Source organism: Arachis ipaensis, chromosome B2 (genome assembly GCF_059453495.1).
Source record: "Arachis ipaensis isolate K30076 ecotype BB chromosome B2, ASM5945349v1, whole genome shotgun sequence".
Lineage (NCBI taxonomy): Eukaryota > Viridiplantae > Streptophyta > Magnoliopsida > Fabales > Fabaceae > Arachis > Arachis ipaensis.
Genome location: NC_142437.1, coordinates 86,452,774 through 86,524,862, shown reverse-complemented (window position 1 = coordinate 86,524,862; position 72,089 = coordinate 86,452,774). Strand labels below are relative to the sequence as shown.

At 37.8% G+C, this 72,089-nt stretch overlaps 2 protein-coding genes and 2 non-coding genes across 4 annotated transcripts; 1 reads left to right on the top strand and 3 right to left on the bottom strand.

The window, feature by feature from the left end:
• Positions 1-16,216: 16,216 nt before the first annotated feature.
• LOC107625399 (putative E3 ubiquitin-protein ligase RHC1A) lies at positions 16,217-19,129 on the bottom strand. The gene is made up of 2 exons (XM_016328028.3): positions 18,959-19,129; positions 16,217-17,407 (listed from the first exon to the last, which is right to left on the bottom strand). Exon 2 carries the CDS (start codon positions 17,307-17,309, stop codon positions 16,377-16,379), a length of 933 nt encoding a protein of 310 aa, XP_016183514.1. The 5' UTR covers positions 17,310-17,407; positions 18,959-19,129; the 3' UTR covers positions 16,217-16,376.
• Positions 19,130-19,566: 437 nt separating this feature from the next.
• On the top strand, positions 19,567-54,279 carry LOC148574708 (uncharacterized). The gene is made up of 6 exons (XM_088505938.1): positions 19,567-19,688; positions 43,219-43,370; positions 44,202-45,784; positions 46,280-46,807; positions 53,830-53,904; positions 54,061-54,279. Exons 1-6 carry the CDS (start codon positions 19,567-19,569, stop codon positions 54,277-54,279), a joined length of 2,679 nt encoding a protein of 892 aa, XP_088362064.1.
• On the bottom strand, positions 27,753-27,860 carry LOC148574710 (small nucleolar RNA R71). Its single transcript, XR_015906308.1, has one exon. It is a non-coding gene; the product is annotated as a small nucleolar RNA R71 (small nucleolar RNA).
• LOC148574709 (small nucleolar RNA R71) lies at positions 42,071-42,174 on the bottom strand. Its single transcript, XR_015906241.1, has one exon. It is a non-coding gene; the product is annotated as a small nucleolar RNA R71 (small nucleolar RNA).
• Positions 54,280-72,089: the final 17,810 nt, after the last annotated feature.

The following is a 72,089-nucleotide window of genomic DNA, read 5'->3' as shown; positions in this document are numbered from 1 at the left end:
AATCATGAGATTTAAGCTAGAATTAGTTGATTTTTGAATGATTTAGAAATCTTGTGAATTTGGTGATGCTTTGATTGGTTGTTTTACTTACTTGTAGGTGAAGAAATGATGAAAAAAAGGAAAAAGGAAGCTTGGAGCACGCTTTGGACCTTAGGCCACGCTTTGAAAAGCGTGGCCTATGACATGAAAACGTAGCACTCAAGGAACAAGGCCAAGCAAAGCGCTCACTAATTGAGCGCCAGCGTTCACTCTTTGAACGCTAGAGCAAAGACCAAGGGAGCAAAGGCATAGCGCTACGTTATGTATTCCAACTGAGCGCCACAAGGAACCAAAGAAAGCAAGGCGCTACGTTAACTTTGTTAACATTTTTGTGACCTCCCCATGAAGAAAGCAAGGCGCGATATCAAGAAATGGGACAGCCAGGAATCGAACCATGCACTAAAGCAAGCAAAGAAGGGCGCTACGTGAACTTGGTTCACTGAGCGCTATGCTTCACAAGGGAATTGGCCAAAATAAAATGGCCAGGGCTCAAATTGGGAACCAAGGCCAGCAAGAAAGGAGCGCTACGTGAGTTCAATTAACTGATCGCCACTTTTGCTACAAAGGAAATTTGCACAAATGGTAGAGCCAAGGCTCGAAGGGGGAGACAAATCCAAGGCAAGGGGCGCTACGTTGGCTCACCTCACTTAGCGCTACACTGGAGGCATAGTTCGAAGGCTAGGAACAAGGCAAGGGACCGCTACATTATTTGATCAAACTGAGCGCTTCCCTGGAGGTGTCCCATGGTCCATTTTTTCAATCAAAAACCAATTTGGACCCACCTCTTCACCAATTTGAAAAGCCCACCCCAATTTCTGAAAATCAAAAATAGAAAGTGTATAAATAGGAGTTAGTTTGATTTGTAAAGGACCTTCTCTTGATTTTTAACTCAATTTTCATTTTCTTTAACTTTAGTTTTCATTGAGAACTCTGAACTTGAGATTGGATCTGAGTTTTGCTCTCTAGCTTTTATTTTTAATTTTTATTTTGCAACTTCTGCTATCTGTTCTTGGACTTGGAATTGAGATTGAAGAGCTTCATTGATTCTAAGTTTGAGAATCATCTTTTACCTCTCTTCTCAATTGTTCTAAGAATTGGGTTTGAATTTAGTTTTTTGTCCTTATTTTCTTGCTTTAGCAACTTCTACTTTCTGTTTTAAATTTTGGATTGAGATTGAAGGAATTCTGTTTCAAGTCTTGATCTGAAATTCATCTTTGTTTTTCTTCTGCATAATTATGAGAATTGAGGAATTGGATCTGAGTTTTGTTTGCTGTTAAATTTACATTTCTTCTGCAATTTATTTTCTACTTGATCAAGGGTGTAATTGAGATCTAGATCTGTGTTCTAATCTCATTGCTTCTCTTAGATCTTCATCTTTCTTTCAGATTTCATAATTGAGCTAAGTTTCCTTTCTGTTTTGCTTCTTCAAGAATTTTTTATTTCTGTTTAGATCTTCTGCAACTTGTTTCATCCTCTACTTTTCTGATTGATTGTATTTTACATTTTCCTGTTGAATTCTAAATCCCAGCACCCAAATCCCTTTAATGTTCAAGCAATTTAAGATTCTCAGCAATTTAGATTCAGTAATTTAGTTTTCTTGCACTTTAAGTTTCAGCTATTTACATTTCTTCAAATCTAAGTTTCAGTCATTTACATTACTTGCACTTTAAGTTTCAAGCAATTTACTCTTCTGCACTTTAGTTTTATGTCAATTTCCCCTCTCCCTTTTATTTTCCTGCAATTTAGCTTCTGTTGATCACAATTCACTCAAATCATCAACTGTTTGCTTAACTAAATTCATCACCTAACTAAAATTGCTCAATCCATCAATCCCTGTGGGATCGACCTCAATCATGTGAGTAATTACTACTTGATGCGACCCGGTACACTTGCCGGTGAGTTTTGTGTTGGGATCCGATTTCCAACCCATCACAAACCTATGAATGAAAAACTTAAGATTAGCAAACACATAAAAATACATAAAACTTAACACATTTAAAATAGATTTGAAGAACGGAAGATTGACGGTTTAGAATTCAGAACAAATTCTCGTTGCAAGTATAGTTTCTAAACCGAGCAATCAACCTTTCTTACAAACGTTTTGGTTGTCACAAGTAACAAAATCCTTTAAGATTGATAACCGAAGTATTTAAACCTCGACTCGTCTTCTCAAGGAACTGCAGGGAGGTATGTTCTTATTATTGGTTATGAGTTTTGTAAATTGGGGGTTTTGAAAGTAAAGAACAAGTAATTTAAATGACAAGTAAAATAAATAAATAACTGTGAAATAAACTCTTGGCAAGGTATGAAAACTGGAATTCCTATCCTAGTTATCCTTATCAATGGTGATGATAATTGGGTTTTAATTCCACTTAGTTATCCTTCACAAAGTAAAGGAAGGTCAAGTGGACTAATTAGTTTGATCCTCAGGTCCTAGCCAATTCCTAAGAAAGGACTAGAGTTATTGGAATCCAATTCAATTAGCAAAAATAACAATTATCAATCACGATGAGTTTGATAACTCAAGAGTCTCCAATTGATCAATTAAAGCCAAAAAGGAAAAATCTAAATTATTTATATAAATAAAGGAAAGCAATCATAATTCTGAAATACCTCAAGTTGCACTAATAAAGATATCAAATGTAACATGGAAGAGTTCATAAATTAAATTGGAAAAATAAATAAAAGGAACATTGAACCTGGTAATTGAGCAGAAATTGTAAGTTGAAATAATAAAAGTCCTAAATCCTTTAAGAGGAATCCTAGTCCTAAAACCTAAGAGAGAGGAGAGAACCTCTCCCTCTAAAAACTACATCTAAACTATGAAAAGTGAATAATTGTAGGCCTCCTCTATGAATGGATGCATTCTCCCACTTTATAGCCTCTAATCTGTGTTTTTCGGGCCGAAAACTGGGTCAAAAATAGCCCAGAAATCGCCCCCAGCGATTTCTATTACGTTCAAGTCGCGGCAAAGTGACGCGGAGGCGTCGTCCACGTGTTTGCGTGGATTGTATTTTTGCTAGGTCACATGTCCGCGTGATCCATGCGTTCGCATCGCCTACCGTCAGAACAGCTATAGCAAATTATATATCAAATCGAAGCCCCGAATGTTAGCTTTCCAACGCAACTAGAACTGCATCATTTGGACCTTTGTAGCTCAAGTTATGACCGTTTGAGTGCGAAGAGGTCAGGCTGGACAGCTTAGCAATTTCTTCAACTTCTTGTATTCCTTCCTCTTTTGCATGCTTCCTTTCCATCCTCTGAGTCATTCCTGCCCTGTAATCTCTGAAATCACTTAACACACATATCACGACATCGAATGATAATAAGAAAGGATTAAAGTTAGTAATTTTAAAGGCCAAAGAAGCATATTTTCAATCATAGCACAAAATCAGGAAGGAAAACGTAAAATATGCAAATAGTATGAATAAGTGGGTAAAGAGTTGATAAAAACCACTCAATTGAGCACAAGATAAACCATGAAATAGTGGTTTATCAACCTCTCCACACTTAGACATTAGCATGTCCTCATGCTAAGCTCAAGAGAAGCTATAAGAGAGTGAAGAAGAATGATAGAATGTATGAAATGCAACCTATCTATATGAATGCAACTACATGTAAAATGTTTCTACCTGCTTGGTTAAAAGTAAATAAGTCTTTTAAGAATAAATATGAACTGGATTTCACTAATTCAACTCATAAGAATGAAGTACAAATAGACTTGTAAAAGAAAATAGCTTGTGAAAGCCGAGAACAAAGAATCGAGCATCAAACCCTCACTGGAAGTGTATGCACTCTAATCACTTAAGTGTTTTAGGTTCGATTCTCTCAATTCTCTACTAACCTTGCTTTCTAAGGCTTGCTCTTCATCTAACAATCAACATAAATTTAATGCACAGATAGACATATCAAGAGGTCTTTTAAGGGTTGTAATGGGGTTAGGGTCAAGGTAGGATTGTATTTGGCCAAGTGGACTAAAATCTGAATCCTTAATTAACTTAAACTTTCCACCTAACTTTAGACAATCCATGTAATCATAATACCACATCTAACTATCCATTAACCATGTTTTCTACATATTCATGTATTCTAATTTCAAGTACAGTACATATGCATTGCTTTCACGACATACTTTGGGGCATTTTGTCCCCTTTTACTTATTTGCTCTCTTTTTTTTATATATATCTATATTTTTATTATTATTATTATTATTATTATTATTATTATTATTATTATTATTATTATTATTATTATTATTATTATTATTATTATTTCTATTTTTTCTCAATACATATGATTAAATTATTGAATACATGAACATGTCCTAAACATTTCTTTCACATTTTCAGAAAATTCTAACATACTCAATTCTCAAACCAAATATTTCCAAACCCACTTTCCCCACACTTAAATCATAAGCACTCTCACTAGTCTAAGCTAACCAAGGATTCAAATTAAGGACATTATTGTTTTCCGCTTAGAGTTAATGATGTGCTAAAGTAAAGAACAAAGGGGTAAAATAGGCTCAAAATTAGTTTGCAAGGGATTATGAAAGGTAAGGCCATATGGGTATGTAAGCTTAGTGAAACAAAGGCCTCAATCATATAAGTGCATGCATACATCAAACCATGGAAATATAGAATTAAGCAAGACAAAGATCACAATTTTAGAGAGAAAAACACACACCAAAAATAAATTATTGGTTGATAAAATGCAACCAATCAAATAGGCTCAAAATCTCACAGGTTTTGTGTGTTCGAGCTCTAAACCATGTTCCAATATAATATTTCTTCAAACAAGTGTAACAATAATTTTATTCAAATTAGTGAAATATTATAAAAAGTTTCTTGAAAAAGAAAATATTACTTCAACCAAGTGGTAAAATATGCACAAAATCAAATAATCATGCAATCAAACATGCAAATACAACAATGAACTAATGAAGAAAATTTAAACATTGGTGTTGAGACAGGAAGGTACTAACCCACGGAGATCGGTATCGACCTCCCCACACTTAAAGATTGCACCGTCCTCGGTGCATGCTGAGATGTGCAAGTGGATGGGTGGCTCCAACTGATGCTTTTCTCTAAAGATTTTACAGATGGACTTGTCTGTCTCCCCATGTAAACGTCTTCCGGTTCCCTTCCGGGTGGCCATCCTGAAAGAAAAAAGGGAAGAAGAGTAACCCAGAAATAAAGATAAGAAAATAAATGAAGTATGGGTGGGTTAATGCCAAATGATAAGGGTCTCAATTACATGGTAGCTACAACATGCAAGTGAGAAAACAGTAGAAGTACATGGCAAATCAAGAGTGCAAAAATTTGCAACAATAGGGAAGAGAGTGCAAGAAAATATAAATTAATGTCAATACAAAATTAATACAAATATCATAAAAGATTAGCATTGATTTAAATAATATTATCCAACAGTGTAAAACAAGTCACTGAGCACCAAAATAATACCAGAAAAGACACAACAGTTGAATATGAACAAGTGACACCAATAGAAAAATAATAAATTTAGGAAAAAAAGAAAAATATGCACAAAATTAAAATGCAATGAATGAAATATGAAAATAAATTAAATAAAATAGAATTGAAGTGAAGAAGGATGATGAATAAAAAGAAAGTAGGAAAGAAAGAAGAAAGAAGAAAAGATAGAAGAAATTAGGATTAGAGAAGAAAAGATAAGATAATTGGCACTAATCTGGATAGGGTAAGCTGTGCGGCGTAAGCGACGCGGATGCGTGGGGTACACGTTCGCGCGGATGACGCTTATATGAATCGACGCGGTTGCGTCGGTCACGCGGCCGCGTGACTCGTTCGGTGCTACTAGCGCGAGGGCAGCCTCACGCTCGCACAACTCTCTATTCGAAACTCATTGTTGCCAAATTCCAGGGTGACGCGTTCGCGTGGTGGACGCGATCGCGTGGGTGGCCAACATAGGAAGACGACGCGGACGCGTGAGGCACGCGTTCGCGTGGTAAGGTTTGTGCGTCTAGCGCCAGCCCAGCATCACTCCAGCACAACTTTCGGCCATGAACCCTTTCTTACGTCGATTTTCAGGTCACGCGTCCGCGTGGGTGATGCGGACGCGTGGGAGGCATTTTTCCCAAATGACGCGGACGCGTCAGCGACGCGGTCGCGTGGATCAATTTGTGCCTAAGGCACGCCTCTAGCCACGCTCTCGTGTGACTCTCTGTTCGCTTTTCTTTTCTTCCTAATGCACTGGTGACGCGGACGCGTCGCGTGCAATTTTTTTATAATAATGCAGTATGCAGAATGCAATGCTAATATGAATGTTATGCATGATTCCAGGTTCAATAAAATGGAATAAAATAAAACTTAAAAACAAACAAAACGAAATAAAATTAAAATTGAAAAAGGAACGATCATACCATGGTGGGTTGTCTCCCACCTAGCACTTTTAGTTAAAGTCCTTAAGTTGGACATTGGATGAGCTTCCTGTTATGGTGACTTATGCTTAAATTCATCCAAAAATCTCCACCAATGTTTGGAATGCCAACAGCCTCCGGGGTCCTAAACTAGGCATGTAAAGCTTTTGAGCAGCTTCAAACAGGTTCTCAGGCTCCCGGGGTGACGAATGTCAGAATATTTTCCAGGATTCCAAACTTTGCTTTTAAATCTGCCTTTGTTTTGACCTGTATTCTTCCATCCGGGCGGTTTAGAAATTGTATTCTCACCAAGATGACCAAACGCCTTCTGAGACCCATTCAATTGAACTTGGTACCAATCCTTGCACTTCGAATTAAGCGCGAAACCTTATTGAATCTTGCACACCAGCTCTGAGTACGAGCCATTTCCCTCTTACTCTTAAAGTCGCAGAGAGCTCTAAGCTGGCCATCTGTTTCAAGCAAACCATATTCAAGTGGAAAGGTAAAGATAAAGGTTAAGGATTGTACCCACTTGAAGTTTGTATTAGGTGGTAATGGCCTTGGGATAGGTGTTTCCAATGGTTCTGTAAGCTCTACTCCCTTGTATTCTTCAATGAATTCCTCCACTTCTTTGCAAAATTTTTCAACAGCAACTGCGTCCTGATCAAAGTCTTCTATGTCTTCATCGTCACTCAAGTCATACGTTGGAGGTTGAGAGAAATCTACCTCGACATCATCTTCGTATTCACTTGGATAAGGTTCTTCAGGCTCAAGGAGTTCAGTTGCGGATGTGAGTTCATGATTAGGAGAGCTTGATTCATGGTCATCACTGTCAATGGAATCAATTTCTTGGTCTGTTCCGTCCAATTTTTCACAAGGTATATGCATTGGAGGTTGTGCATTGTCCTCTTTGGCATCAATTTCGGACTTCTCAGTGGAATCCTTTACAGTTCTTGATTCCCATGGAGGTTTAGCATCTCCTAAATCTTCAACCACTTCTTCTTTTACAGCTATCATGGCTTCCTCTACTTGTTCCAATACAAAGCCATGCTCCTCATTGTCCACCGGAGTTTCTAGTGTTTCCTTCATGCTACGCTCTTCTTTTGATTATCCACATGCAGCCATGGGAGTACCTTGAGTTCTCAGATGTCGGGAAGCTATTATGTTTACTACCTCGGTTAAGGCAATAGTGAGTTCCAGTATGCCCTTTTGTATCCTTGCTTTCCCTTGAAGAAGAACACGAAGTTTGTCATTCATTGGAGGTTGGGGTGGGTATGAGGGTTCATTGGTAAGGAGAGAGGGTTCAAAATAAGAATGTGGTGGTTCTTGGGAATAATTGGATTGGGATTGTGGTGGATAAGGGTCATACGGTGGTGAATGGTGAAAAGGAACTTGTGAGTGTGGTGGTTCAAAGCTACGTTGAGAGGATGGTCTATAAGCACAGGGTGGGGCTTGTCGGTAATTACAAGGGAGTCCGCCATGTTTATTAGCTTGGTATGCATTGTATAGTGGTCCTCGTCCATGATATCTTGGAGGGTGTTGTTGCCTAAAGGGTTGATCAGATTCTCTTGGCTCCATCCATCTTTGATTGCTCTGACCTTGATGCATGTTCCTGCTATAGCTTTCGTTCCCTTCAACAATATTAGAACCAAACTCAAAGCGAGAGGGGTGAGAATTCATAGTAGCTAATGGAAATAAAAGGAGAAAACAAAAACAAATAAACAAGTAAAAGAAAAATATTTACAATAACAAATAATAAGGCACACGTTTGCAGATCCCCGGCAACGGCGCCATTTTGAAGAACGAAAGATTGACGGTTTAGAATTCAGAATAAATTCTCGTTGCAAGTATAGTTTCTAAACCGAGCAATCAACATTTCTTACAAACGTTTTGGTTGTCACAAGTAACAAACCCTTTTAAGATTGATAACCGAAGTATTTAAACATCGGGTCGTCTTCTCAAGGAACTGCAGGGAGGTATGTTCTTATTATTGGTTATGAGTTTTGTAAATTGGGGGTTTTGAAAGTAAAGAACAAGTAATTTAAATGACAAGTAAAATAAATAAATAACTGTGAAATAAACTCTTGGCAAGGTATGAAAACTGGAATTCCTATCCTAGTTATCCTTATCAATGGTGATGATAATTGGGTTTTAATTCCACTTAGTTATCCTTCACTAAAGTAAAGGAAGGTCAAGTGGACTAATTAGTTTGATCCTCAGGTCCTAGCCAATTCCTAAGAAAGGACTAGAGTTATTGGAATCCAATTCAATTAGCAAAAATAACAATTATCGATCACGATGAGTTTGATAACTCAAGAGTCTCCAATTGATCAATTAAAGCCAAAAGGGAAAAATCTAAATTATTTATATAAATAAAGGAAAGCAATCATAATTCTGAAATACCTCAAGTTGCACTAATAAAGATATCAAATGTAACATGGAAGAGTTTATAAATTAAATTGGGAAAATAAATAAAAGGAACATTGAACCTGGTAATTGAGCAGAAATTATAAGTTGAAATAATAAAAGTCATAAATCCTTTAAGAGGAATCCTAGTCCTAAAACCTAAGAGAGAGGAGAGAACCTCTCCCTCTAAAAACTACATCTAAACTATGAAAAGTGAATAATTGTAGGCCTCCTCTATGAATGGATGCATTTCCCAACTTTATTGCCTCTAATCTGTGTTTTTCGGGCCGAAAACTGAGTCAAAAACAGCCCAGAAATCGCCCCCAGCAATTTCTGTTACGTTCAGGTCGCGGCAAAGTGACGCGGAGGCGTCGTCCACGCGTTTGCGTGGATTGTATTTTTCCAGGTCACATGTCCGCGTGATCCATGCGTTCGTATCGCCTACCATCAGGGAAGCTATAGCAAATTATATATCAAATCGAAGCCCCGGACGTTAGCTTTCCAACGCAACTGGAACCGCATCATTTGGACCTTTGTAGCTCAAGTTATGACCATTTGAGTGTGAAGAGGTCAGGCTGGACAGCTTAGTAATTTCTTCAACTTCTTGTATTCCTTCCACTTTTGCATGCTTCCTTTCCATCCTCTGAGTTATTCCTACCCTGTAATCTCTGAAATCACTTAACACACATATCACGGCATCGAATGATAATAAGAGAGGATTAAATTTAGTAATTTTAAAGGCCAAAGAAGCATGTTTTCAATCATAGCACAAAATCAGGAAGGAAAACGTAAAACATGCGAATAGTATGAATAAGTGGGTAAAGAGTTGATAAAAATCACTCAATTGAGCACAAGATAAATCATGAAATAGTGGTTTATCAAGATTCTAAATAAAATACATTAAAATAGTACTCACGCCTACATAGCATTAGGCCAAATCCTCACTATATGACGAGCGGTGGTGGAGGGGCATTTAGCTGGGACGCATTAGAAGAATCACCCACCGCGGTCTCTGTCGCTGAAGTTAGAAGGGGCATAGCAGAAGGAGCCACGTAGTTAGGGTTCAAAACCATGATGAACTGCTTGTTCGGTGGACCCGCCTGTGACTTCACAGAGGTTAACGGGGTAGTCGGGGTAGAGGGCGATGACTGAGAAGTCCCTGGGTTACCAGTGGAAACCCTCCCTCTACCACGACTACAAGACCGACTCATGACACCTTTGCTACCTGTCGTCATGTCTACAAATAGAATACCAATTAAAACTAATCATCATATATACAACACAAATCCTTCAACATTTATATTATTTCCAAAAGATTTTGACATAACGTCCCCTAAATTTGGACATATATCCACCTTTACAGTTTCCACAAATCCAACTAAACTCAATCTACAACATCAATCAAAACTCAACTAAATTCACAACATTTCTAGCAGAATATATTAATGTGTTTATACTATTGTATACATTTATAAGGGCATCATATATATTGATATTTAATCTCAAAAAATGTTATTATATGTAACGTTAAACATTATACATTTATTTGAAAATATATGGAATTAAGTTAAATTTCACTGAGATTTAAAAAATGAGTGTTAATTATTGCCTTAAAATAAATTATTTCTTCAATAACTATATATATGAATTAGAATAATCCTAAAGATAATGCAGTTACATTGACATAGTAAATGAGTACAACCTAATACTTTAAATCTAACCTATCTTAACAACTTAAATCCTCTAGATAAAACTAAAAATTAAATCTAACTCGAGCATAATACTAATTATCAACTAAAACACAAATTAGACATAGAGGCATATAATCGAGCACTTTGTGTGAAAAAGCATCAAACAACAAAAAAATAGCACAACTAAGTACTCCTTCAACATCAATTCACACAAATCAACATCAATGACACAACAAGCAGCAATACATTACTGAAATTCAGCAGGAAATCAATCAGTCTTATCCAAACAAATTAAAATCCAAATTCAAGGAACACAACAGCATGTTGAACTATATAAAAACTAACAACAATTCTAATAAAAAAATCCTAATCCTAATTTAAATCATCTAACCAACAGAAAATAATAATAATTCCACTTACTAACTAGAAATTAACATATAGCTAAATCCTAAAATAACTTAAACAGAGAAAAAGAGTGATCATGGAACCTGAGCTTCGAACAGAGTAAGAATAACTCAGGGGAGGGAGATGCAGTGGCAGCAACAGCCACTACTGATGGAGCGCCGCGGCGGTGCTCGAGGAAGCTCTGACGGCGAGACAAGCAGAGAGGGAGAGAAGGTTTTTGCGGCTGACACTGGGTTGCGAAGGGGAGAAAATGAAAAAAGGGACTGGTTTCGGCGGGTAGAAGATTAGAGAGAGAGAGAGAGAGGAGAAAAGAGGGTAGAGAGAGAGGGGGATTCAAAATGAAGGGGGAAAGGCTTCAAGAGCTTTGAATTTTAGGGCTAGTTACCGTCAGATTTACTGGCGGATAAATCTGATGTAATGTTTTGGGGGTGACCAAAATGCTGTGTCACACTAAATTGAGTTACCGTTGGATTTATCCCCCAGTAAATCTGATGGTTACTAATCTGCTTCAAGTTTTCCATTTTTCCTCCAATTATTACCATCGACTTTACCGTGGAATAGCAAATCCGATGGTAACACGCAACGTTAAATCCGACGATAAATTCGACGATACTCAATTCTTTTCTTGTAGTGTATGCCTCTCTGCCATGCATGTGAGGACCTTGTTATACCCCTCCTCAGTTAGATGCAACTGATGACCTGGGTCTTGAAGGCTCTGGGTAAGGATGTGAACCTGCTCCTGTAAATCGACATCCTCGGGATTGGTAAGGCTAGTGGCTGGGGTGGACGAAGCCCTCAAGGTGGAGGTGCGTAAGTTGTTGAAAAAAAATGACCCCAACCCGTAGACACAATTCTTGTACAACTCGGATACGGTCTGGCATCACACCACATAAGGATGGATGATGGAAGCAGAGGAGTTCTTGCCATCCTCCCCACTCTACTGAGATTGCTGGGCCGCAGCCTCCAAGTTCTACGTGTACGAAGGAAATATGATTCCTCCTCTCATTTTCACTTCTTATTGTTCCCTCTAGTAACATTTTAAAATTCTAATCATTGTTATGCATAAGTCACCTAGCTACATTATATAAACAGTCATATATTCATGGTCTTAATTAATTAATTAAGCTCGTCAATACATTAGATTGCATATCCAATAAAACAACCATTATGTTCAAAAATTTTGTATTAGAAATGATAATGTATTCTAATTCAAATATTTAAAAATATTCATGGTCTTAATTAATTAATTAAGCTCGTCAATACATTAGATTGCATATCCAATAAAACAACCATTATGTTCGAAAATTTTGTATTAGAAATGATAATGTATTCTAATTCAAATATTTAAAATTTGTTCATAAGTTTTTTAAATATTAAAAATTAACAAGTAGACAAATAAAAAAGGGGGTGAAATAGAAAAAGGATGAGAGCAACCTATCTAAAGGAGGGAAGAGAGGTGCAGCTCCGACGATAGAAGGAGCAACAGCAATAGCGACACCCACGGCAGTGACAGAGGGAGCAGCTCCATTTCATACAGCGAAATGAGATCTAGCCGAGTCAACGCAGTTGTTGGAGGAGATTGGAAGGGGATGGCACTGGCAGAGGTTGGCCGGAGGGGCTACTACTGGTAGTTACAGGGGAGAAAGAGAGAAGAGAGTGCTGGGTAGAGAAGAGGATTCAAAAGTGAGAGAGGAGGGCTACGCGCTTTAAATTTAGGGCAACCTTACTGTTGGATTTATCATCGCCTAATTTCGCGCTGGTATATCCGACCCTAATTTTTGCTAGTAAATCCGACCTTAATTTTCACGCCTTTTTTTTTTCCAATTATTATCAGTAAATTTACCGTCAAAAACAAAAATCCGTTGGTAATACTTTGACTTGACAAATTTATTGTCTCAACCACTAATAAATACAATAAAAAAGTCGCCGCTAATGTATAACGCTAAATCCAACAAAATATCTGAGGATATTAAGCGTTTTTCTTGATATGTATTTTAAAGAACCTAATAAATTTTTTGAACTCACACTCTAGCATTTTTTTAAGGATACAAGTTTCAAGATTTAAAAAAGGTTTTTAAGTTCTTAATTTAAATTTAAAAAATTTTAGAGGCATGATTCCAATCCCTTGCTCGTGTAATTTTACCAATTTCACAAAAACCACCCACACAAATATATGCGTAAAATCACGCACTTTTCCTCGTTCTTTTTCTTTCTCCGGCTTCTATTTTTCTTATTCAATATGTTTCTTCTCATTCTTTTCTTTTTTATGTTTTATTATTGATATAAAATAATTTCCCATGTCTATATATGTTTCTATTAAAGAAATGAGTTATTTCATTTCAACAAATCGGTTTTTAAATTCAATTGAACATAAGCATAACAAAGAAATGCCATAAAAAAAGAACACATAAATTATTTTCAAGTATTCAGATTTTTTAAGTTGAATTATATAGAAGAATAAGCCAAAAACTTTTGCTCAGGATTACTGAAATTTTAGATGATTAACACAAATATAAGTTGAGTAATACCAAAATTGTTTTAAATTATGCATATCTTTTAATTGAATGAAGAAAAGGAAACCGCTTAAATTTTTGTTGAAAACCTAGAAAATTTTAATTGAATAATATAGAAATGTAACATGAATAGAAGAGCAAAGTTTTATGTGTTATTCAAGTTGAATTTCTACTTTTTTTTTCCCCTATGCTTCTCTTTAAAAAGTTTGTTAAAAATTTTGTGTGTTTTCCCTCACAAAATTTGTATTTACCGTCAATAAATTTCTGTGTTTCTTTTTAAAAAATTGTGTTTAGTTTTTTTAAAAAAAAATTGTGTTTATCATAACAAATTTATGTGTTTATCATCAATAAATTTCTGTATTTTCTTCCTATGCTTCTCTTAAAAAAATTGTTTATTTAAAAATAAAATTATATTTTTATCATCACAAAATTTCTATATTTAACATTAATAAACTTATTTGTTTTCTTCCCATGTTTATATTCAAAAAGTTGTGTTTACCTTCAAAAATATTTCTTTGTTTATTATCACAAAATTTTTATACTATCACCAATAAATTTTTGTATTTTTTTCTTATGCATTTCTTTTTCTGTGTTTTTCAATTTTTTTTTTGTTTCTCTTCTTTCTTTCTTGTTTGTTATAAATTTTGTTACCATTATTAAAAAAATACAAGCAGTAAAGACATGCAAGAAGAAATATAGAAGAAAGAAAGAGAAGATGAAAAAAAAGATAGGTCACTTCATATATAGTATAATAAGTATAACAAAACTTAGTTGAACTCGATTACTAAAAACACTTCATCACACAGTATTTCCATTATTTTTATATGTTAATTGCATAATTCAATTGAGATTTTATAGTTTTCGTATGACAAGTTAATACATTTATTGAATTATGAAAGTGTGTACTGATGATATCATTCAACAATATACGAAAGGCAAATGTAAGACATCACGAAGTTTTTTTTTGTAATTTTTTGTTCTTAATTTAAAAAAAAAAAATTATCCACTTTCACAAACAAATTTCGCAACTTCCAAACATTAAACAATTTTTTCTCCATAAAACACCATTATATTGTTGCAAGGTAAAAAAATTTCTTAAGAAAATTCCTCCTCTTCCTAACTTGATACATGTATGAAATCTTTTAAAAAACACCTACCCGTTCTTTCCATTATTATTATGAGTTAAGTACGATTTTGGTCTCTAAAGTAGGGGCTAAAAATTTTTTTCGCCCCCAGCTTTTTTTTTTGCTACAAAATGTTCCAAAAAGTTTAACTTAGTTTTAAAATCGTCCTTCGAACGAAAATGCCCTTCCCCTTCTTCCCCAAAATCAACTAACGCAGAACCAGAAGTTGAAGCTGAACCAGACGTTGGAACAGAAGCAGAAGCGACACCAATAAAACAAACAACCAGAAGCACAACAACAACAACAACAATTGGATAATGGAATCAGCAGAAGGACAACAACAAAAGCAAGAACCCAGAAGATAATGAAATGATAAGAACAACAATAACAAAAACTCAGATGAAGAGAAGAAGAACCCAAAAACATCATCATCAGAAGAAATATCAGAAAATCATCATCATCATCGTCAAGAACCAAGAAAAACAAGAACCCAGATGCAGAACTCAGAACTCAGAAAACAAAAAAATCATCATCATCGTCGTCAAAACTCAGAATAACAAAACTCAGAACTAAATTCTTCCTCTTTCATTAACAAAACTCAGATACAGAATTACTATAATCAGAAGCAGTATCACCAATAATAAAACAACAACAATTGTGAAGGGTGAATCAACAATGGTGAATCAACAATAGCAACACCAAAAGCAAAAATAGAAGTAGAAGTAGAAGCAGAAGGCAGAAAGCAGAAGTAGAAAAGCAGAAGCAACAAAAGGGCTCGATGGCGACGGGACCTCACTCCAGCAGCGTTGACGGGATAGGGCTCGATGGCGACCGACGACGGCGGTTCGCGATGAGGACGACGGCAGGGCGTGGTTGGACGCGGTTGATCAGCACCTCTGTGCTTCTCTTCTCTTTCTCTCCGCTTCTCTTTCTCTCTTTTTCTACTCGCAATGACGCGAATCCAAGCCAGCGGTAATGCCAGCGAACTGCAGTTGTACTGGTGCAATGACGGAGAGGAGCTGTAGCGGTGGTGGACAGTGGTTTCGGTGGTTTCGCTGGCATTACCTCCCCCTTCCCCTTCCCCTTTGTTTTCTTTTTTTTTAATTTGTTTAGTTAGGGGTAATTTGGTAATAAAAATTAATTTTTTGATAAAAAAAAACGATTTTAAAACTAAGTTAAACCTTTGGGATCATTTTGTAGCATAAAAAAGGCCAGAGACGAAAAACATTTTCAGCCCCTACCTTAGGGACCAAAATCGTACTTAACCCTTATTATTATGAGAAACTCTTTTAGTATTTTTAGCTATTATTTGACCAACACAAACACTAAATTGTTATTTTACTAATTCATGTGTACAAATTCTAAAAACGTGCATACAAATTATATTGATTTATGGATACAAACTGTATTGATTTATCTATACAAAACTCTAGTAAATATAGGTACAAATTACATACTTGTGTACAAAATTATAAATATACGTATAAATTATTGCTGACTAAATACTGACAAAAAATGATAATATTTACTAACCATATAGCATTGCTCTATTATTATTTTTTGAAAAACAAAAACCTTATTTGACCAAACTCACCAAAGAAAAAAAAAAACACCTTACTCCCATAGAACATTATATTAGTATGATTTTGAAACGAAAATGGAGTTTTCTTCTTGGCCATTTTACAATAAAGTTACAAGTTCACACTTCATTTCATGTCACTCCACTCCAAGCAATCAGAACCAGTCCATACATTTTCAATAGAAAAATAAAAGAAATGAAATAAAAATTTTACACGCATTAAAGTCATTCAAATGGCCACCCAGAATACTCCGTGTGATGACTACTATCGGGGAATGATGGTGTTGGTGAGCTGCTTCGGGTTGCTCTATCATTGCTGCTAGAATTAGAACTGCGGAAACGCCACAAAAATGAAAACGGATTTCGCCTTCCCTGGTTCTCCCTACCACTCCTACCACTACTGCTGCCACTAAAGTTACCTCTACTTCGGCCATTCAAGCCTTGGTTACCACTCAATCCTTGTGGTGGCAATTCTTGACGGCAAACAGGGCAGGAGTTATGCTGGACCAACCATGGAACAATACAATCTGAGTGGTACATATGGTTACATGGCATTTGTCTTGCTTCAGTCCCTACCTCAAATTTATCTTTGCACACCGGACAATGTGAATCCGAACGAAGATGCCTCTGTGTAACTTTGATAGTAGGCATTGCATCTATAGAGGATCTGGATGCAGGCGGAGGCCCTTGGCGAGTATTAGCTGAGAGCTGTTCAAACAGTTCTTCAAGTCCAGGACCAATAAAATAATCACCTGTGTTGCCTCGTGTAAGACCAATACCTGGAGTCCCATTAAAGAGAGCCTCAAAACCACCATGTCCAGATAATCTAAAAGGAATTTGACCACCAAATATCAACAAAGGAGCAAAACCTGCCCCTTGTTCCGAAATAGATTCCGATTGTGCCCTGATATCATGGCTATGACTTCTGTCTGCCATTTGCTGCCGCATAAAGGAAGAGAAAGTTTCCATAAGTCCAAATCTTTGGTCATGCTCTTCATTGTTATCTAGTCCAAAGAATTCCAGAGGGTTAACATGCACCATATCATTAAGTTCCTGAATAAATCCCTCATTACAGCTAGGGCAAACCGCATCTCGCCATCCCAGTCGAATTGGCCTCCTGCAACTGTAACACCAATGAGTGTTCCTGCTGCTTGACATCCTCTAGTTTATTCTCAATAGCTGCAATTCCGCAATAGACCAACTCCAATGCTCCTTTGCAGTAAAGGGCAATCTTTAACTGTTATGACAGCATGATGCTAATATAAAGCAGCCGAAAAAAAGAAAGAAAAAAAGAAAGAAAGGCAAAAAAGTTTGATATCAGTATATCAGTATAGGGCTCAGGCTCAGGCATTTAAATAGTATACAGTAACCACTAAACTATCTACATATCTTCTTTCCATACCAAATAAACAGGAATGAGCAGACGTCACTATGTTAATTGTCTCTATTAGTCTCTGTACTCACTATGTACACAGATAAAGCACCAATGATTTATATTATTTAAGATACATCTATTCAAGTTTATCAATGATCTATATAATTCTCAATCCTGATACCATTCGCTCAAAAGCACATGGGCAAGGGAACACAAGCTGAATAAATGAAGGCAGCCTCTACGATTTTATTCATTCAACCTCTATACTATGTAACCCAGCAGAAAAACCAACAGAATAAACTCCAACCTCCCTAGATAAATAATTTAAGTTGGAATTTGTTACAACTTTCAAGCCTATAATATTTTGTATTGTTTACTAGGAAACTGGTCCAGCACTTACAAAACAGAGGTCATTTATGTATCATTTATTCCAAGAACTTAATGATATAAATCTTCCACATAGGATTCTCCCACATTTAAGAAGCAAGAACAATGGTGAAAGGGTACTAAATGGACATCCTAACTGAAAAGTAGTAAGGGTCAAAGAAAAACGGGAGCAGAGGGTGTGTATGAATATATATTTTAGAAGCAAACTTAGAAGATATCCAGAGTATGATATGTTTCCCCTTTAAAAGTCAAAACAACTCCAGAGGAAACTAAAGGAGATTTACCAGTCACAATTTACATGAAACATCAGCCATAATCATCATAAAGTGTAATCATCTAAAAGAGAAAACACTAACAAATCAGTCCATAAAAGATATATCTTAGTCTGTGGTACTCAACTGATCAATTATGTTATTCCTATTGAGCTTTGTTAGTATTGACATGACACTTTAAGAACTATCTCCTGATCATATTGATCTTTCTATAGAAGCTAATTTGTAAGTATACTAATCATTTGGAGACTAATTTATAAGGGCGTTGACATCTATCTTAAACTAAATTGCCAAAGTCTTGATTTTGGGACTGAAATTGGTAGTTATCTCCATTTCGTATACTACACATACCCCGCAAGCTTATTGTACTATCACCAGATTCCAAGCAAATAGCTTCACAAGAATATTATATATGCAAGAAATGGCTCTTGGAATTCCCTCAGATTCAACATCTTTTCCCTCCTCATCCAGGTTTAAAATTATATTAATATGACTATATTTGGTTCCTAAGAAGCAAACAAACACCATCGATTGCAATCTTCAAATGTGTAGAAATCATGAAATTTTAAGTAACAAAATTAAAAACAAGAAAGAAAGGGCAAGATCTAACATCCTCAAAAACAAATGAGGAATGTAGCTATCTAAGCATTACAGACAAGAATCAAGGAGAAATGCAAGGTGAAAAAGATGCGATGAAATGAAATGAAAAACTGATACACCATTAACATTATCATGATCGTATAAATAAATAAAGGAAAAAAAAATCAACGTACCAGAGTCAAAGATGGTTGGAGAAGGACACGTTGATGTGTGAACGGAGAAGAAAGGAAAAGTCATTGAAGGTTGGAAAACCCTAAGACTAAGAGAGTGACGCAGTGATGATTGGGAGAGAGAAGAGTGCCTAGAGAAGGAGAACCGACATCTTGCTGAGCTGGCACCCACAATCCTCCAATCCATCGCTGTTAGTTATCGTAACTGAACTAGTAATTGATCCGGTCATACTGGTTCTTGGATTAACCGGTAAGTTATTGATTTATCTATTTGATTCGGTCATAATTAAATAAAAATATAAAATTATAAAAATAAAATTAAAAATTAAAAGTTAAATGAATATTTTTAAAAATATATTAATAACAATCAAATATCAATTTTTAGATATAATTTATAGTATAAAAAGAGATAATAAATTAGCCATTAGTATAAAATATTTTTTAATTTAAATGAACAAAAAAAATAACACGATAAATATCAATATATCAATATGTTTGTATATCATGTGTATTACTTGTTTGGTATCCAAGTCAATCCATGCTTAGAAGGATAAAAAAAATAAAAATTCATTCATGATTTATTATATATATCTTTTTTGTAACATACATTAATGAATAATGAGATACAAGATGGCGCAGTGGCAAGGGTGAGGTGTGTTATGCACTATGCGGGTCTAGTGTGGTCTCAAGCGCGAATCGGCCAGTTTTCAACGGATTTGACCACTGTTGATCGGTTCATTTATAAATACGGTCTAATTTAATAATGGAACTGGCTAGACTACCACTTTATCGGTTTTTCAATCGAACCGGTCGATCCGGTCTAGTTCTGATAACTATGCATTGTACCTCTACTTTTATTGCAGTCTCTTTGCATAGTTTTATAATATTTTTATATTTAAATTTTTTTATTTAAATTAAATAATTATATTATTTACTGAAATCCATAAAGCACATCGCATTTACGAAAATGCACAATATACCACATCTCACTGTGACTCAAACGTAGTTATGAGCATATCTCGACGACTAAACACCCGAGATATGACACACGATTACCGGATATACTCGGGATGCGACACAGATGGCTAAACAGGTACTGAGTACCCGAGATACAATCAAAAATGGGTCACAGTACTCGAGTTACGATCATAATGATAAATGAGATCACAATACCCTCATATGCCTATATATAATGGTTGACGCCGAGATCTTCATTTATTTTAAGTATTTTTTAAAATTTAGTTAATTTTTAACATCTTTAGTTTGAGTATTTGAAGTAAAAACCCCCTTCCCACAATATATGTGCGATGAAAACATTAACTGACTAAATGCGACGTAGCACATTGCCGAACCACTGGATTTCGAAGTTAGTTTTTGTTTTTGTTTTCTCTTTTGTTTTGAGTAATTAATTAGTTTATATATTTAGACTTTATTAAGTTAGCCAACGTGTTAGATATTTTGAGTTATAATTAGAAGTTTTGTTAAAATACTTAGAATAAAAAGATATAAGTAGTTAAAGTATGTGTTAATATATTTAGACATTTTTTTTATTTAATTTAAATAAAAATATTAGTTAAATTAAATAAATATACTTAGCTAAATAAATATATTTAGGGGTGTTCATGGATCGAATCATATCTGCAGATCCGCGGTGAATACTTGTATCCAATCTAAAATTTACGGATATAATCTGATCCGCAGACTGATCGGATTAGAGATATATTCGTTACTTTTAGCTTTTCAGGAATTCAATTCACCCTAACCTAACCTTAATCTTGCACTTCACGAGTTCACGGCGTTGCAACCAGCAACCATTCACTCCCAAGTCCCAATCTCTCATGCACCCTCAGAGACACCAAACTACCAATCGGCCACTCCATCTTCCTGACTACCTGATAAACCCATATTTCATGAGTTCTTTTGTGCCTAATTTGAGTGATTTATACAATCCTTCACCTGCTTATTCACATTAATTGCATGGTTTTACTTTCCCTTCCTTATTATGTCATATTGTGACAAACATGTTTCCTAAGCTTTAAAAATTAATTAATTTAATTACCTTTATTTCCATTCGATGCCGTGATTAGTGTGTTGAGTAGTTTCAGATTTTCTAAGGCAGAATGACTTAAAGGATGGAAAAGGAAACATACTAAATTGGAAGGAGAAAGCAAAACGGAGCTTTAAGGAAACTGGTATCCACGCGATCGCATAGATGACGCGATCGCGTGCCAAGCACAAATCAGCAGCGACGCGGCCGCATGACTGACGCGACCGCGCGCCTTAAGCAGAACGCACATGACGCGGTCGCATGACTGACGCGACCGCGTGGCAAGGAAAAGCTCCGAATGACGCGACCGCGTGACCCACTCGGACGCGTGACAGAGGCCACGTATCAGAATTTACAGAATGCGCCCCCAGCGATTTCTGAAGCCCTTTTTGGCCCATATCCAAGTACAGATAGCATAGACCAGAGGTTATAAAGTGTGGGAATGCACCCATTCAAAGAGAGCTAGCATATTTTTACTTTTCAATGATTTAGATTTAGTTGAGAGGGAGATCTTCTCTCTCTCTCTCTCTTAGGATTTAGGATTTCTTCTTATTTTAAGAGTGACTCTCAATCCAGGTTTTATATTTCTTTGTTTTAAATTTCCCTTTCACTTTATTTATTTATTTCAATATCTGAGTTGGCTATTTACCTTTATAATTGGATCTATGAATTCTTCCATGTTACAGACTGTTATTTGAATTAATGATAATTGAGGTATTTTCAGTTTATGATTGTTCTCTTTGATTTAAGTTACCATTGCTTCCCATCTAAGGATATTTTTATCATTCCAGCAATTTTACTTTTTTCCCTTTTGGTTCTGGTTAAGAATTCAGTAACTCAACAGTTATTAAACTCAACATAATTGATAATCGTTATCTTGCTAATTAAGCTAAACTTAAATAATCCCAACCTTTTCTTAGGAAATAAATAGGATTCAAAGGCCAGATTAATTAGTCCCTTGAATCTCCTTTGCTTTAGTAAAGGTTGACCAAGTGGAGTTTAGATTCAACTTTCATTATAGTTGGGAGAGATAACTACGTTGGACCTCCAACTTCCCTTACTTTGCCAAAAGTCTACTTTACAGTATTTATTTATTTTAATTGCCATTTACTTTACTTGTCATTTAAATTACTTGCTTCTCATCTTCTAAACCCCGATTACAACCTTTATAGCCAATAATAAGAACATACTTCCTCGCAGTTCCTTGAGAAGACGACCCGAGGTTTGAATACTCGGTTAACAATTTCTAAAGGGGTTTGTTACTTGTGACACCCAAAAACACGTTTGTATGAAAGGACTTTTGTTGGTTTAGAAGCTATACTTGCAACAAGGATCTATCTGCAAATTTCTAGACTACGCAAAAGTTCCTCTCATTAAAATGGCGCCGTTGCCGGGGAACTGCTAACGTGTGCCTTATTATTGGTTATTGTAAATATTTTTCTTTTGCTTGTTTATTTATTTTTGTTTTTCCTTTTTATCTTTATTTGCTACTATGAACTCTCACTCCTCTCGCTTTGAGTTTGGTTCTAATATTGTTAAAGGATATAGAAGTTACAGCAGGAATGTGCATCAAGGTCAGACCAATCAAGGATGGATGGAACCAAAAGGATCTAATCAACCCTTTTGGCAGCAACACCCTCCGAGATATCCTGGACAAAGACCATTCTACAATGCATACCCAGCTGAAAGACATGGTGGACAACCTTGTAACTACCAACAAGCCCCACCCCGTGCATATAAACCATCCTTTCAACATAACCTCGAACCACCACACTCACAAGCTTCTCTTCACCATTCGCCACCATATGATCCTTCCTTACCCCAATACCAATCCAATCACTCCCAATCACCACCACTTTCCTTTGTATCATGTCCAAGTCCAGCAACCCGAGAAGCAGAGGATCGCCTAAAGGAAACAGTAAGAAAATTTCAAACAACCATTCAACAACTGGAGCAAGTGTTAATTCAATGGGCTTCTAGGCGCTTAAATACACAAGGATCAGCCACAGCTCTATGTGGACAGCCCAATAAAGAGCGTAGCATGAAGGAGATACCAGAAACTCCAGTGGACAAGACAGAGAATGAATTTGTACTAGAACAATTAGAAGAAGCTGTCTTTGTTCAAGAAGAAGAGTTGGTTGAAGATCTAGGAGATGCTGAACCTCCATGGGAATCCAGAATTGAGGAAAACTCCGTCCAGGATGCTACAGTTGATGCTAAGGAGGATATTTCTCCAAGGCAAGTCGTTTACGAAGAATCAGACGGAATAATCCAAGAAACAAATTCCCTCGATAATGATAGTCACAAGTCTAACTCTCTTAGTGATGAACTTGCATCCGCAAGTGAATTCTCTGAGATCAGAAAATCTTCCCCAAGTGAATATGAAGATGATGCGAAGGTCGATTTCTCTCAACCTCCAATCTATGAGTCAAGTGATGAGGAAGACACAGAAGACTTTGACTAGGACACAGATACAATTGAAGATCTTTGCAAGGAAGTGGAGGAATTCACAGAAGAGCACAAGGAAATAGAACTTGCAGAACCGCCAAAAATACCTATCCCAAGGCCATTACCACCTAATACAAGTGATGAGCGGATAATTTATACGCTTTTTGGCATTGTTTTTAGTATGTTTTTAGTAGGATCTAGTTACTTTTAGGGATGTTTTCATTAGTTTTTATGTTAAATTCACATTTCTAGACTTTACTATGAGTTTGTGTGTTTTTCTGTGATTTCAGGTATTTTCTGGCTGAAATTGAGGGACTTGAGCAGAAATCAGATTCAGAGGTTGAAGAAGGACTGCTGATGCTGTTGGATTCTGACCTCCCTGCACTCAAAGTGGATTTTCTGGAGCTACAGAACTAGAAATGGCGCGCTTCCAATTGCGTTGGAAAGTAGACATCCCGGGCTTTCCAGCAATATATAATAGTCCATACTTTGGCCAAGAATTGACGACATAAACTGGCGTTCAACGCCAGCCTTCTGCCCAAATCTGGCGTCCAGTGCCAGAAAAGGATCCAAAACCAGAGTTGAACGCCCAAACTGGCACAGAAACTGGCGTTCAACTCCACAAATGGCCTCTGCACGTGCAACACTCAGGCTCAGCCCAAACACACACCAAGTGGGCCCCGGAAGTGGATTTATGCATCAATTACTTACTCATGTAAACCCTAGTAGCTAGTTTATTATAAATAGGACCTTTTACTATTGTATTAGGCATCTTTTGATCATCTTAGGATCTTAGGATCATCTTTGAACGCATTGTTCTTAGACCATGGGGGCTGGCCACACGGCCATGCCTGGACCTTTCACTTATGTATTTTCAACGGTAGAGTTTCTACACTCCATAGATTAAGGTGTGGAGCTCTGCTGTTCCTCAAAGATTAATGCAAAGTACTACTGTTTTCTATTCAATTCTGCTTATTTCTCTTCTAAGATATCCATTCGCACCCAAGAACGTGATGAAGGTGATGATTATGTGTGACGCTCATCATCCTTCTCCCTTATGAACGCGTGCCTGACAAACACTTCTGTTCTACATGAATTAAGCTAGAATGAGTATCTCTTAGATCTCCTAACCAGAATCTTCGTGGCGTAAGCTAGAATGATGGCGGCATTCAAGAGAATCCGGAAGGTCTAAACCTTGTCTGTGGTATTCTGAGTAGGATTCTATGATTGAATGACTGTGACGAGCTTCAAACTCGCGATTGTTGGGCGTTAGTGACAGACGCAAAAGGAGGGTGAATCCTATTCCAGCATGATCGAGAACCGACAGATGAATAGCCGTGCCGTGACAGGGTGCGTGAGCATATTATTCACTGAGAGGAGGGGATGTAGCCACTGACAACGGTGATGCCCTTGCATACAGCCAGCCATGGAAAGGAGTGAGACTGATTGGATGAAGATAGCAGGAAAGCAGGGGTTCAGAGGAACAAAAAGCATCTCCATTCGCTTATCTGAAATTCCTACCAATGATTTACATAAGTATCTCTATCCCTATTTTATTATATAATATTCGAAAACACTATTATCACTTTATATCTGCCTGACTGAGATTTACAAGGTGACCATAGCTTGCTTCATACCAATAATCTCCGTGGGATTCGACCCTTACTCACGTAAGGTATTACTTGGACGACCCAGTAGTGCACTTGCTGGTTAGTTGTATCGAAGTTGTGACAATTATGAATTAAGATCAAAGCACCAAACTTTGGAGCCATTACCAGGGATTGTTCGAGCCTGGACATCACAATTTCGTGCACCAAGTTTTTGGCGTCGTTGCCGGGGATTGTTCGAGTTTGGACAACTGACGGCTCATCTTGTTGCTCAGATTAGGTAATTTTCTTTTCGTTTTGTTTTCAAAAAAATCTTTCAAAAATATTTTCAAAAATCTCTCATATGTTTTCGAAAAAAAAAAAAATATAAAAATGTTTTCAAAAATTTATTCAAAATTTTTAAGAATGAATTCTAGTGTTTCATGAAGCATGTGAAGCCTGGCTGGCTGTAAAGTCATGTCTAAATTCATTTGGACTGAGGCTTGCAATTTGTTATCAAGAGCAACTTAGTTGTTGCTCATCCACCTGCTGCTGATCCATGATCACCTGCTGAAGCTTGGCTGGCCATTAGCCATGTCTAGTGTTTTGGACTGGAGCTTTCATTGAAAGCTTGGCTGGCTAGTGAGCCATGTCTAATTCCTGGACTGAAGCTTTAGACTAACATGGCAAGATTCCTGGAATTCATATTAAAAATTTTAGAATCCTTATTTTTCTTTTTCAATTAATTTTCGAAAATTCAAAAAAAAAAATTAGAAAATCATAAAAATCAAAAATATTTTTGTGTTTCTTGTTTGAGTCTTGAGTCATATCATAAGTTTGGTGTCACTTGCATGTGCATCTTGCATTTTTTCGAAAATATCATGCATTCATAGTGTTCTTCATGATCTTCAAGTTGTTCTTGGTAAGTCTTCTTGTTTGATCTTGATGATTTTTTGTTTTGTGTCTTTCCATGTTTATCATATGCATTCTTGAATTCTTAGTGTCTAAGCATTAAAGAATTCTAAGTTTGGTGTCTTGCATGTTTTATTTGCATTAAAAATTTTTCAAAAATATGTTCTTGATGTTCATCTTGACATTTAAAGTGTTCTTAATGTTCATCTTGACACTCATATCATTCATGCATGCATTCATTGTTTTGATCTAAAAATTTCATGCATTGCATCATTTTTCTTGTTTTTCTCTTGCATCATAAAAATTCAAAAATAAAAAAAAAATATCTTTCCCTTTTTCTCTCATCAAATTCGAAAATTGAGTTGACTTTTTCAAAAATTTTTAAAAATCAAATTGTTTCTTATGAGTCAAATCAAATTTTCAATTTGAAAATCTTATCTTTTTCAAAATCTTTTTCAAAAATCAAATCTTTTTCAAAATTCTTAGTTATTTTCGAAAATTCCAAAAATATTTTTCAAAAATCTTTTTCTTATTTTTATACCAAATTTTCGAAAATAACATAATCAATTAATGTTTTGATTAAAAAATTTGAAGTTTGTTACTTGCTTGTTAAGAAAGATTCAAACTTTAAGTTCTAGAATCATATCTTGTGATTTCTTATGAATCAAGTCATTAATTGAGATTTTAAAAATCAAATCTTTTTCAAAAACTAATTTCTATCATATCTTTTCAAAAAATATCTTCTCATCTTATCTTTTTCAAAAATATCTTTTCAAAATATCTTTCCTAACCTCCTAACTTCCTATCTTTTCAAAATTTGTTTCAACTAACTAAATAACTTTTTGTTTGTTTCTTAACTTTTTCAAAACTACCTAACTAACTCTCTCTCTCTCTCTCTAATTTTTGAAAATATCTTCCCTCTTTTTCAAAAATTTCTTTTTTTATTAACTAATTATTTTTATTTTTAAATTTTAAAAAATTTTTTTCGAAAATTTCCAACATTTTTTTAAAAAAAAACCATTTTTCAAAAATCACTAACTCTTTTTCAAAATAATTTTCGAAAATTATCCCTCCCCCATCCTATTCTATTTATTCATTCATATCCTAACATCTCATCTCACATCTCTTCCATCCGTACAGTTGTGTTTCTTCCTTTACATCACATTCTTTGTCTCCCCCTCTTTTCTTCCACTCACAAAGGGATCCCTATATTATGGTATAAAGGATCTCTATTATTATTATTATTTTTCTGTGCCTTCTTCTTTGTCATATGAGCAGGAGCAAGGATAAGAACATTCTTGTGGAAGCAGATCCAGAACCGGAAAGGACTCTGAAGAGAAAATTAAGAGAAGCTAAAATACAACAATCCAGAGATAACCTTTCAGAAATTTTCAAACAGGAAGAGGAGATGGCAGCCGAAAATAATAATAATGTAAGGAAGATGCTTGGTGACTTCACTGCACCTAATTCCAATTTACATGGAAGAAGCATCTCCATTCCTGCCATTGGAGCAAACAACTTTGAGCTGAAACCTCAATTAGTTTCTCTGATGCAGCAGAACTGCAAGTTTCATGGACTTCCATCTGAAGATCCTTTTCAGTTCTTAACTGAATTCTTGCAGATATGTGATACTGTTAAGACTAATGGAGTAGATCCTGAAGTCTACAGGCTCATGCTTTTCCCTTTTGCTGTAAGAGACAGAGCTAGATTATGGTTGAATTCTCAACCTAAAGACAGCCTGAACTCTTGGGATAAGCTGGTCACGGCTTTCTTAGCCAAGTACTTTCCTCCTCAAAAGTTGAGCAAGCTTAGAGCTGATGTTCAAACCTTCAGACAGAAAGAAGGTGAATCCCTCTATGAAGCTTGGGAAAGATACAAACAGTTGACCAAAAAGTATCCTTCTGACATGCTTTCAGAATGGACCATCCTGGATATATTCTATGATGGTTTATCTGAGCTATCAAAGATGTCACTGGACACTTCTGCAGGTGGATCCATTCACCTAAAGAAAACGCCTGCAGAAGCTCAAGAACTCATTGATATGGTTGCTAATAACCAGTTCATGTACACTTCTGAAAGGAATCCTGTGAGTAATGGGACGCCTATGAAGAAGGGAGTTCTTGAGGTTGATACTCTGAATGCCATATTGGCTCAGAATAAAATATTGACTCAGCAAGTCAATATGATTTCTCAGAGTCTGCATGGAATGCAAGCTGCATCCAACAGTACTCAAGAGGCATCTTCTGAAGAAGAAGCTTATGATCCTGAGAACCCTGCAATAGCAGAGGTAAATTACTTAGGTGAACCTTATGGAAACACCTATAACTCAACATGGAGAAATCATCCAAATTTCTCATGGAAGGATCAAAAGCCCCAACAAGGCTTTAATAATGGTGGAAGAAACAGGTTTAGCAATAGCAAACCTTTTCCATCATCAACTCAGCAACAGACAGAGAACTCTGAACAAAATGCTTCTAATTTAGCAAATCTAGTCTCTGATCTATCTAAGGCCACTGTAAGTTTCATGAATGAAACAAGGTCTTCAATTAGAAATTTGGAGGCACAAGTGGGCCATCTGAGTAAAAGGATCACTGAAATCCCTCCTAGTACTCTCCCAAGCAATACAGAAGAGAACCCAAAAGGAGAGTGCAAGGCCATTGACATAAGCGCCATGGCCGAACCTGTGAGGAGAGGAGAGGACGTGAATCCCAAGGAGGAAGACCTCCTGGGACGTCCAGTGATCAATAAGGAGCTTCCCTCTGAGGAACCAAAGGACTCTGAGGCTCATCTAGAGACCATAGAGATTCCATTGAACCTCCTTATGCCCTTCATGAGCTCTGATGAGTATTCCTCTTCTGAAGAGAATGAGGATGTCACTGAAGAGCAAACTGCCAAGTTTCTTGGTGCAATCATGAAGCTGAATGCCAAATTATTTGGCATTGATACTTGGGAAGTTGAACCTCCCTTGTTCATCAATGAACTAAGTGATCTGGATCAACTGACATTACCTCGGAAGAGACAGGATCCTGGAAAGTTCATAATACCCTGCACCATAGGCACCATGATCTTTAAGGCTTTGTGTGACCTTGGTTCAGGAATAAACCTCATGCCCCTCTCTGTAATAGAGAAACTGGGAATCTATGGGGTGCAAGCTGCTAAAATCTCACTGGAGATGGCAGACAGCTCAAGAAAACAGGCTTATGGACAAGTAGAAGATGTATTAGTAAAGGTTGAGGGCCTTTACATACCTACTGATTTCATAGTCCTGGATACTAGAAAGAAAGAGGATGAATCCATCATCCTAGGAAGGCCTTTCCTGGCCACAGCAAGAGCTGTGATTGATGTTGACAGAGGTGAAATAGTCCTTCAATGGAATGAGAACTCCCTTGTATTCAAAACTCAAGGATCTCCCTCTGCAACCATGGAGAGGAAGCGGCAAAAGCTTCTCTCAAAGCAGAGTCAACCAGAGCCCCCACAGTCAAACTCTAAGTTTGGTGTTGGGAGGCCACAACCAAACTCTAAGTTTGATGTTGAACTCCCATATCCAAACTCTAAGTTTGGTGTTGGAGAGTCTCAACAAAGCTCTGCACATCTGTGAGGCTCCATGAGAGCCCACTGTCAAGCTATTGACATTAAAGAAGCGCTTGTTGGGAGGCAACCCAATGTTTATCTAATTCTTATTTTTATTGTTTTTCATGTTTTCTTAGGTTCATGATCATGTGGAGTCACAAAATAAATAGAAAAATTGAAAACGGAATAAAAAAAACAGCAGAAGAAAAATTACACCCTAGAGGAGCATCTGTCTGGCGTTCAGCGCCAGAACAAAGCATGGTTCTGGCGCTGAACGCCCAAAATGGGCAGCTTCTGGGCGCTGAACGCCAGAACAGGCATGGTTCTGGCGTTCAACGCCAGAAATGGCACACAGATGGGCGTTGAACGCCCAAAATGACCACCAACCTGGCGCTGAACGCCCAGAGTTGGGTACAAAGGCATTTTTACATGCCTAATGGTGCAGGGATGTAAATGCCTTGACACCTTAGGATCTGTGGACCCCACAGGATCCACTCAGGATCTGTGGACCCCACAGGATCCCCACCTACCTCCACTCACTTCTTCTCACCACTCTCTTTCACACAACCCCACAAACACTCTTCCCTAAAAACCCCTCACCAATCACCTCAATCTCTCTTCCCCATAAACCTACCTCATAAACTCCACCTACCTTCAAAATTCAAAACCAATTTCCCACCCAAACCCACCCATATGGCCGAAACAATACCCCACCTCCCTTCCCTATATAAAGACCTCCATTCTTCATCAAATCCACACAACACACCCCTCTACACTACTCTTGGCCAAAACCTCATCTCCCTCTCCCTCTCCATATTTCTTCTTCTTCTTCTTCTATTCTTTTGTTTATTGCTCGAGGGCGAGCAATATTCTAAGTTTGGTGTGGTAAAAGCATAGCTTTTTTGTTTTTCCATTACCATTGATGGCATCTAAGACCGGAGAATCCTCTAGAAGAGGGAAAGGGAAGACAAAAGCTTCCACATCCGAGTCATGGGAGATGGAAAGGTTCATCTCCAAAGCCCATCAAGACCACTTCTATGATGTTGTGGCCAAGAAAAAGGTGATCCCTGAGGTCCCTTTTAAACTCAAAAGAAATGAGTATCCGGAGATCCGACATGAAATTCAAAGAAGAGGTTGGGAAGTTCTAACAAATCCCATCCAACAAGTCGGCATCCTAATGGTTCAAGATTTCTATGCCAATGCATGGATCACCAAGAACCATGATCAAAGTAAGAACCCGGATCCAAAGAACTATGTTACAATGGTTCGGGGGAAATACTTAGATTTTAGTCCGGAGAATGTGAGGTTGGCGTTCAACTTGCCATACATGGAAGAGAACGCACGCCCCTACACAAGGAGAGTCAACTTTGATCAAAGGTTGGACCAAGTCCTTATGGACATATGTGTAGAAGGAGCTTAATGGAAGATTGACTCCAAAGGCAAGCCGGTTCAACTAAGAAGATTGGACCTCAAGCCTATAGCTAGAGGATGGTTGGAGTTTATTCAATGCTCAATCATTCCCACTAGCAACCGGTCTGAAGTTACTATAGACCGGGCCATCATGATCCATAGCATCATGATTGGAGAAGAGGTGGAAGTTCATGAGATTATACCTCAAGAACTCTACAAGGTGGCTGACAAGTCCTCCACTATGGCAAGGTTAGCCTTCCCTCACCTCATTTGCCACCTATGCAATTCAGCTGGGATTGACATAGAGGGAGATATCCTCATCAAAGAGGACAAGCCCATCACTAAGAAAAAGATGGAGCAAGCAAGAGAGCCCAGTCATGGAGCTCAAGAGGCGCAAGAAGCTCATTTCCATGAGATCCCTGAGATGCCTCAAATGCACTTTCCTCCACAAAATTATTGGGAGCAAATCAACACCTCCCTAGGAGAATTGAGTTCCAATATGGGACAACTAAGGGTGGAACATCAAGAGCACTCCATCATGCTGCATGAAATAAGAGAAGATCAAAAGGCAATGAGGGAGGAGCAACAAAGACAAGGAAGAGCTCAAGGACATCATTGGTTCCTCAAGAAGGAAACGCCACCATCACTAAGGTGGATTCATTCCTTGTTCTTCTTACTTCTGTTTTTCGTTTTCTATGTGCTTATCTATGTTTGTGTCCCCATTACATGATCATTAGTAGTTAGTAACTTTGTCTTAAAGATATGAATGTCCTATGAATCCATCACCTCTCTTAAAAGAAAAATGTTTTAATTCAAAAGAACAAGAAGTACATGAGTTTCGAATTTATCCTTGAACTTAGCTTAATTATATTGATGTGGTGACAATGCTTCTTGTTTTCTGAATGTATGCTTGAACAGTGCATATGTCTTTTGAAGTTGTTGTTTAAGAATGTTAAATATGTTAGCTCTTGAAAGAATGATGACTAGGAGACATGTTATTTGATAATCTGAAAAATCATAAAAATGATTCTTGAAGCAAGAAAAAGCAGCAAAAAAAAAAAAACAAAGCTTGCAGAAAAAAAAAAAAAGAAAGAGAAAAAAATAGGCGAAAAAAAAAAATAGAAAGAAAAAGAAAAAGCAAGCAGAAAAAGCCAATAACCCTTAAAACCAAAAGGCAAGGGCAAATAAAAAGGATCCCAAGGCTTTGAGCATCAGTGGATAGGAGGGCCTAAAGGAATAAAATCCTGGTCTAAGCGGCTAAACCAAGCTGTCCCTAACCATGTGCTTGTGGCGTGTAGGTGTCAAGTGAAAACTTGAGACTGAGCGGTTAAAGTCAAGGTCCAAAGCAAAAAAAAAGAGTGTGCTTAAGAACCCTGGACACCTCTAATTGGGGACTTTAGCAAAGCTGAGTCACAATCTGAAAAGGTTCACCCAATTATGTGTCTGTGGCATTTATGTATCCGATGGTAATACTGGAAAACAAAGTGCTTAGGGCCACGGCCAAGACTCATAAAGAAGCTGTGTTCAAGAATCATCATACTGAACTAGGAGAGTCAATAACACTATTCGAAATCTGAAGTTCCTATAGATGCCAATCATTCTGAACCTCAATGGATAAAGTGAGATGCCAAAACTATTCAAGAGGCAAAAAGCTATAAGTCCCGCTCATATGACTGAAGCTCTGTTTCACTGATAGTTTGGAATTTATAGTATATTCTCTTCTTTTTATCCTATTTGATTTTTAGTTGCTTGGGGACAAGCAACAATTTAAGTTTGGTGTTGTGATGAGCGGATAATTTATACGCTTTTTGGCATTGTTTTTAGTATGTTTTTAGTAGGATCTAGTTACTTTTAGGGATGTTTTCATTAGTTTTTATGTTAAATTCACATTTCTAGACTTTACTATGAGTTTGTGTGTTTTTCTGTGATTTCAGGTATTTTCTAGCTGAAATTGAGGGACTTGAGCAGAAATCAGATTCAGAGGTTGAAGAAGGACTGCTGATGCTGTTGGATTCTGACCTCCCTGCACTCAAAGTGGATTTTCTGGAGCTAAAGAACTCGAAATGGCGCGCTTCCAATTGCGTTGGAAAGTAGACATCCAGGGCTTTCCAGCAATATATAATAGTCCATACTTTGGCCAAGAATTGACGACGTAAACTGGCGTTCAACACCAGCCTTCTGCCCAAATCTGGCGTCCAGCGCCAGAAAAGGATCCAAAACCAGAGTTGAACGCCCAAACTGGCACAGAAACTGGCGTTCAACTCCACAAATGGCCTCTGCACGTGCAACACTCAGGCTCAGCCCAAACACACACCAAGTGGGCCCCGGAAGTGGATTTATGCATCAATTACTTACTCATGTAAACCCTAGTAGCTAGTTTATTATAAATAGGACCTTTTACTATTGTATTAGGCATCTTTTGATCATCTTAGGATCTTAGGATCATCTTTGAACGCATTGTTCTTAGACCATGGGGGCTGGCCACACGGCCATGCCTGGACCTTTCACTTATGTATTTTCAACGGTAGAGTTTCTACACTCCATAGATTAAGGTGTGGAGCTCTGCTGTTCCTCAAAGATTAATGCAAAGTACTACTGTTTTCTATTCAATTCTGCTTATTTCTCTTCTAAGATATCCATTCGCACCCAAGAACGTGATGAAGGTGATGATTATGTGTGACGCTCATCATCCTTCTCCCTTATGAACGCGTGCCTGACAAACACTTCTGTTCTACATGAATTAAGCTAGAATGAGTATCTCTTAGATCTCCTAACCAGAATCTTCGTGGCGTAAGCTAGAATGATGGCGGCATTCAAGAGAATCCGGAAGGTCTAAACCTTGTCTGTGGTATTCTGAGTAGGATTCTATGATTGAATGACTGTGACGAGCTTCAAACTCGCGATTGTTGGGCGTTAGTGACAGACGCAAAAGGAGGGTGAATCCTATTCCAGCATGATCGAGAACCGACAGATGAATAGCCGTGCCGTGACAGGGTGCGTGAGCATATTATTCACTGAGAGGAGGGGATGTAGCCACTGACAACGGTGATGCCCTTGCATACAGCCAGCCATGGAAAGGAGTGAGACTGATTGGATGAAGATAGCAGGAAAGCAGAGGTTCAGAGGAACAAAAAGCATCTCCATTCGCTTATCTGAAATTCCTACCAATGATTTACATAAGTATCTCTATCCCTATTTTATTATATAATATTCGAAAACACTATTATCACTTTATATCTGCCTGACTGAGATTTACAAGGTGACCATAGCTTGCTTCATACCAACAATCTCCGTGGGATTCGACCCTTACTCACGTAAGGTATTACTTGGACGACCCAGTGCACTTGCTGGTTAGTTGTATCGAAGTTGTGACAATTATGAATTAAGATCAAAGCACCAAGCTTTGGAGCCATTACCAGGGATTGTTCGAGCCTGGACATCACAATTTCGTGCACCAACAAGCTTCAAGTGGGTACAATCCTTAACTTATAATTTTACTTATTCACTTGAATATGGTTTGCTTGAAACAGATGGCCAGCTTAGAGCTCTCTGCGGCTTTAAGAGTAAGAGGAAAATGGCTCGTACTCAGAGCTGGTGCACAAGGCTCAATAAGGTTCCACGCTTCACTTCGAAGTACACGGATTGGTATCATGCTCAATTACATGGATCACGGAAAACGTTTGGTCACCGAGGTGAGATTCTACTTTTTAACCCGCCCGAATGGAAACATGCAAATCAAGACGGAGGCGGATTTAAAAGCAAGGCTTGGAATCCTAGACTCTATCCTGACATTCGTCGTCCCGAGAGCCTAACAATACATTTGAAGCTGTTTAGAAGCTTTGCGTGCCTAGTTTGGGACCCTGGAGGCTATTGGCATTCCAAGCACTGGTGGAAATTTTTAGACGAATTTAAACATAAGCCACCATAATAGGATACTCCTCCAATGTCCAACTTAAGGACTTTAACTAAAAGTGCTAGGTGGGAGACAACCCACCATGGTATGGTCGCTTCTCTTTCAATTTATTTCTTGTTAAATGCTTTCATTTTTCCTTTTTCATTTTAATCTATTAAACCTGGAATCATGCATAGCATTCATGTTAATCATTGCATTCTGCATTTTTCATGCATATATATATAAAAAAAAGGGGGTGCATGACGCGACCGCATGCCCCATGCGATCGCGTCATATTGCGAAAAACACCACCCGCGCGACCGCATGATCCATGCGGCCGCGTGATATATATCGGCGTAAGGATCCAACGAACAAAAAGTTAGGCTGGAATCGTGCGGCCCTTGTGCGTTTCGCACAAATTGGCCCACGTGATCGCATGCCCCATGCGATCGCGTCACTTGCACGATACCAATCCCACGCGACCGCGTGAGCGACGCGATCGCGTCGCATGGATTGCACATCACCCCAAAAGGAGACAGAGAGTTGCGCTAAAACGGCGCTGGAGTCATGCGTTTAGCACAAATTCCAGCGACGCGACCGCGCGACCCACGCGATCGCGTCACCCTTCTTTCACCTCCCCTCATGCGATCACGCATCCCACGCGATCGCGTCACTCCCATTTTCACCCCAACCACGTGACCGCGTGCCCCACGCGGCCGCGTGGATTCGAAAATATAACCCCTCAGCCACGCGAACCCTATCAGTCGCGCAGCCCCCCCACCCCCAACCCTCTTCTCCCTCTCTGCTCTCTCTCCCTCCAACCACCACCCAGCACCACCCAGCCGCCACTGCGCCACCACCCAGACGCCGCCGCCACGCCGAACGCCGCCGCCACGCCGAACGCCGCCGCCACGCCGAACGCCGCCGCCACAACCCCTCCCCTCCCTTCTTCTCCCTTCTTCCTCTCTCCACCACTGCCAACCGCGACCACCGCCCACCACCGCCGGCCATCCAACCACGCCCCCTTTCTCTGCCACCCACCCGCAAACCCCCCCTTCTTCTATCACTCACCCTAAACCCTCTCCGCCACTTTCCCCCCAGCCGCCACCGCGCCGGACGCCGCCGCAGCCACCTTCTTCCCCGTTCCACCCCTCCCGCCTACCAGGTTCCGCAAAACGCAACCCTTTTTATCCGTTCATCATTTTTCTGTAATTTTTTCCGTTTCTGTTCATAATTAGGATAGATAGATATGCATGCTGTAGTGGATTTTTAGGTTGTTAGGTAGCTTAGGCTGTGGTTAGTGGATCTAGGTCTGTTTACTTGCACTGTTCCTGTTTATGTTTTATCATAACTGCAATTCTGCTGTTCCTGTGACCTCGTTCATATGCTATGATTTCTTGCAATTGCTGCTTGTTACTCTCAAATTTTCCTATTTCTATTCATTACTGGTAACTACAGCAAGTTTTTAATTCATATGAACTGCTATGATTGCTGTTTATTTTCCGGGACAATCCAATTTTAGTCGGAATGCTGCCCAATTTTTTTTTTAAAATTGTTTTCATTCATGTTCTGGTTTGGCATTTCTGAACTCTGTTTTACTCTGCTTTACCCAAACCATTTCATGAATGCTATGGCAGACTTTCTTATCCTCTTTGATTTCCTAGTTCATAAACTGCATTTGTGATTCACTGATTCCAATTTTTGCTTTCTTTATTTCTATTCGAATCCGCATCACCCTGTTTTCCTTGTTCGATTATGAGTACTTCTATTCTTACCTGTGAATCCTTGTTATATGGAATTTTTCTATGCCACTTACTTTAACCCGCACTTCACTAACTTTAATTTACTAATTTCTTTTTCAAATTCTAACCATATTAACCCTTTTGATCTCTTTTCTGATTAGTTTCACTTTCCTCTAACTTTCTAACCATGGCATATTGATTATTTTTCCATTTAACATAAATTCAATCATATTTCATATACTCATTTTCCTTATTTTACTTCTCCTTTGCCGCTTTGAGTTTCCTTTGTTTAATTGCCTATTTGCTTTACTATTTTTATCCATTTCATGGTTTTCTGTTTTTCAGGATGTCTGCCTCACAGAGGAAAGGCAAAGGCAAGGCTACTGGCAAGCGCAAGAGAGGAGACTCCTCCCAGTCCATCATTGCTCTAATGCACGATTCTTCATGGCGGGAGAAGAACTTCACACAGCAGGAAAAAGCTGACCAGCTGCTCCCTGCAAATGATCCTATCAAATTTGTAAACCGGTACTGTGAACTGAAGTACCCGGCTTTTGCAAACTCCAGAAATCTATACCTGGAACAAACTCTGAAGATTCCAGAAGCCCTTCAGCAGTACACCACTGAGCAAATCAAGCAAAGGGGCTGGTTCTTTCTGGAAAGAACACTGAAAGAGGTCAATTCATCTTGGGTACGGGAATTCTACTGCAACTACTATCTCACTACCCTAGATGCAGTGAACCTGAGAGGAAAACAAATTCTGGTCACTGAAAAGGCCTTAGAGGACATTCTCCGGCTCCCAGCCAAGTCCGATCAGCCTGATGGTTATTCAAAGGCTGAGGAGGACATGCGTCAGATGCAGTTTGATTGGGATGCTGTAAAGGCACGGATAGCTCTCGACCTGACAGTCCCTTGGGAGATGGGTCAGGACACTACCATGCCTAGAGGGATCAACAGAGCATACTTAAACGATGAGGCTCGGTTATGGCATCAGATCTTGAGTAATTATGTGATGCCGAGTACTCACGAGACGGAGATCCCGGCTGCTATGATCACCCTCCTTTGGTGTGTGCTGGAGGGTAAGGACCTTTATCTGCCACGTTTTATTCGGCATTATATGGCCAGGGTCCACGTCCGAGGCACCCTCCCCTTTCCATATCTAGTTACACAGCTTGGCCGTCGAGCTGACGTGCCATGGGAGGCTGCCGATGAGAGACCACCAGCGGCAGATTGCAGAAAGATCATTCTGCACAGCCGGAACTTCTTAGCCTTGGGCCACAGACCACCACCATTCACTGCTACTGATGAGTCAGCCCCACCGTCTGCTGGACCCTCTTCCTCCACTGCTGCACCACCTACCCATGCTACCACCACTGCACCTCCACCTGCCACAGAGCCCGTCTATCATCTGGTGCACCGCTTGTTTCGACGACTTGACCAGATAGAGCGTCGTAACAAGCGGCGCTATGAGCACCTAAAGCTGATGATACGATCCGGTGACATCCCCTCCGAGCCCGACACACCGTCCGAGGCATCTGAGGAGGAGGCGGATGCACCCGAGGCAGAGATCCATCCCCAGGAGGCAGCACCAGCCGCACCATAGGCAGCGGTCCCACATCAGATTGAGGCTGCAGATCTTGAGATCCCGATCCAGTCAGCACCTCCTCCACAGCAGCCAGACCCTCAGCCCACCACCACCACTGAGACCCTAGCTACCATCCCTCCCAGTGATGACACTCCTTCACACCAGGATTGATTGAGCATCGGGGACGATGCTTCCTTTTAAGTGTGGGGAGGTCGCCATCTCTGGTGTTTATTTTGGTGAACCACTACATACTTTTTCTTTTATTTTGGATATTTTTTTTGTATTTTTCTTTTTACTGTTATTTTCTGAGTACTTATACATTACTTTTATGTATTTTTACTCTATTTTCTGTATTTTACATCTTTAGTTCATATTTTAGCCATTTAGTTTATTTTAGTTATTTAGTTTAGTTTGCAATTCTAATTTATTAGTGGATTAATTAGTAAAGTTTACCCTTTTTAGCATAAGATAATATAGTTTAAATAGAAAAATATAAAAAGGAAGTAAGCTAGGAAATTGAACATATCAGATTTAAATCCACAAACCTTATATATAGCATTACATGATGTAGTTAAGCTGACAACATTTCATCAAGGAGGAACATTAAAACTTTAAAAGCTACCCTAAATATTTTTTTATGAGAATAATGTGAATTTTTAACTAAACCTGCATACAATATATAAATGATATATGATGCTTGAGTTAGAGAACACATAGCCTGTTGATGCCAAGGCATCTTAGGCTAGTTTCACTAGTATTTTTCTGTTAGTTTTAGTAGTTTTATGCATTTTCTTGAGCTTTAAGTAACCAAGAATGGTTAAATGAATAACAAAGCAATGAACCATCCAAACAGTATGATTTTGATGCAAATCCCATGAGTTTTAGTTAGATTACTTGAATGCTATGAATGGAAGATTTCTCATGAAATTTTGCAAGACTTTGATGCAATTGTTTGGATGATTTCAGGGAAGAAGAGGCTAAGCAAGGAAGCAACAAAATCAATAAAGGAAGCTTGAATATCACATGTGGAGTTTAAGTTCCAGTTTAAGCCTAAACTGGAGCTTAAACGCCAGAATCATGAAGGCTAAGAAATGCTGGAATTGAAGTTTAACCTCCAGTTTAACCTTAAACTGGAGGTTAAACGCCAGAATGAAAGTCTCACCAAAGAAGCATTTCCACGTTTAACCTCCAGTTTAACCTTAAACTGGAGGTTAAACGCCAGAATGAGAATGCCACTCAGGAAGAGTTCCACGTTTAACCTCCAGTTTAACCTTAAACTGGAGGTTAAACGCCAGAAATGGGAAGTGCACCAGGGAGCCATTTCCACGTTTAAGCTCCAGTTTAACCTTAAACTGGAGCTTAAACGTGTTCGACCAAGTTTTCTTCTCCAGGGTTGCTCTCTCCATTTCCACGTTTAAGCTCCAGTTTAACCTTAAACTGGAGCTTAAACGTGTTCGACACCTCCAGGGCTACCTTTCTCCTCTTCCACGTTTAAGCTCCAGTTTAACCTTAAACTGGAGCTTAAACGTGTTCGACCTCCAGGGCTGCCCTTCCTATCTCCACGTTTAAGCTTCAATTTAACCTTAAACTGAAGCTTAAACGTGTTCGACTACATGACTCTCCAGGGCTGCCTTCTTCCATTTCCACGTTTAAGCTTCAGTTTAACCTTAAACTGAAGCTTAAACGTGCTTCTACAAAAGGCTTCACTGGAAGTGTCTGGCGTTTAAGCTGCAGTTTAAGCAACTTAAACGCCACTCTTGGAAAAGGGTTTCTGGGCCAAAAATATTGCGGTTTAAGTTAGTCTTTGAGCACAAACATTAACTTAAACTTACTCTGGTATGAAACCCAATTGAATATCATGGTTTATGGGATTGGGCCTGAAGGATTGATGAGTCTGAAATTTCAATTTGTTGAGTCATGTATTATTATTTGATTATCACTAAGTTGGCTCAATGAATGTTACAGAATTTGGATCAGCAACCTCATCAAGATTTTGGATCATAAACCCAAAGCAAAAGGAAAGCAGGGAGAGGCCTCAAAGCCCAAGAAACACAACAAAAGCTCAATATAGAAAGTGTATAAATAGGATAGAATTTAAGTTAGGAAGGACTTTTACCTTTTCATTTTGCTAGTTTTCATATCTTTGTAATTGAATTCAGAGCTATGACTCACTAAACCCCCTTTTCATTGGGTTAGGGAGCTCTATTGTAATTCAATGAATCAATAATAGTTTATCTTCTTCTTCAATCTTTTCTCTTGAATTTTGTTAGAAAGCTTCTCGATCTAATTCTATTGGGTAGTTGTCTTGGGAAAGAAACTACCCATAATTGGAATCCTTCGGAACCTTGGGAAAGGAATGGAGGATTCATGCTAGAGAAGCTTTCTCACAGTGAATTGGATTGGGGTTTGGATGGATATTGTGACATGTAATCCTACCAAATTGTGGTTCATGAAACTGTGTGGTATAATCAGTGATCGAGCATCATCTCTTCTTATGAACATTTAAACCAAGGGATTGGGAATTTGTTTGTTTTTAGAGAGAATTGGTGAGCCAAGGGATTGGGATCCAATCATATAAGATTGCCAAGCAAAATTCAATGAACGCATTGGTTGAGGAAGAGATAAACATGTTTTGATTCGGAGATCTCAATATCTCCTATAACCCAATGAATTCCCCATTTCTGATCTCCACTTTCTCTTTACATTCTGCAACTCAATTCATGCAATCACCCCCATTCCCTTTTAATTTTCAGCAATTTAGCTTCTGCTCTTTAATTCATGCAATTTAAGATTCCGCCATTTAAATTCCTTGTCATTTCAATTTCTTGTCATTTACGTTTCCCGCCAATTTTACATTCCGCAATTCTCATCTAAATCTTGATTCCGCTCAACTAGAACACACTTCTAATCCGAATTGCTCACTCAACCAATCCTTGTGGGATTCGACCTCACTCTATTGTGAGTTTTTACTTGACGATAACCGGTGCACTTGCCGGAAGGAATTTTGCCGATCGTGCAATTTCCTAAATCGTGGCATAACTAGTTTGTGCACGCATCAAGTTTATGGCGCCGTTGCCGGGGATCGGTTTTCGATTGACAATTCTCAAATTGGAAGTTAACTAGATTGAGCATTTTTTTTGTTTTGATTAATTCAGTACAAGTTACTTGTTGAATTTTAATTCCTGCACTATGTTACATGCTTTCTTTCTTTATGCCTTTAAATTCAAGCAACTAACTCACTGACTCACTAACTGTTTGAATTAATTCCTCAACTGCTCTAACCATACTCTTCCATTAACCAAGAGTATTTCACTTGTTTGTTGCCTGTGCTGTGTTCTTGTATGACAGGTAGGAGAGGAGAGACATCAACTCCTCCATATACCGAACCAGAGAGGACCCTTCATAGACTTAGAAGGGAAGCAAGAGGGAAGAGAGTACTGGGAGAAGAAGAATCTGAAGGGGAATCTGAGGACAATTTTGAGGAAGCTCTAGACCTCAACATGGAGAGAGAAGTTCACAACCATGAGAGAGCTGATGGAAACAATGCTATTCCTAAGAGGAGGGTTCTTAGTTCATACATAAACCCAACCTCTGGGAATTGTGGTAGCAGCATTCAGAAACCACCCATTCAGGCCAACAATTTTGAGCTCAAACCACAGCTAATATCACTTGTGGAGAATCATTGTTCATTTGGTGGGAGTGCTAATGAAGACCCAAACCAACTTCTCACAAAATTCCTGAGAATTTGCGACACTGTGAAGTCCAATGGAGTCCAGGAAGATGCCTATAAACTGCTTTTGTTCCCATTTTCACTTGGGGACAAGGCAGCTAAGTGGCTGGAATCATTCCCAAGGGGGAGTCTAACAACATGGGATGAGGTGGAAAGCAAGTTTCTAGCACGTTTCTACCCCCCACAAAAGGTCAATAGGCTTCGATCTGAGGTTCAGACTTTTAGACAACAAGATGGTGAAACTCTCTACGAGGCATGGGAGAGGTTCAAGGATTTGACAAGGAAATGCCCACCAGACATGTTCCATGACTGGGTGCAATTGCATATTTTCTATGATGGACTTTCTTATGAATCAAGGAAGGCGGTAGACCATTCATCGGGAGGTTCATTGAACAGGAAAAAGACTGTGGAAGAAGCCATTGAAGTGATTGAGACAGTGGCTGAGAATGAGTACTACTATGCTTCAGAGAGACACAACACTAAGGGAGTCATGGAGCTGAACCATGTTGATACAATTTTAGCCCAAAACAAGGTGTTTGCCAAGCAACTAGCAGAGCTTACCAGGCAATTAGAAACAAAGCAAGTGGCTGCAATACACACACAAGATCAAGAGGAAGTAAGCATTGAAGGAGGTGATTGGGAAGAGGCCAACTATGTGGGAAACCAACAAAGGCAATCATATGATCCACATTCCAACACTTACAACCCAGGATGGAAAAACCACCCAAACTTTGGGTGGGGGAACCAACAAACCCAACCACAAAACCACAAACCTTACAACCACAACCAACATAACAATTCCACATACCAAAATTCCAACCAAAGATCATACCAAGCCACACAAAACACTTACTCCCAACCATCATATCATGGCCAAAATAATCAATCTACCCAACCTAATCCGAACCAACAATTTCAAGATCAATTAAACAGGATAGAAGGAATGCTTGCAACCATGAGTCAAGACATAACCGAATTGAAAGCTTTTAAGGAAGAAGTAAATTCTAACCTGCAAAACCAAGGAGCTGCCATCCAGAAGCTAGAAAATCAAATTATGTATTTGTCTAAGCAAACCCCTGGGACAAGCGTTTCTCATGCTGCCAAGGCTATTGCAAGGGAAGAATGTAAGGCCATAACCCTCAGAAGTGGAAAGAATCTAAAGGAGATCTCAAAGGAAACCACAGAGGATGAAGCAAAGGAAAATGTGAAAGACAAAGAACAAGGACAATCATTTACACCGTCTGCAACAAAAGAAAAAGAAAAAGAGGTCCTGAAGCCTTATACACCTAAAGCACCTTATCCTCAACTTTTGATGAAAAGTGAAAAGGATGGCCAATTCTCCAGGTTCTTGGAGATTTTCAAGAAGCTTCAAATCAACATTCCGTTTGCTGAGGCAATAGAGCAAATGCCACTCTATGCAAAATTCTTAAAGGAATTAATGACCAAGAAGAGAAGCTGGAGAAATGAGGAAACTGTGTTGTTAACTGAAGAATGCAGTGCCATCATTCAGCACAAATTGCCTCAGAAATTGAAGGATCCAGGCAGTTTCCAAATCCCCTGCATTATAGGAGAAGTCATGGTGGAGAAGGCCTTGTGTGACTTAGGGGCCAGTATCAATTTGATGTCTCTAACAATGATGAGAAGAATGAAGATTGAAGAAGCCAAACCAACAAGAATGGCCCTCCAATTGGCAGATCGAACTTTTAAATTCCCTCATGGGATAGTTGAGGATTTGTTGGTGAAAGTGGGAGATTTTATATTTCCTGCTGATTTTGTGGTGTTAGATATGGAGGAAGAAGCCAAAGCTTCAATAATTCTGGGAAGACCCTTCCTGGCTACTGCTGGAGCCATCATAGATGTACAAAAGGGTGAACTCACTCTTAGACTACATGATGAGAAGTTGGTGTTTAACGTATTCAAGGCAATGAGCTATCCATCAGAATCACTAAGGGAATGCATGAGGGTGGATGTAGTGGACATTGCAGTACAAGAAACCTTTGAGGAAACAACAAAGGAAGTGGCAGAGGAGGAGTTCACCAAGGACATAGAAGTTAGTGACATCAAGGCTGCTGAAACAACCATGCCAGAGAAAGTGAAAGAAGAGAAGGAAGCACCAAAACCTGAGCTCAAAGCATTGCCCCCTAATCTCAAGTATGCATACTTGGGTAGTGATGAGAGTCATCCTGTTATCATTAGCTCTGCCTTGAGTCAAGAACAGGAAGAAGAATTGATCAAGGTGCTACAAACTCATCAAGATGCCATTGGGTGGACCCTAGCTGATTTGAAGGGGATAAGTTCATCCATATGCATGCATAAAATCTTGTTAGAAGAGGATGCTAGACCCTCCATCCAAGCTCAGAGAAGATTGAACCCCGTCATGAAAGAAGTGGTACAAAAGGAGGTCATGAAGTTATGGCAAGCAGGGGTAATCTATCCCATTTCTGATAGCCCATGGGTTAGTCCCATCCATGTAGTTCCCAAGAAAGGTGGCATAACTGTGGTGCCAAATGAGAGGAACGAACTCATACCCACAAGAACTGTCACTGGATGGAGGATGTGCATAGACTACAGGAAGCTCAATGAAGCCACCAGAAAAGATCATTTCCCACTCCCATTCATGGATCAGATGCTTGAAAGGCTTGCAGGACATGCTTACTATTGCTTTCTGGATGGATACTCAGGCTATAATCAGATAGTAGTTGACCCTAGAGATCAAGAGAAAACATCATTTGTTTGTCCATATGGAGTTTTTGCTTATAGACGCATGCCCTTTGGATTGTGCAATGCACCTGCCACTTTCCAAAGATGCATGCTGTCCATCTTTTCGGACATGATTGAAAAATTTATTGAGGTCTTCATGGATGATTTTTCTGTGTTTGGAGATTCTTTTCCTAGCTGCCTACACCACCTTGCCTTGGTGCTTAAGAGGTGCCAAGAGACCAACCTAGTATTAAACTGGGAAAAGTGTCATTTCATGGTCACAGAAGGAATAGTCCTTGGCCATAAAATCTCTAATAGAGGCATTGAGGTGGACAGAGCTAAGGTGGAACTCATTGAAAAACTACCTCCACCAAGTAATGTCAAGGCAGTTAGGAGTTTTTTGGGACACGCTGGTTTTTACAGAAGGTTTATTAGAGACTTTTCTAAAATAGCCAAACCTTTGAGTAACTTGCTTATCTCTGATACACCCTTTGTATTTGATAAAAATTGCATGCTAGCCTATGAACTTTTGAAGCAAAAACTTTCCTCTGCACCTATCATTGCCCCACCTGATTGGAACTTACCTTTTGAACTGATGTGTGATGCATCAGACCTTGCTATTGGGGCAGTGTTAGGACAAAGGAAAGACAATCTGGTACATGTGATTTATTATGCCAGTAAAGTCTTGAATGATAACCAAAGGAATTACACAACCACTGAAAAAGAACTCTTGGCAATAGTCTTTGCATTTGACAAATTTAGATCCTATCTCATTGGATCTAAAGTCATTGTCTTCACTGACCATTCAGCTTTAAAATACTTACTTGCTAAACAAGAGTCCAAACCAAGACTTATTAGATGGGTTCTTTTGTTGCAGGAATTTGACATTGAAATCAAAGACAAGAAGGGTGTAGAGAACAAGGTGGCAGACCATTTATCAAGGATACCATGTGAAGAAGGAAGCACACAAAGCACACATATAAATGAGTGCTTTCCGGATGAACAACTCATGGTAATTCACAAAGCACCCTGGTTTGCAGACATAGCAAACTTCAAGGCCACTGGGAGTTTGCCGTTGGAATTTAACAAGCATCAAAGGAAGAAATTGGTAAATGATGCCAAATACTTCATCTGGGACGAACCATACTTGTTCAAAAAATGTTCGGATGGCATACTCAGAAGATGCATATCAGAGGAAGAAGGAAGGGAAGTCTTATGGGACTGCCATGGCTCCACTTATGGAGGACATTTTGCAGGAGAAAGAACGGCAGCTAAGGTGTTGCAGTGTGGTTTTTATTGGCCCACTATCTTCAAAGATGCAAAGGAACTAGTGAAGCACTGCCATGAATGCCAGAAAGCAGGGAACCTGCCAAGAAAAAATGAAATGCCACAACAATTCATTCTGGAACTTGAATTGTTTGATGTATGGGGGATAGATTTCATGGGACCCTTTCCCTCCTCATACTCAAATAATTACATTCTTGTGGCAGTAGACTATGTCTCCAAATGGGTTGAAGCAATAGCAACCCCAACCAATGATAATAAGGTAGTCATGAACTTCCTCAGAAAACACATTTTTTGCCGTTTTGGGGTTCCAAGAGCAATCATCAGTGATGGAGGAAGCCACTTCTGCAACAAACCATTAGAGGCATTGCTTCTAAAATATGGAGTCAAACACAAGGTAGCCACACCATACCATCCACAGACAAGTGGGCAAGCCGAAATATCTAACAGAGAACTCAAAAGAATCTTGGAAAAGACTGTGGGAACTTCAAGGAAGGACTGGTCGATTAAGCTAGATGATGCTCTTTGGGCATATAGGACAGCTTTCAAAACACCAATTGGAATGTCTCCTTACCAACTAGTATATGGAAAAGCTTGCCATTTGCCACTGGAGTTGGAGCACAAGGCATTCTGGGCCTTGAAAATTTTGAACTTGGACAGCAAGGCTGCTGGAGAAAGAAGGATGTTGCAAATTCAAGAGTTAGAAGAATTCAGAGCTGAAGCCTATGAGAATGCCAAAATTTATAAAGAAAGAGCAAAGAAGAAGCATGACAGCAACATAGCCCCAAGGAAATTTGAAGAAGGACAAAAAGTATTGCTCTACAATTCTAGGCTGAAGCTATTTCCAGGGAAGCTAAAATCAAGGTGGTCTGGACCATTCCTTGTCACCAAGGTCTCCCAATATGGACAAGTAGAAATCATGGAAGAAAAGTCACAACGAACCTTCACTGTGAATGGTCAAAGACTCAAACATTACTTGGGAGATGTGGAGGAAAAGGACAAAGTTAAATATCACCTCAACTGAGGAAGCTGACCGTCAAGCTAATGACGTTAAAGAAGCGCTTGTTGGGAGGCAACCCAACCTGAGGTAATACCCTTTTGCTGTGTCTTTTATTTGTTTCAATAAAAAGGTGAAGTAGTTTCTGTGCATTGCAAAGAATTAAGTTTGGTGTTTCACACCAAACAATGAATTCGTGGATCAATAATTCAAAGGGGAATGTGTGACTCTGAGTTTGGTGTTCCACCACACATATCAACTGAACACAACAACCTTTGAATTATATGAAAGGAACAACCATTCTAAGCAATCACAGGAATGCTTAAAATCCTTAGCAGCAACTTCATTCCAAGGAGAATTCAAAGACTCAAAGAACAGAGAAGTAAGTAGGAGACTAAGTTTGGTGTTCACACACCAACTTAAGACTCAGACACTTGCCCATACATAGTTGAGCTAACCACTCAAGTGCTTGAGAAACAAGCAACTTCATCACTCTTTGCAGGAAAGGAAACAAGGATCTTAGAAAGAACATGAAGCAACAACTAGGAGAAGAAGGAGAAATCAAATTGTTTCCTGGCAACAAAGAGAAAACAAAAAAATTTCACAAGGTGGTGTTGTTCCTTGACAATTCTTTAAAAAGGGCAAACAAAAGCATGCTTGTTCTGGTTTAAACTGTAATTGTTGAATCTTTTTGGAATGTGAAGTTACTAGTATGTTTGTCTGTTTATTGCTTTGAATAAAGTGAATGCCTAGATGTTTGGATATAACTTCACCTTCTTAAACAAATGCTTGCCATGCTTGTTCTGTTTCCTAAAATAAAAGAAAAGTTTGAACAAAAGTAACTTGGCTCAATTAGTGACAAATCAAGTAGAATTAAGTGGTGGTATGCATGCTTGATTGTTTAGTCAGATCACTGGAAATAGAGTGTAGAATTATCATTTTTTGTGAAGAAATTGAAAACTGTCTATGGATCTTGATGAATAAATGTCTTTGGCCATGAAAAAGAAAGAAAAAGAAGAAGAAAAAGCCACTGAAAAAGGCAACCAAAAAGCAAAAAAATTTTTTGAAAATAAGCTAGGCACCAATGGTTTGAACTTCTGAGACAAATGCCTGTGGTGTTTATGTATTAAGGATATGCTTGGATGAATAGGTTCTGAGGAGTGTTTCAACACTTGGTAACTTGGGTTAACTAACCCGGGATTATCAACCAAAAGTCCATTATCAAGAGCAACCTAAATACAAAACATTTAGTCACACAAAGAGGTGCTGGGCACCAATGTCTCAAGAAGAAATGTGAACTAAAATGCCTGGAGTGGATATGTGTAGTGCACTGATAAGAAAAAGAAAATGCCAAAGGCTTGCACAACACATGACACCAAGCAAACAAGGAGCTCTAAGAAAAAGAAAAGAAAAACAAAGAAGAGAAAAGTGCCAAAGACATAAGAATAACAAGAGGCCATAGCAGTGTTTGATGGATGCAATGAAAAAGTGATAATCTTACCTGATAAGAATGAAAAAGTGATGCTGCAACTTTCTGCATAAAACCCTTTTGATGAACTTCAAATGCTTGCTAATATAGCCAATGTGATCGCTTTCTGTTTCATACTTTCTTCTCAAATAACTCAGGACTTGCTTAGGGACAAGCAAGTATTAAGTTTGGTGTTGTGATGCCAAGGCATCTTAGGCTAGTTTCACTAGCATTTTTCTGTTAGTTTTAGTAGTTTTATGCATTTTCTTGAGCTTTAAGTAACCAAGAATGGTTAAATGAATAACAAAGCAATGAACCATCCAAACAGTATGATTTTGATGCAAATCCCATGAGTTTTAGTTAGATTACTTGAATGCTATGAATGGAAGATTTCTCATGAAATTTTGCAAGACTTTGATGCAATTGTTTGGATGATTTCAGGGAAGAAGAGGCTAAGCAAGGAAGCAACAAAATCAATAAAGGAAGCTTGAATATCACATGTGGAGTTTAAGTTCCAGTTTAAGCCTAAACTGGAGCTTAAACGCCAGAATCATGAAGGCTAAGAAATGCTGGAATTGAAGTTTAACCTCCAGTTTAACCTTAAACTGGAGGTTAAACGCCAGAATGAAAGTCTCACCAAAGAAGCATTTCCACGTTTAACCTCCAGTTTAACCTTAAACTGGAGGTTAAACGCCAGAATGAGAATGCCACTCAGGAAGAGTTCCACGTTTAACCTCCAGTTTAACCTTAAACTGGAGGTTAAACGCTAGAAATGGGAAGTGCACCAGGGAGCCATTTCCACGTTTAAGCTCCAGTTTAACCTTAAACTGGAGCTTAAACGTGTTCGACCAAGTTTTCTTCTCCAGGGTTGCTCTCTCCATTTCCACGTTTAAGCTCCAGTTTAACCTTAAACTGGAGCTTAAACGTGTTCGACACCTCCAGGGCTACCTTTCTCCTCTTCCACGTTTAAGCTCCAGTTTAACCTTAAACTGGAGCTTAAACGTGTTCGACCTCCAGGGCTGCCCTTCCTATCTCCACGTTTAAGCTTCAGTTTAACCTTAAACTGAAGCTTAAACGTGTTCGACTACATGACTCTCCAGGGCTGCCTTCTTCCATTTCCACGTTTAAGCTTCAGTTTAACCTTAAACTGAAGCTTAAACGTGCTTCTACAAAAGGCTTCACTGGAAGTGTCTGGCGTTTAAGCTGCAGTTTAAGCAACTTAAACGCCACTCTTGGAAAAGGGTTTCTGGGCCAAAAATATTGCGGTTTAAGTTAGTCTTTGAGCACAAACATTAACTTAAACTTACTCTGGTATGAAACCCAATTGAATATCATGGTTTATGGGATTGGGCCTGAAGGATTGATGAGTCTGAAATTTCAATTTGTTGAGTCATGTATTATTATTTGATTATCACTAAGTTGGCTCAATGAATGTTACAGAATTTGGATCAGCAACCTCATCAAGATTTTGGATCATAAACCCAAAGCAAAAGGAAAGCAGGGAGAGGCCTCAAAGCCCAAGAAACACAACAAAGCTCAATATAGAAAGTGTATAAATAGGATAGAATTTAAGTTAGGAAGGACTTTTACCTTTTCATTTTGCTAGTTTTCATATCTTTGTAATTGAATTCAGAGCTATGACTCACTAAACCCCCTTTTCATTGGGTTAGGGAGCTCTATTGTAATTCAATGAATCAATAATAGTTTATCTTCTTCTTCAATCTTTTCTCTTGAATTTTGTTAGAAAGCTTCTCGATCTAATTCTATTGGGTAGTTGTCTTGGGAAAGAAACTACCCATAATTGGAATCCTTCGGAACCTTGGGAAAGGAATGGAGGATTCATGCTAGAGAAGCTTTCTCATAGTGAATTGGATTGGGGTTTGGATGGATATTGTGACATGTAATCCTACCAAATTGTGGTTCATGAAACTGTGTGGTATAATCAGTGATCGAGCATCATCTCTTCTTATGAACATTTAAACCAAGGGATTGGGAATTTGTTTGTTTTTAGAGAGAATTGGTGAGCCAAGGGATTGGGATCCAATCATATAAGATTGCCAAGCAAAATTCAATGAACGCATTGGTTGAGGAAGAGATAAACATGTTTTGATTCGGAGATCTCAATATCTCCTATAACCCAATGAATTCCCCATTTCTGATCTCCACTTTCTCTTTACATTCTGCAACTCAATTCATGCAATCACCCCCATTCCCTTTTAATTTTCAGCAATTTAGCTTCTGCTCTTTAATTCATGCAATTTAAGATTCCGCCATTTAAATTCCTTGTCATTTCAATTTCTTGTCATTTACGTTTTCCGCCAATTTTACATTCCGCAATTCTCATCTAAATCTTGATTCCGCTCAACTAGAACACACTTCTAATCCGAATTGCTCACTCAACCAATCCTTGTGGGATTCGACCTCACTCTATTGTGAGTTTTTACTTGACGATAACCGGTGCACTTGCCGGAAGAAATTTTGCCGATCGTGCAATTTCCTAAATCGTGGCATAACTAGTTTGTGCACGCATCACCTGTGAGTCTTGAGCTTAATTGTATGGTTGCATTCAAACCATAATTTTATTTCTGTGTGTTTCATTTCTTTTTATTCTGATGTTCTTTACTTTGCTTTAATCTATATGTCCAATTATAGAATATAGAATGTAGATACATACCAAGAGAATGATTGAGGCCATCATTTGATTTCAGCTCACTTACCCTAAATTAGCCTGCCTTTTACATCACCCTTGTTAGCCCCCTTGAGCCTTTTAAAACCCCTTTATTCTATTTAGCCAAATTACTAGCCTTAAGCAGAAAAATAAAAAAAAATCCCAAGTGAATCCTTGGTTAGCTTAAGATAGAAAATTATAAATAGAGAAAAATGTGAGAAACCTTTTGGGAACATGGGTAATAGAAACAAAAGGGTAGAAAAGTTAAAAGGGATAAAAATAAAATTTGGGAAGCATGCTCATGAGAAAATCTAGGTGATTCAATTACCATGTGCAAAAAAAAAATTTATTTTATTTTTCAGCATCTAAATAAAAGGGGATACAAAAGAAATTCCCCAATGCAAAATAAAAACAATGCACATGGGATAAAAATAAAAAGTGAAACATGAGCATGTAACAATAAGTGAGATAATATGGGAAAATAGGTAAAAAGATTTTATTTTACTAAATATGTATGTTAGGTGAGATCTTAGTCTAATTAAGGATTCACTTATTAGCTCACTTGACCCTATACATAAATCTTTACCTTTACCTTGACCCCATTACAACCTCAATTAAAGACCTCATGACTTTTTGGTATGACTATATTCTATAATTGTTTATTGGTTAGATGAAAAACAAAGCTATAGAAATTAAGAATAAAAAGAAAAATAGAGTGAATAAACCCAATAAACACTGAGTGACTAGAGAGTAAACACAAAATCCAGTGAGGGTTCAATAACTCATCAACATATATCTATGCTTAAATTTACTAATTGTTTTGCAAGTTTAATGTTTTCTTTCCCATCTCATTTGCTAAAATACTTTATTATTTAAGGGTTGGCTATATATATACATGACTCCTTGAGAATGTGAATTAACTTGACTACATGTAAGCTTTATATATGAGTGAATAAATTAGAGTTGCATGATGCATCATTCATTTAGGTAGTTGCATTTAAATTAGGTTGCATTGCATGACATTCCATCACTTTAACCTTAATTATTTACCTTGGATTTAGCATGAGGACATGCTAGTGTTTAAGTGTGGGGAGGTTGATAAACCCATATTTCATGAGTTCTTTTGTGCCTAATTTGAGTGATTTATACAATCCTTCACCTGCTTATTCACATTAATTGCATGGTTTTACTTTTCCTTCCTTATTATGTCATATTGTGAAAAACATGTTTCCTAAGCTTTAAAAATTAATTAATTTAATTACCTTTATTTCTATTTGATGCCGTGATTAGTGTGTTGAGTAGTTTCAGATTTTCTAAGGCAGAATGACTTAAAGGATGGAAAAGGAAACATACTAAAATGGAAGGAGAAAGCAAAATGAAGCTTTAAGGAAACTGGTATCCACGCGATCGCATAGATGACGCGATCGCGTGCCAAGCACAAATCAGCAGCGACGCGGCCGCATGACTGACGCGACCGCGAGGCAAGGAAAAGCTCCGAATGACACGACCGCGTGACCCACGCGGACGCGTGACAGAGGCCACGTATCAGAATTTACAGAATGCGCCCCCAGCGATTTCTGAAGCCCTTTTTGGCCCAGATCCAAGTACAGACAGCATAGACCAGAGGTTATAAAGTGTGGGAATGTACCCATTCAAAGAGAGCTCGCATATTTTTACTTTTCAATGATTTAGATTTAGTTGAGAGGGAGATCTTCTCTCTCTCTCTCTCTTAGGATTTAGGATTTCTTCTTATTTTAAGAGTGACTCTCAATCCAGGTTTTATATTTCTTTGTTTTAAATTTCCCTTTCACTTTATTTATTTATTTCAATATCTGAGTTGGCTATTTACCTTTATAATTGGATCTATGAATTCTTCCATGTTACAGACTGTTATTTGAATTAATGATAATTGAGGTATTTTCAGTTTATGATTGTTCTCTTTGATTTAAGTTACCATTGCTTCCCATCTAAGGATATTTTTATCATTCCAGCAATTTTACTTTTTCCCCTTTTGGTTCTGGTTAAGAATTCAATAACTCAACAGTTATTAAACTCAACATAATTGATAATCGTTATCTTGCTAATTAAGCTGAACTTAAATAATCCCAACCTTTTCTTAGGAAATAAATAGGATTCAAAGGCCAGATTAATTAGTCCCTTGAATCTCCTTTGCTTTAGTAAAGATTGACCAAGTGGAGTTTAGATTCAACTTTCATTATAGTTGGGAGAGATAACTACGTTGGACCTCCAACTTCTCTTACCTTGCCAAAAGTCTGCTTTACAGTATTTATTTATTTTAATTGCCATTTACTTTACTTGTCATTTAAATTACTTGCTTCTCATCTTCTAAACCCCGATTACAACCTTTATAGCCAATAATAAGAACATACTTCCTCGCAGTTCCTTGAGAAGACGACCCGAGGTTTGAATACTCGGTTAACAATTTCTAAAGGGGTTTGTTACTTGTGACACCCAAAAACACGTTTGTATGAAAGGACTTTTGTTGGTTTAGAAGCTATACTTGCAACGAGGATCTATCTGCAAATTTCTAGACCACGCAAAAGTTCCTCTCATCACTACCGTCGGAAGCTACTCGTCGGAGATCTCATGATGTTCCTCCTTCTTCGTGGCGTGCTTCCTCTCGGAGCTGTTCCTCGCGAAGACGCGTCGTCAAGTTCGTCCCCTTCATCGGGTTTTTGCTTGTTGCCGCTGCTTTCTCCGTGACTATGGTCCGTGGTTCGCGGTTCAGACTTCTCGCCGCCTCACTCGCATTCTCGTTGCTTGGCTCTGTCAGCTTGATATCCTTCGTTCTTTGTTTTTGACCTCCTCTGTTCTCAGTTCCTGCCATATCGCCATCCTCCGTTTCTAGAATCAACATCCTCTGCTTCGTTGAATCGTTGTTTAAGACTTCAGGTAATTTTTTTATGAACATCATTTGAATTTTGTGAATAATTCTCTATTATTGTTATTGTTTTTTTTTTTAAGAATTATGCTCCTGTTATTGTTTATTTGATTTATATGAGATGCTGTTATTCTGACTTCTGAGTTCTGAGGGTTTTAAATCTGAAGTGTTGGTATGGTTTGTTTGTTTGTAGGATTGTGTTGTCTAGAATGGCTGATAAGCAAGCAGTTACAAACAACACAAGTGGGTCTAAGGTGGGGAGCATTTCTACTCCATCAAGTGTTGCTGCATCGACACCTTCTAAATCAGCAAAGGGAGGGAAATTAGTTACTAATACAGGCTCAAGTGATGCTCCTACTTTGGAGACAGAGACAGATACAGGCTAACCAGGTAAAAGAAAGGCTAAAAGGCCCCCCTTCTATTTTTGGGATCATTTTTAAAAAAATACGGAGGAAACTAAAGCTCAATGTAAACATTGCTTGAAATGGTTACAATGTCATAGTCGTAGAGGCTTTAATTTGTACTCAAAATTGGATAAAGCCTGATAAGATTTTGGTTGCTGAAAATTCGTGTATAATAACTTATATTGTTTTTTTTTCAATTTATTCTAACATGTTTTACTAAATTTTTCTATTGGTATTTCTTAATAGGAATACATGGTTGCTGAAATTACTTGATGGCTACTGATTTAAGTAGAGATCAACTTGTTTGACTATTGTTTTACTTGATGGCTACTTATTTAAGCAGGAATCAACTTGTTTTAAGCTGATGGGTTAAACTTTAGTATGTTTTAGTGTTGCTATTTTATTTTAAATGAGACATTTAGTATTTTAGTGCTTGTTGTCTTCACTTATTATTGGAAGTGCTTGTTGGAACCTTTGGTATTATATTTACTTACTTATTTGTATATTTTTGTTAGTAGTTATTATTCATATATTGTATTATTTTATTTTATTATTTAGAAAAAGTTTGATTAAAAATATTTTAGGAATTTTATTGAATTTTTTACATAGAAATATGATTAAAAAGATAAGGTTCAATTATGTGGATATACCCGATATCCGATCCGATATGATCCGCAAATGTGAGGATCGGATCGGATTCGACCCTCAAAAACGCGGATATCATATCTGATCCGATCAGATGGGAATTGTACGAATCAGATCGAATTTTTTGTCATATCCAATCTGCGTACACCCTAAATATATTATTTAAATGAAATACTTGCTAGATTTCTTTTGCTTTAATTAATCATTGGATTGAGATTATCTAAAAGACCATTAGTTAGGTTAGAATAGTCGAACATGCATAATTAATTTTTTAAAACTTACTTGAAGTTCCTTTTTTTATTTAATACTTAGAATATTACTAATTAATATCAATGTTGTTATATGAATATATTATTCATGAAATAGAATATTTTATTAATGAAATTATTTATGTACTAGGTTTAGAATAATTAAATACTATAAATATTAAACCCTCCTAATGGGTTAGATAAGATTAATTTGCACGACTAAATGTTGCTACTATTGTAGAGGTCTCGGTTGCTACTGCCACGCTGTGTGGCCTTTATCCATCCCCTGCCCGACGTCATATTGCCTTACATTACGGAGGCTGGATTTGGACATGCAGTAGAGCTAAGAAATTTTATGTTTGACAATGCCTTGCTCTTTGCATATGTGGAGCGGTGGAAGTCCGAGACTGATATGAAATTTGTTGTGATGGTCTAGAATTTATCAAATAAAATCTCATTGCAAGTATAGTTCTAAACCAACAAACAATTCTCACATCAAAATTTTGGTTGTCACAAATAAAAAATCCCAAATAAGGGGGTTTGATTTGGTAAAGGGGCAAGAAATTAAATGACAAGAAAAGTAAATCAAGTAAGCAATTTAAAGAAAGCAATTAGTAAAGAGAGATATTCATGGCAAGGGTTGAGAATATAGGCTTTCTATCCTAGTCATTAATCACAATAATTAACAAGAATTTATCCTATTTCGTCATCTCCAATGTGGGAAGAAGGTGTAAGTTATCTTCCATGAGAGAAAGTCAAACAAGACTAGTTAACCTCAATCCAAAAATCCTAATCAACTTACTAATGGAATTAGCAAGGGATTAGAGTCAATGGAAATCATATTAACTAACAACTCTAGATCACCAACATGAGTTGGGTATTCATGACTCAAGATTACCTAATTACTCTTCCCAAGCCAAGAATTCTAAAAAATCTACTCTAACATCCAATCAAGCATTTTGTCAAATACTTGGAAGGCATAAAAGGAAAGCATAATGAATTGCAAGACATAGTAAATCTACCAACTACCAATTGCAAGGAAAGTAAATTCACAACTCAAATCATCAATAAAAAGAACATCAAACATCAATTGCATTAATAGAAAATCTAAATCCAACAAGTATTCATCAATCCTAAATAAAGAGGCATGAAAAGAAAAATTGACAAGAGGGAACAAGAGAATTACACTACTAGAGCATGAAAATGTAGAAGAAACAAGATGCAAACAAGGAATTAAACATGAATCTAAGATGCAATTAACCCTAGGAACCCTAATTCTAGAGAGAAGAGGGAGCTTCTCTCTCTAGAAACTAAGTTACATGATGCAAAAACTCTAAATAATTGCTCCCCCTTTGCTCAAGCTTCAATTCTGCATGAAATACCCTCAGAAACGAGTTTGATTTGGGCCTGGGCAGCTCAGAAATTGCCCCCAGCGATTTCACTTTAAGTGGGTCATGTGCCGAGTGTCACGCGTGCGCGTGCTTGACGCGTGCGCATCGATGGCAAAACCCCTACTCACGCGTACGCGTGCTTGACGCGTGCGCATGGCTTGAAAAGTCTCCAATGCACGCGTACGCGTGCATGACGCGTGTGTGTGGCCCTCAATTCTCCAAAAGCTCATTTCTTCATGCATTCTCCACTTTGTATGCTTTTCTCTTCATTTCTTCCATCCAATACTTGCCTTATGAACCTGAAATCACTCAACAAACACATCAAGGCATCGAATGGAATTAAAATGAATTAAAATTACCAATTTAAGGGTCTAAAAAGCATATTTTTACACTTAAGCACAAATTAAGGGAGAATTACAAAGCCATGCTATTTCATTGAATAAATGTGGAAAAAGGTGACAAAATCCCCTAAAATAAGCACAAGATAAACCACAAAATTGGGGTTTATCAGATACCCACAATTTTCACCTTTCATAGGGTGAGGTCAGCATTACGCTCTAAGATGTTGCTTAGCATCTTGGTTTGCGCCTGACGGTAAGCCGATTAGGGGTTGTACCAGAGACTTTCTATAGTACCATGGACACTCCACATGGGAGTGGGTTGAGGATTTACTTGGCGACAGGCCGCCACTATAGCCAGAGGACAGGGAGCATGTTTTTGGTTTAAGGATTACCCGTCTGAGGAACAGGGTTTTAGCCATTCCACCTGGGGGAGATCCGGATACCCTCCTTAAGTATGTCAGGTGCTACTTGATGATGCTAATCAGGGGGTTCTGTTCACAGACAAGTTAACTACAGTTGTCCCTCTCAAATGGCTGCCGTTGCTAAAAGATTTTGATCATTGTAGGAGGTTGTCTTGGAGTCTGCACTCCTGACACACACATACCACTCACTTTGCACCGCTTCTAGACGTGATATGACTGACATTCCAGGGTGCATACTGCTTGTACTGTCCTAGATCTACTAGAGATTTTCGACATTTTATCTGGTTGGGTATGACGTCCTTAGATTTCCACTTGCAGCCAGGTAATTAATTACTTTGAAAATTTTAATTAGAATACTAATTATTTACTATTATAATTAATTTTATATTTTTCATTATCGTTATTATTCTTATTCAAAGGATAGAAGCATAAATGAGGATGATATTTATTATTCCACTATTTTAAATGATAATGATACTTATATTAAGTATGCTTTATACACCATGTGTTGGTTGGCGGATCTGGGACAATAAAGTAGAGACCATCACCTGGTTGTGGAACCGGACACCACTTGGATCATCACCATGCTCAGCATTAGTATTTTATGACTTTATTTATTTTTTACACCTTTTTGATCTTTTATGTTTTATTCTATTTTTGGATCTTTTATGTTTTGTTGTACCTTTAGCCATCTTATATTTTATTCTAGTTAGAATAGTTGTGGTGTTTTATCAAAATTTCAGTTGCTATCGTAAATCTATTACTACAACCATACAATCAAATGGCATAAAGATAAACTATTAACATTAAAAATACCATACGTCGCAATAATAAAATCACTTGGAATAATACTATAAATGAAGATTCCATACAAGATAAAGAACAAGTACATTGGGGATTAAGATTTAAACTAACTAAGACAACCACTACAAACTATAACATGACAATGACTCTCGTGGATCCCAGGGTGGAGTGTTGGGACATCCTCGCCTAGTATGACCTTATTGCTGACAAATACCACATTTTTTCTCAGACTGCTCCACTGCATCAATCTCATTCCGCAACTGAGTAGAGACCGGTATTCTCTTTTCCTTCCGTCGTATCATGGGGTTGAGCACTAGCTGTGTACTGATAAGTGAATATCATATACCCTTTTTTCATAGCATTTTCATAGTGTTTTTAGTTATATTTTATTGAGTTTTAGTATGTTTGATGACTTGCATCATCTACCTCTTTCTCTTAACCAAAAGGACCATAGAAGTAGTAATTTCTCATTCAATTGATGCAATTACTTGAACTAAATGATGAATTTTATGGTACATTGCTTTGAAAGGGATCTTGTTTGAATTTCAGGTGAAAGTAGCATCAAAAGAGGAAGAAAGCAAGAAAAAGGAGCTGGGCGTGTGTACTGGGCGTGCCACTTGGTACAAACGCCAGTAAATTGACTGGGCATGGCACACCCGTTATTGGGCGTGGTACGCCAGCTATCAACTCTAGGGAGCAAAATGAAGGAGCTTCTATAGGCGTGGCATGCCAGAGTAGGGCGTGGCACGCTAGTTGCATCTTCCAGAGGAGAACCCATGAAGGATTAACATGGGCGTGGCACGTCAAAGCCAGGCGTGGCACGCCAACTATCTTGTCTAGAAAGGAGGCTTTGATGAATTACAATGGGCGTGGCACGCCAAGGCCAGGCATAGCACGCTAGTTATATTTTTCAGAGAAAGAACTCCAAGGTTTACTATGGGCATGCCACGCGATTGCTGGGTGTGGCACGCCGGGCACTCTGATCAGAGAAGGACCCTTGAAGATTCACAAAGGGCGTGGCACGCCAACCCTATCATGTACAATGAGCATGCCACTTGAGCTCGAAGGCATGGCATGCCAATATAGCTGAGCAGAGGAGAATAGAGGAAGCACCATTATGGGCATGCCACATGGTACTAGAGGTGTGGCATGCCAAGCTCATGAACCCTCATCACCACTATGGGCGTGCCACTTGAGACTGAGCGTGGCACGCCAGTTCATTTGACCAGAGAGGGTAAGTGAAGCCTCATCAAAGGCATGCCACTTGAGCTCGAAGGCGTGGCACACCAGTTCAACACTTCAGAGAAGGAGGTACAAGGCCTTATTGAAGGCGTGCCATTTGGAACTTAAGGCGTGGTACGCCAACTTTGCTCGTACCAGGGGTGTGCCACTTGAATCCTGGGCATGGCACACCAACTCACTGGGCCAGAGGGGAGTACTCATGCTTTATCAAGGTCATGGCACGCCAGACCTGGGCGTGGTACGCTAGTTCAACCTTCCAGAGAAGAGATTAAGGATCCCATTGAAGGCATGGCACGCCAGCCCAGGGCGTGGCACGCCAGTTCATTTGGCCAAAGAAGAAAGATGAAGAATTCAACAAGGGCGTGGCACACCACTGCTGGGTGTGGCACGCCAGTTATGCTGTCCACAAGAGAAGAAGGAATGCTCGCTGGGGGCGTGGTACGCCAGTTCTAGGCGTGCCACGCTAGTTCAAGTTTTCAGATAGGAAGAAGGGAGAATCACAATGGGTGTGCCACTTGAGTTCGAAGGCGTGGCACGCCGCTCACACGCCAAGCACATGTCTCAATTTAATTAGTTTTTCCTTTAATTTTCAATTGTAATTTTTTTCCTTTTTGTAATTTTTATTTCTAGTAGTAGGAGTAGTATAAATACCCCTTGAGAGTACTGAAAAAGGGGTTGGATGGGTTAGTTGGCTAGAAAGGGAATTAGTTTAGTTTTACCTTTAGACTTCACTTCATCTTCTTCCATCTCTTGTACTTTTCTCTAAGCTGTGAGTAGCTAAACTCCCTCTCATTGGGAGAGGGAGCTCTGTTGTACTTGATGGATTAATGATAGTGAATTTCTTCTTCTTTTCATCTTCTCTTTTATTTGCTAGAAGGAATTTCGTTTCTCAAGTCTAGTGTTCAATCATCTTGGAAAAGAGGTTGAATGCAAATTGGGTTTCATGGGAACCTTGGAAAAGAAAACATGGAACCATGCTTGAAATCCCTTCTCACACTTGAGTAGATATGGGTTTTGGGATTGGATATGGTGACATGAAATCCACCCACTATTTGGATCTATGAGAATGTGTGGTATAATCAGAGACCAAGCTTATCTCTCTTCATGAGCAATTAGACCAAGGAATTGGCTGATTATCAAGATTTGAGAGATTGAATCACCAAAGAATTCGGGTTCAATCAATCATGATTGCCAAGAGGTCAATGAGTTGCATGATTGAAGATAAGATGATCCAGATTTGATCCAAAGAGAGCAATATCTCCTAATCTCAATGAATTTCCCTATTCTTATCTTCCCTATTCTTTATAGCTTTCTTTAAGTTTCTGCTATCAACCCATTCCCCATTTACAATTCAGTCATTTATGTTTTAGCAATTTACTTTCATGCTCTTTATAATTCTGCACTTTATTGCTTTTCTTTATCTTTAAGTCATTTACAATTTTGTCATTTAGAATTCTGCACTCAATAATTCTTCTTGATTAGCTTAACTAAATCACCCATTAACTAAAGTTGCTCAATCAATCAATCTCTGTGGGATTCAACCTCACTCTACTGTGAGTTATTACTTGACGATAATTTGGTATACTTACCAAAGATGGATTCATTATATTTTGATATAGTGAATTTTCGGTCATTAAAGTTAGGAGCTCTGCTTATCTCAATGGATTAATATCATTACTATTCTATTTTAATATATGTTTGATTCAGTTATAAGGTGTGTTTTTGTTCTTCATCTAAATGAGACTGGGTATGTCTCTTTTTCTACATGATTTCCTGTGATACTCAGAACAGGTCACTTGAGCTACAGCTTGAAAACACTCCTCCTAAATCGAGATTATCTGGGCTAATTGGGATACATGACATATAATCTGGTTAGTTTTGGGTAATTGAGATTTCTATGGTGCTAAACTAGTTTTCCTGAATTTTACCCTCTGATCTAGAAGATCCGACCTTGTTTGTGGTGTTTTGAGTAGGATTGGAGGAGATTAATTCGCTTGGGAAATAGGTTTTAATCACTTACAGTTTACCATAGAATGAATCATTCATTGTTAAAATTGTTGGTAAGAACTATTAATTCGGAAAGGTAATTATCTCCGAGACCTTAACTGTTCTCTCATTATTGTTTCTACACCAATTCTTTACTGCTTTCTTTATTAATTTATTTTATGTGCCTACAACAACAACCACTCTTTTTCTATTTGCCTAACTAAGTCCAGCAAGATAGCTATTGCTTGCTCAATCCAACAATCCTCATGGGATTGACCCTCACTCACCTGAGGTATTACTTGGATGACCCTGTGCACTTGCCAGTGAAGTTGTGCGAGTTCAATTTCGTGCACCAAGTTTTTGGCGCCGTTGCTCGTGGATTGTTCGAGATTGACAACTACAGTTGTCTTGCTACTTATATTAGGTACCTTTTATCAGTTTTTAACCATGTATTTCCTTTTAAGTTTCTAACTTTTTAGGTTTACTTTTTTCTCTGTTTTTCTTTCAAAAATTTTCATTATTAATTTTCTCTTATTTTCAAAATTTTAAGTTTGGTGTTTCTTAGTAGTGTTTTAATTATTGTTCTTCCTGATTTTTGAAAATCGATCTTGTTTACTTTCTTTTTGTTCGAATTTTTTTTAGTTATTTTCTCTTATTTGATCTAAAAATTTTTTAAGTTTGGTGTTCTTTTAGTGTTTTTCTTTTAATTTTTAAAATTAACATTGTTTATCTTTCCCTTTTTAATTTCCGAATCTTTCTTGTTATCCTATTTTGATTTAATTTTAAATTTTAAGTTTGGTGTCTTTTAATATTTCTTTTTTTTTCTTTTTAAATTTCAAAAATTTCAAATCTTTTCTTTTTCTTTTTAATTAATTTTCTTTTTAAATTTTCAAATCATATCTTGTTTATCTTTCTTGATTCTTGGTCTTTATCTTCTTTATCTTTTCCTTGATTCTAGTTAATTGAATTTTTCATTTAAATTCAAATTTTAAAGTTCAAAATTTAAGTTTAGTGTTTCTTTAGTTATTTTTTTCTCTCTTTTTGAAATTTGAAAACTTTTAAAACCCTTCCTTTTGAATTTTCGAAAATATTTAATTAAATTTTACATCTTTATCTTAACTTTATTTAATTTCAAATTTTAAGTTTGGTGTCTTCCTTTCCTTTTTCTTTTCGGATTTAAAAACTTTTTAAAACCTTCTCCTTCTAACTTTCGAAATTTTAGATTAATTCTTGCATCTTTATCTTATCTTGATTCAATTTCAAATCTTGAGTTTGGTGTCCCTTCAGTGATTTTCTTAGTTAATTAGTTTTTTTTATTTTCGAACCTATCTTATTTAATTTTCTTGATTTTCGATTTTCCTCTTATTTATATTTTCTTTGATTTTCAAAATTTTGTTATCTTACCTTATTCATTTAAATTCAAATTTTTAAGTTTGGTGTTTCTTTAGTGTTTTTTCTTTCTTTTTGAATTTCAAAAAATTTTAAATCTTTCAAAATTTCTATTTGTATTTTTTTTATTTTTGAATTGGTATTCATTTTTTTTATAATTTTCAAATTTTTTAATATATATATATATAATAAATTTATTTGTTTTCAAAAACTTTTGATACCTTTCCTTTTAATTTTCGAAATTCTTTGAGTTAAATCTCCCATCTTTATTTTCAATTACTTTTGTTTACTTTATCCTACTTCATTTCTTTATTAGAAATTTTTACTGGGAGCTCTCTATACTCTGACATAAAGAGTCCCACTTTTTCTTTGTTTCTTATTTTTGTGTATGAGCAGAAACAAGAAGGAGTCATGGAGGTGTACTCCTTAGATACAATTCGTGCTCAGAATGAGCTTATGCGTCAATAGATAAGTCTTCTTGCTCAACAATTGGATGGCATGCAGAACCCAGTTGCAAAGATTTAGAATACTTCTCCAGATGGTCCATATGGTATGAATGATAGCTTCCCTCAAGATGAGCCTTAAAACTATGGCCAGTGGACACCAGAGCAGGTTAATTACATAGGTAACCCCTCAAGTAACTCCGATGATATTCCTTGGTTTCAAAGGTGGGGGGGGGGGTTTCTCAAGCTTTGGGAGGAGAGAGCGGCCCCATCAGCAACCGTTTTATGGCAACAGCTTTTAGGGAAGGCTTAATCAAAATCCAGTTAACAACCTTCCGCCTCAGCCCCCCACAACCTAACACTGCACCCGACCTGGCGTCCATGCTTACAGAAGTATTACAGGAGACCCGAGCTTTCCACAAGATTATGGAAGCGCAATTGAGCCAGACCAAACAACACATGGAGACGTCCAAGCAAAGCCTCTCTGACCTAGCCACTATAGTCTCTGACCTTTCCAAGACCACTTATAGTTTCATGCAAGAAACCCAATCTTCAATTAGGAACTTAGAGATACAAGTGGGTCAATTAAGCAAAAGGATACCTGAGGAACCCTCCAACACTCTTCCAAGCAACACAAAGGTAAATCCATGGAAAGAGTGCAAGGTCATCACTATGGGAGAGGAGGCCAAAACCAAGGAGGAGCAAGCTGCTGAGGATCTGAAAGAAAACAAGACTCAAGAAGAGACTGGGAGTGCACTTGTACACGCCCCTATGGAGATGGAAGAGCTTGAAGCACAACACTCTCTAAACATGCAAAAGGAGACCAAGGACGAGCACTACTCACAGTTCTTGGAAATCTTTAAGAAGCTACAAATCAATATTCCTTTTGCTGATATTTTAAAGTAAAGGACTCTCTCTACTGGAAGGAATCCCAGTGATGCTAAGAAAGGCAAATGGGTGCTGAGGTCACATAAAGATTGGATGGTTTTCAAGGTCTTCAGACATCCACTACCCCCTGACAAAGGAGGTATTTGCATGTAGATTACAATGTTGAAGCCTCCTCCCTTGGTGAAAACTCATATAGTTTCCCCAAACATCAAACATAAGTTTGGTATTGGGAGTGCACTATGATGAGCGGATAATTTATAACCTTTTTGGCATTGTTTTTACATAGTTTTTAGTATGTTTTAGTTACTTTTTATTATATTTTTATTAGTTTTTATGCAAAAATCATATTTCTGGATTTTACTAGAAGTTTGTGTGTTTTTTTTTGTAATTTCAGGTATTTTCTGGCTGAAATTGAGGGACCTAAGCAAAAATCTGATTCAGAGGCTGAAAAAGGACTGCAGATGCTGTTGGATTCTGACCCTTCTGCATTCGAAGTAGATTTTCTGGAGCTAAAGAAGCCCAATTGGTGCGCTCTCAATTGCGTTGGAAATTAGACATCCTGGGCTTTCCAACAATATATAATAGTCCATACTTTGCCCGAAATTTGATGGCCCAAACTGGCGTCTAAAGATAGCCTAAAACATCTTGGCGTAAAACGCCCAAACTGGCACCAAAGCTGGTGTTTAACTCCAGGAACAGCCTATGCACATGTGAAGCTCAATACTCAGCCCAAGCATATACCAAGTAGGCCCTGGAAGTTGATTTCTGTACTATCTACACTTAGTTACTCATTTTCTGTAAACCTAAGTTACTAGTTTAGTATAAATAGCACTTTTTACTATTGTATTCATATCTATCTTTGGTTAATCTTTGATCAGTTTTATGCTATCATAGACCATTGTTCACGTTTAGAGGCTGGCCTCACGGCCATTCTTAGACCTTTTTTTTTCACTTATGTATTTTCTACGGTGGAGTTTCTACACCCCATAGATTAAGGTGTGGAGCTCTGCTGTTCTTCATGAATTAATGCAATTACTACTGTTTTCTATTCAATTCACGCCTACTTCTTCTCCAAGATATACTCTCGTACTTGATTCAGTTAAGTCAGAATGAAGGGGTGACCTGTGAAAATCAGCCAATCTTCGTTACTCGCTTAGCCAAGATCCGCGTGCTTGACAACCACAAAGCGATTTACATGATGTTCAACGTAGTCATTGGACGATAGTTGGAGTATATTCTCTTGGATATCTAATACACAGACCGAGTCCGTGAGATTAGTATCTTCGTGATATAGGCTAGAATAATTGGCAGCTATTCCTGGGATCCGGAAAGTCTAAACCTTGTCTGTGGTATTCCGAGTAGGATCCGGGAAGGGATGACTGTGACGAGCTTCAAACCTGCGAATGTTGGGCGCAGTGACAGTGTGCAAAAGGATCAATGGATTCTATTCCGACGCTAATGGAAATCGACAGATGATTAGCCATGGGGTAGCTGTACCTGGTATTTTTCATCTGAGACGAGAAATCCAACAGTTGATTAGCCGTGCAGAAACCGTAGAGGACCATTTTCACTGAGAGAATCTTACAGCTTGCCGTGGAAGGGAGCACGCATGGTTGGAAGAAGACAATAGGAAAGCAGAGGTTCAGAAGCAACAAAGCATCTCTAGATGCTTATCTGAAATTCCCACCAATGAATTACATAAGTACCTTTATCTTATTTTATGTTTTATTTCTATTTTAATTATCAAAACCTCATAACCATTTGAATCCGCCTGACTGAGATTTACAAGATGACCATAGCTTGCTTCAAGCTGACAATCTCCGTGGGATCGACCCTTACTCACGTAAGGTTTATTACTTGGACGACCCAGTGCACTTGCTGGTTAGTTGTGCGGACATGTGAAAAGTGTGAATCACGATTTCCGTGCACCACACTACCCACCAAGGAGGAAGGTCCCAAGAGGAAGATGCCTAGGGGATGGAGGAGAAAAAAGATCCCTACTAAAAGCTTTTTACCAGGGATGAGGGTGGTATTCACTGCAAGTGCAATCCTGTCTCATACAGTAAACGACATCCTGTCTCCTGAGCATATTGAGTTGATCCTTGAGAGCACGGAAAAGAAGCTTGATAAACCACTATTTTATGGTTTATCTTGTGTTTAATTGAGTGGTTTCATCAAGTCTTTACCCACTTATTCATATGATTTGCATGATTTTACAATCCCTTCCTAGTTTTGTTTTATGGTTGAAAACTTGCTTCCTAGAGATCTTTAATTTGTATATTTTAATTCTCCTTTATACCATTCGATGCCGTGATCCGTGTGTTAAGTGTTTCAAGCTTTATAGGGTAGGAATGGATTAGAGAATGGAGAGGAAGCTTGCAAAAATGGAAGGATCACAAGAAACCAAGGTGATAACCAGCGAGCATCGACGCGCACGCATGGCTCATGCGAGCGCTCGATATGGAGAAATTTGCAGCGACGCGTGCGCGTGCCTGACGCGTACGCGTGGATTGGAGTCTGCATAAGGACGCGTGCGCGTGACTGACGCGTACACGTGACATGCGTGATCTGCAGAAATAACAGAAAATGCTGGGGGCAATTTCGAGCCGAGTTTTGACCCAGTTTTCGGCCCAAAAATACAGATTAGAGCCAGGAAACATGCAGAGACTCAACAAACATTCTCATTTGTATAGTTTTAGGTTTTTATATATGAATCTAGAGAGAAATCACTCTTCCTCTAGGTTTTTCTTTACATTCATAGTTTATTAGTTTGTTTCCGGAGGTAACTACTCTTTCTTAACACCAATAACTTAGTTATTTTTCTGTTGTTAGGATAGGATAGATTGCATAGTAATAGGTATTTGCATGCATGTTCTATTTGGTTGAAAAAAAAATAATAAGTTTCTTTTTAAGACCCTATTCTTGAAAAATTTCACTAATTTAAATCAATTTTTTGTGTTAAATTTGTTTGAAGATTGTAAATTGGAACATGGGTTATAGCTAAGAACACACAACCTTTGAAAATTTGAGCTTAATTACATGGTTACATTATTTAGCCATAAATTTTTATTCTTGTGTGTTTTCTTTCCTATGATTGCAATCTTTGTTTTGTTCCATCCTATATGTCCAATGTTTAATGTGTTATATGTATGCATATGATTGAGGCCATTATTTGATTATTAACTCACTTATCCCAAATAGCCTACCCTTCCATTTACCTTTGTTAGCCACTTTGAGCCTCTTAATCCCATTTGTTCTATATTTTACCACATCACTAGCCTTAAGCGGAAAAACAAACAATCATCCCAATTGAATCTCTGGTTAGCTTAAGATAGAGATTGTGTGTCAATCAAGTGTGGGAAAACTGTGGAAACATGGGTTAACAAGGGAATGTGTTATGTTTTTTACAATTGATAAAATATTGGGAATTTGGGTACCTACTCATGTGAAACTAGAAAAATTAAAAATCCATGTGCATTGATAAATTGTGTTTACTTTTATTAATTAAAAAAATTCAAAAATATTCAATAAGTAAATAAATAAGGGGACAAAATTACCCCAATGCTAGTTAAGTTAATGAAAAGATCAATGCATATGCGATACAAATTAAAAGAAGGGTTGATGCATGAGTATGAAATGCAAAAGTGGGAATTTTGGGAAGCTAGGCATGATTTTAAAAAGTATATAGAGTATGTATAGGTGAAAGCTTAGGTTGATCAAGGATTCAATTTATAGCTCACTTAGCCATATATATACCCTCACCTTTACCTTAGCCCCATTACAACCTTGAAAAGACCTCATGATGTTTGCATTGGTACATTAAATATTTGTTGATTGGTTAGGTGAAGAAAAAAGTTTAGAAAGCAAGATTAGAGAAGAGTAGAGTGATTACCCTATACACTTGAGTGATTAGAGTGCACATGTACTATCAGTAAGGGTTCAATGCTTGATTCTATGTTCCCTGCTTTCATGAGCTGTGTTCTTACAAGTTCACTTGTTTTTACTGTATGATTTTAATTAGTGATATTTGATTTATATTTGTCTTGAAGAACTTATTTACTTTTAACCAAGTGGCAAAAATCATTTTAGCATATAGAGCATTCATACATAGGTTGCATTGCATTTCATGAGTCTTACTTTTCCCTACTCATTTATTTTATCTCCTTGAGCTAAGCATGAGGACATGCTAATGTTTAAGTGTGGGGAGGTTGATAAACCACTATTTTATGGTTTATCTTGTGTCTAATTGAGTGGTTTCATCAATTCTTTACCCACTTATTCATATGATTTGCATGATTTTACAATCCCTTCCTAGTTTTGTTCTATGGTTGAAAACTTGCTTCCTATAGATCTTTAATTTGTATATTTTAATTTTCCTTTATACCATTCGATGCCGTGATCCGTGTGTTAAGTATTTCAGGCTTTATAGGGCAGGAATGGCTTAGAGAATGGAGAAGAAGCTTGCAAAAATGGAAGGAACACAAGAAACCAAGGAGATAACTAGCGAGCATCGACGCGCATGCATGGCTCACGCGAGTGCGCAATATGGAGAAATTTGTAGCGACGCGTGCGCGTGCCTGACGCATACGTGTGGATTGGAGTCTGCACAAGGATGCGTCCGCGTGACTGACGTGTACGCATGACATGCGTGATCTGCAGAAATAACAAAAAATGCTGGGGGCGATTTTGGGCCGAGTTTTGACCCAATTTTCGGCCCAGAAACACAGATTAGAGCCAGGGAACATGCAGAAACTCAACAGAAATTCTCATTAGCATAATTTTAGGTTTTTAGATCTGAATCTAGAGAGAAATCACTTTTCCTCTAGGTTTTTCTTTACATTCATAGTTTATTAGTTTTATGCTTTTGCTTTAGATATTGAAGAGTCATCACCTCCGTTGAAGATACTATTCTAGTTTGTTTCCTTACTCTTTTATTTATTCCATATTCTTAATTCTTGTTTAGAGTTACAATTGGATTATTTTCATGGATTGTAATGCAAAGGATTACTTTTACTTTTAATTAATTTTGAATTCCTACCTTATTTATATTATTATGTCTCTTTTCTATTCCAAACTCCCAATAACGAAGATGTTATCCATGTCAATAGAGTAGATTCCCAACTTGATATGGGGGTTGATTAAGAAGAGACACTTGAGTTGGAATGCTCAAGTGATTAGTTAAATTGGAAGTTGTTGGCTAATTCTGTATTTACTAACACTAGACCTTCCCAAGGGAGAGGACTAGGATTTGCGAATAAGAGTTAGCTCAATCACTTGACTTTTCTTTGCTTGGGGACAAGCAAACTATTTAAGTTTGGTGTTGTAAAGCGAGATCTATATTATCATGAATGGCACCAAAGGGAGGTGAATCATCTTCACAGAAAAGCACAACCTGAGCAGTCACCAGCACTGAGGTGGTTGAGTTTCATTCTCCCTTTCTTTCTGTTTCTTATTATTTCATTCTATTTCTTGTTTTCCTCTCTCGACTTGCATGATCACTCTTAGGATTTTGCTTTAGTAGTCTATTTTTGAAATTTTTATGGTTAGAAGATGTCTTATAAATTGCCTATTAAGCTTAAATTTTTTTTTTGAAAAAGAAGTAGTAAAATTCATGAGATTTTGAGTTATATATCATGAGTTATTCTAGTTACTTTGATGTGGTGGCCTTATCTTTATTTTCTGAATGTATGAATCAACTGTGCATAATTGATATTGAAGTTGAGCATATTAACTCTTAAGGAACAGTGAATTTAGAGAAGTATTATTGATTATCTGAAACATAAAAAAAGATTAATTCTTGAAGCAAAAGAAATAGCACAAAAAAAAGAGAAAATAAAAAATAAAGAAAAAGAAAAAGAAAAAGAAAAGAACAAGGTTCCAAGGCTTTGAGCATCAATGGTTAGGAGGGTCAGAATTGGCCTAAAAAGCTCAAATGAGTTGCTATCCCTAACTATATGCTTGTGGTGTGAAGGTGTCAAGAAAATCTTGAGATTGAGCATTTAAAGTCGTGATCCAATGCAATAACGAGTACGCTTAAGGACTCTGAGCACCACTGTATGGGAATTTAAGCAAAGCTAAATTCGAATTCAAAGGGTTCTCCCAGTTAAGTGCTTGTGGCGTTTATGTATCCGGTGGTAATATTTGAAAACAAAACGCTTAGAGTCACGGCTTGGCTCAAAAGGGTGCAAAGCACCAAAAGAAAAAAACTGTGGTCAATAATCAAGAAAAACTTAAAAAGGAGAATCAATAATATCATCCGGATTCTAGTTTCGAAGGGTGCCAATATTTCTGAGCTTCAAAGGAAAGTGAGATGCAAAAATTGTTCAGAAATAAAGAGCTAATAGCCCCATTTAGTAATTAGAATTGAGCTTCATTGACAACTCTAGAACCTGATGTATTTTTCTCTTCTAATTAGTCCTATCTTGTTTTTGGTTGCTTGAGGACAGGCAACAATTTAAGTTTGGTGTTGTGATAAGTGAATATCTTATACCCTTTTTCATAGCATTTTCATAGTGTTTTTAGTTATATTTTATTAAATTTTAGTATGTTTTAGTGCAAAATTCATCTTTTGGATGTTACTTTGAGTTTTCATGTTTTTTATATGATTTTAAGGGATTTTTGGGCGAATTTGGCAGAATCTTATTCAGAGACGAAGAAAGGATAGCAGATGCTGTCAATTCTGACCTCTGTGTACTCCAACGAGCATATTTTGAGCTACAGAGGTCCAATTGATGCGGTCTTAACGGTGTTAGAAAGCTAACTTTTTTAGATCTTTTCAGAAATATATAAAAGTCTATAATTCTCTTCCAGAATCACTGCCCAAAATTGGCATTGAACGTCCACATCTGGAGTTCAACGCCAAAAGACGAGCAAGCCAGCATTGAACACCCAAACCTGGCGTTCAACGCCATCCAGGGAGCAAAAAAATAGCACGTTCATCCCCCTTAATGGGCATTCAACACCAGAAGCCCAAGTTGAACGCTAGGCATACGAAGCACATGACCAAAGTGGGCCCAAAGTGGATTTTAACACTCTTTAGGTTATCTAGTTTTATCTTTGTACTTTTTAAATTTAAATTAACATCTTTTAGGGTTAGCATCTTCTATTTAAAGAGAAGATCACTAAGGTTTGGGCAAACATTATTTTTCAAATCTTAGTCTTACTTTGTAAATCATGAGCAACTAAACCTCCTTGTTAAGGTTAGGAGCTCTGGTTATGGATTAATGTCATTATTATTCTATTTTAATATATGTTTGATTCAGTTCTAAGGTGTATTTTCGTTCTTCATCAAAATGAGACTGGGTATGTCCCTTTTTCTACATGAGTTCCTGTGATACTCGGAACAAGTCACTTGAGCTACAGCTTGAAAACACTCCTCTTAAATCGAGATTATCTGGGCTAATTGGGATATGTGACATATAATCTGGTTAGTTTTGGGTAATTGAGATTTCTATGGTGCTAAACTAGTTTTTCTAAATTTTACCCTCTGATCTGGAAGATCCGACCTTGTCTGTGGCGTTTTGAGTAGGATTGGAGGAGATTAATTCCCTAGGGAAATAGGTTTTGATCACTTACAATTTACCGTAGAATGAATCATTCATTATTAAAAATAGTTGGTAAGAACTATTAATCCGAAAAGGTAATTATCTTCAAGACCTTAACTGTTCTCTCATTATTGTTTCTACACCAATTCTTTACTACTTTCTTTATTAATATATTTTATGCGCCTACAACAACAACCACTTTTTTTTTATTTACCTGGCTAAGTCCAGCAAGATAGCTATTGCTTGCTCAATCTAACAATCCTCATGGGATCGACCCTTACTCACCTGAGGTATTACTTGGATGACCCAGTGCACTTGCCGGTGAAGTTGTGCGAGTTCAATTTCGTGCACCAAGTACCGTACCTCAAACACCACAAATACCCCTCAAAGAAGAATTCCTAAATGAACAACTCTTAGCCATTAAAGTTATGCCATGATATGTTGACATG

Coding starts and splice junctions, on each gene's coding strand:
- LOC148574708 (XM_088505938.1), top strand. CDS start 19,567: ATGAATAATGAGATACAAGATGGCGCAGTGGCAAGGGTGAGGTGTGTT. Junction 43,371..44,201: donor GTTGTTAACTGAAGAATGCA/GTGCCATCATTC, acceptor AAATCTTGTTAG/AAGAGGATGCTAGACCCTCC. Junction 46,808..53,829: donor AGTCACAACGAACCTTCACT/GTGAATGGTCAA, acceptor CTCTGTTCTCAG/TTCCTGCCATATCGCCATCC.
- LOC107625399 (XM_016328028.3), bottom strand. CDS start 17,309: ATGTCAAGCAGCAGGAACACTCATTGGTGTTACAGTTGCAGGAGGCCA.